Source organism: Microtus oregoni, unplaced genomic scaffold (assembly GCF_018167655.1).
Source record: "Microtus oregoni isolate MIOR12 unplaced genomic scaffold, Mior012 000002F_ref0000024, whole genome shotgun sequence".
NCBI classification, from domain to species: domain Eukaryota; kingdom Metazoa; phylum Chordata; class Mammalia; order Rodentia; family Cricetidae; genus Microtus; species Microtus oregoni.
The window spans coordinates 88,626,841-88,698,929 of NW_024543061.1; the positions used below are offsets into that span (position 1 = coordinate 88,626,841).

The 72,089-nt window shown below is 41.4% G+C and overlaps 2 protein-coding genes across 2 annotated transcripts in view; both read right to left on the reverse strand.

Moving 5' to 3' along the window:
- Positions 1-1,563: 1,563 nt before the first annotated feature.
- On the reverse strand, positions 1,564-46,879 carry Caprin2 (caprin family member 2). Its single transcript, XM_041633181.1, has 19 exons — positions 46,742-46,879; positions 45,625-45,815; positions 42,058-42,120; positions 36,700-36,786; positions 33,364-33,602; positions 32,299-32,381; positions 29,120-29,275; positions 27,310-27,353; positions 26,375-27,016; positions 23,479-23,601; positions 22,193-22,262; positions 20,705-20,769; positions 17,820-17,921; positions 15,481-15,594; positions 10,107-10,275; positions 7,388-7,573; positions 5,098-5,198; positions 4,172-4,235; positions 1,564-2,458 (listed from the first exon to the last, which is right to left on the reverse strand). The coding sequence occupies exons 2-19, from the start codon at positions 45,784-45,786 to the stop codon at positions 1,893-1,895; spliced, it is 3,036 nt and encodes a 1,011-aa protein (XP_041489115.1). The 5' UTR covers positions 45,787-45,815; positions 46,742-46,879; the 3' UTR covers positions 1,564-1,892.
- A 23,112-nt stretch (positions 46,880-69,991) lies between these two features.
- Positions 69,992-72,089, reverse strand: part of Sinhcaf (SIN3-HDAC complex associated factor) — a 24,780-nt gene continuing 22,682 nt past the window's right edge. The window contains exon 6 of the mRNA XM_041645355.1: positions 69,992-71,946. Coding sequence (XP_041501289.1) covers positions 71,787-71,946 — 160 coding nt within the window. The 3' untranslated portion in view covers positions 69,992-71,786. The remainder of the gene's footprint in view (positions 71,947-72,089) is intronic.

The window sequence follows — 72,089 nt, forward strand, 5'->3', positions numbered from 1 at the left end:
TGCTCAATCATGAGAACCTCAGTTCAAATCTCCAGCGCCAAGGGGAAGCACAGCCTAACCTAATCACTGAAGTCCAGGTTTAGTGAGAAACTCTGTCTCAAAAAAAAAGGGGGGGGAAATGGGGGGCTAGAGAGATTCTTGCTAGTTAAAAGCACTTACTGTTCTGATAGTTCCCAGCACTAACAGGCTGGCTCACAAACACTCGGAATCCAGTTTCAGGGGAGCCAATGTTCTCTCTAACCTGCTGGAGCTCCGGCACACATGTGACACACAGGCAAAGTATTTTTTTAAAGGCAGAGAGTAGTCAGGCATGGTGGTGCACGCCTGTAATTCAAGTGCTTGGTAGGCAATGATAGGCAGATCTCTGTAAGTTCCAGGCCAGACGGCTAGGGGACAACCTAGTGAGCAAATCTATTGTTATAGCACTTAACCTCAGAGGATAGAGTTGCCAACAATACTGTAAATGCATTTGTTGTATGGTAAAATTGAAGGCTTGAGAAAGCCCTGACCTGATAACTAACTACTCCTGGGCGCTGTTCTGCCTTCAGGTGTCTAATGATATCAGTGTCTCTCTATGTACTCTGTGTTCTGGACATGAAAATCAAGAATCAAAACAAGCAGGCGGTGGTGGCACACACTCATAATCCAAGCACTCAGGGGCAAAGACAGGCAGATCTTTATAGTTCAAGGCCAGCCTGGTCTACAAGAGCTAGTTCCAGGGCAGCCTGGGCTGTTACACAGAAAAACCCTGTCTCGAAAAACAAAACAAAACAAAACAAAATCAAAGTAACTTTCTGCCTTGGAGGTGAGTTGTATCCATGTCATTCTTTAATCTTCATATATTCCTGAGTATTATAACAAAGTAGTTCCAGAAACAACTCCTTATACTAACTGAGAAATAAAATATTTAGTAACAACTAAGAGATTTCAGTTTAAGTTATGAAAGAAATATGAGACAATGCTGTCGCAAATGAATGCCAAAGGTACAGTAGCTGCTGAACTGTTTCAGACTGTGAACATATCCACAAAACCCTAGTTTTCAAAATGGGGAGAGAAAACTATAGCACTATATATATATAGTGTGTGTTATGTATATGTATGTGTATATATATGTATGTATGTGTGTGTGTGTATTGTGTATGTATATATATATACACACACACACACGCTGGGCTCTGTGTTGGTTACATGTTTAGATATGTCCTTAGTAGAATTTCACAACTCCCCCATTACACTGATTCTGTTTTTCATGGAGAAGAAGGGAAGAAAAGAGAGCTCAATCCCAGAGGTAAAATAGCTAACCCAAGGTTAATTAGGAGTAAGAGAGGCAGGATATAAACACAAAGCTTAAATTTTTTGATTACTCAGCACTTTGTCTATGCAAATTAAACCCAGCATCTTACTAAAAGCAGAGTACACATGTACACCAGTACACGAAAGGTCTTCTTTTAAAATAACCCACGAACCCTTCAGTCAGCCATCATTCCAGCGTTGTCAGTGATTAATTCTTACCTCTCAAATCAAACATTTATGCACACAGAAACAGCTGGAGGTGCAGTCTAAGTTTTTATTGAGGCACAACAAGGCATCGTAACTGGTCTGAAGTTGAGGCAGTCAGGACGCAGACCATTAACACAGCTGAGGGCTAAGTGCAAACGATACACATTCACTGTGTGACTAGCAAGGCTACATCACAATTTGTAAAGTGCCAGATTCGTGCTAATTGCAATTCCACTTCAAAGTTTTCACATAAAGAGGAAAACAAAAAAGTAAGGACCTCCTTCTTCCTCTAGGAACAAAATATTCTCCCCAACCAGCTAATCACCAGGGCAAGGACTACTTTTCCTTAGATCCACTAGTGAGAACTTCATTCTTTTACTCTGAACTGAATTTCAATCTTGATAAAGAAGATAGCCTGAAAATGTAGAGTATTTCCAGCTACTCCCATAAATTGCTCCCCTGTGTAAGCGCAACCATATCTGGTCTCCCTGCAGGAGCTGGAGAATGGCATGGTTGCTAGCTGTCTCGTGGTCTGGAGCACCATCATTGGCATAGGCTGACACCAAGACCTCCTCATTCTTCATGAGGTTGACATACAGAGGCACATTCACGGCCAGTTTCAGCATGTGGAAAATGAACACATACGTGCCATTCACTGGGCAATTGAATCTACCGAGCTGAAGATCAAATGTCTCTCCCAAGTTGTTCAGGAGAAGGTCAAACACAATAGGTTGGTCTAAAGTTCCAGGAGCCAAATTGGATGTTCTGGCAGCTGAGAAGGCAACTCGCATTTGCTGAGGCAGGGGATAGATGTGTATGGGAAAGATGGCAGCTGCTGGGCTTGTCACTGGCACATCCACGGGGGTCATGCTCCGGGAGTCTCCTTGCCCAGAGTCTCCACTGTGAAAAGTCTCACGATCTCTCTCTGGGCTGCTCACCTGAGAGGAGTCGCTCCACCCTGTTGTTCATTAATAACAGTGAGTTTCCAGTGAGGCATTAGCTTTGACAGGACATTTAACATTAATCAGCTCATGAAAACACAAAATTTCAAAACAAAAGCAATAAAATGTAGCCAGAAGGTCCTAAGATATCTTGTGTCAATTGCCTTTTGTCTTTTAAAAGGTAAAAAAAAAAAAAGTCTTTCTCCCCAAACTGAGTAATTTACCAAAACTCATTAATATCAGTAACTGTCACTCAGTTAATTTTTCAGTAACCAGTCTTCCACACAAAGTAGATAATATAAAAGGGCTCAAGAAAATTCAAGATTAGTTAAAAGACATCAGCTTTTAGAACTACCAACTGCAAAGCAATTCAGCAGTGTTCTGACAGGAAGACTAAGCCCCAAGGTAAAGGCTTCATTCTCATTCCCAAGTTAATGTTGCAATGTTTTAAAATTTGTGTGTGTGAACATATATGTGCATAAGAAGTCCAGAGGTTGATATCTCAGTTTCCTCAGTCTCTATCACCCCCCCCCCTTTTTTTTTTGAGGCAGTCTGTCACTGACCCTAGAGCTCACCAAGAGCTAAACAGAATGGCCTGGCAGGCCTCTAAGATCTGCCCACTACCACTAGGGGTACCAGCAAATGCCACAGAACCCAGCTTTTTACATGAATGCTGGAAATCTTGACTCAGGTCTTCATGCTTCCATGGTAAGCACTTCACCCCACACAACCACCTCCCCAGACCTGAAATAATAATGTTTTAGGTACTGTATGAAAAACACTGCTCAATATGAGTAAGAGTATTATAGACTCTGCCCATTTTCTCAAAATAGGAAGACTTCTTTGCTTTGAAAAATGTCTCAGGGGCTGGAGAGATGGCTCAGCTGTTAAGAGCACTGACTGTTCTCCCAGAGGTCCTGAGTTCAATTCCCAGCAACCATATGGTAGCTTACAACCAACTGTAATGAGCTATAATAGCTTCTTCTGGCCTGCAGGCATACATGTAGGCAGAACACTGTATACATAACAAATAAAATTAAAAAAAAAAAAGAAACCCTGTGAAAAATATCTCTGTAGTAACTCTTTTTCAATTACACTGAATCATTTAATGGCCTTGTCTCATTTTAACAAGAGTGATTAAGCACACTACCTTATGTTTTAATTGCTGCTTATTAAAATCTACCGCTGTCCTATATCATTTATACCATGTATCAGTGGTATAAACCATACCAATTATTTTAAAAGTCATCATTCTGGGAGCTGGAGAAGTAGCTCAGTGGTTAAGAGCACTTGTTGCTCTCAAAGAGGACCTAGGTTTGGCTCTCAGCACCCACATGGTTGTTTCACAACCTCTGTAACTCCAGTTCCTTGGGATCAGATTCCTTCTTGATACCACCAAGCACACATATGGTTTAGAGGTATACATGAAGGTAAAACATACACAAAAGAAAATGAATAAATCTAAAAAAAAGTCATCATTTAGAACCATCAAACTCAACCTAAAGTTAACACGGGGAATTGTGTCAAGGGTTAAATAAACATACACAATTAAATTGACAGTTTCCATATCCTTCTTGGTAGTCTACATCCTCATTCAATACTTTATAATTACAGTTAAACAAACTGAAACTTCAACAGAAAATGCTGAAGGCAATGTGCTTTACGGAAGTTGAGAGGATACAGTGAAGTACAAGCATGCTTTCGTAATCTATACAGGGAATTACCCTTACCTCTTGAATTTGCCTGAAGACCATCAGATGTCCCTGATCTGTTATAGCATTGCTGGAAATTATCCTAAAATGAATGCATAAATATTTTACTTGGCACCAAAAGTACGGATTAATTAGCATTTAGGGAACACCATATACAGTGCAGAGTAAGGATGGAAATTCAGAAGCAGAGATGGCCTCTGTCATTCATCTTAATATAAAAGGGCATAGTCACATAACTTAGTTAATATGATCCAGGTTGTAAATCAATATAAAAATTAGGGTCAGCAAGAAGTCTTAGTAGATAGGACACACATCACCAAGCTTGATTGACCAGAGTTAAATATCTAGAACCCACCTGAGAGAAAGAGGTAATCAATTCTTATAAAATATCCTCCAGCCAAAATACACACACATGTGCACACATCATTCACATACACATCCCCACACACACGCAAACAAGTAAATAAAATAAAGTTTGAAAAGAAAAATAATGGTGTAACCCATATATAACCATGACAGAAAGTTTATAAGGTTTGCTAAAATGTAATGTCTAAACCCCAATAATTTTTTTTCAGATATAAGGACAAAAATTAGCTGAGTGATCAAATCAGAATAAACAAAACAGGTTTAATTTGTAAACATGAACTCTGCGATACATTACATTAAGTTAAGTTGAAGGTAGTTTAGTGACACTAAGGAACACAAGCTCTGAAGTTTTTTAAAAAAACTTCTTTTTCAATGTAATTTTTCCTATTTACTTGCTGTATGACCAACCAACAAAGAATTCAACCTTTGGACCCTTCTATAAAGTGGAAGAGGAAATGAGCTTATGTGAACATATAAGGTCCTTTATACCTTCTAAATTTCATCCTCCCTCATGACAGGAAAAATGTTCGCCAGTCTAACATCCACAACTGTCCCACAATTCAGTAGCAATAACTTACCCCTTGAGTGTAAGGTGTGCCAGGATATTCTGTAGCTTGCAGCTGCAGTTGGCTATAATTCCCATTAGAAGCTGAAGGGGGTCCTCTGCAACTATCAAAACCTAATGAGTAAACAAACAACATGCATAAAATGATGGGAAACTCTTGGAGCTCACTAAACTCTCTGAGACTCTAAGAGTTAAGCTGGACGGGGACAGTTGGACAGATCTTACAATGTCATCATTAGATGTATGTCTTCTCTGTTTTTAAAGAATATGAAACTTTATTACTGTGTTCCCACTGTCGAAATTTATGGACTTGGTTGGTATTTCCTTCTTGCCTTTGTACAGGGTCAATGAAGAAACACTGGCTACTTTAACAACCTTAAAGCAGACTCCAAGAATAACACCTTTTTGTTATTCTTGACCTTTTTATTATTTTATTATGCATGACCTTTTTGTTTTGTTTTGTTTTTCAAGACAGGGTTTCTCTGTGTAGCCCTGGCTGTCCTGGAATTTGTTTTGTAGACCTCAAACTCATAGAGATCTGCCTGCCTCTGCCTCCCAAGTGCTGGAATTAAAGTTATGTGCCACCATTACCCGGCTAGCATGACCTTTTTGACCAAACCCAGCAACCAGAACATCATTTTCCTCAATGGAGTTCAAGCGACCATCACTGAGCACCGATGCTGAGATAATCTCGCCATTTTCGATGAGCCACACCCTGACACGCTTCCTGATAGCAGAATTTGGCTATCTAGCTTTGACCCCTACTTTTTCCATCACAATTCCCTTTGCATGAGAAGCACCTCCAAAAGGATCAGCCTCCAAGTGGGCTTTCTTGTATTGTTCATCACACCACTTCAGGGCCTGTCAGAGACTGGCGTAAGGAGACCACAATATTTGCCCATCTTGTTGGCACCATGGGACAGAGTGAAAGAAATGTGCGTCTTATTTAAGTAAAATGTTTCTACAGTAAAATACCGTAATTCTGCTAGCAATTTATTTATTTTGTTTTTTGAGACACGGTTCCTCTGTATAGCCCTAGCTGTCATAGAACTTCCTCTAAACACAAGGCTGCCCCAAACTCAGAAATCCCCCTGCCTTGCCTCCCAAGTGCTGGGGTTAAGAGCATGCACAACCAGGCCCAGCATCTTCTGCTGACCTGTAACACTGCTGAAACATGAGCTGGGGTTGAGTGAGGATGGGGCTAATGTAATTGGTACTGAAAACTTCAGCATCAGTCCTTTCGCTAATATCAAGCTGCCATCACAATATTTGAAACCATAACTAAATCTAAATCTTAAGAATCCACTATGGGGATTCAAATTCTCTTGTTTTTATCTGCAATATACTTTGGAAATAACTTGAAAATGAGCCTTTTAAGAAACATTTTAAGAGTTAATTATGAAACATTTTAAGAGTTAAATCAATCATTAAGAAATAACATTCAAATATGAAAATCAAAATCTCCCCTGAAAACCAAACTGATCAACCTCCCTTCAGTAAGTCACAGGATTAATCTGCTTTGCAGACAGCAAGTTAGGTCTGTTGCAGAGAACAGGTATATTAAAAATACTGGAGGGCCGGAGAGATAACTCAATGCTTTAAGAGCAATGGCTGCTCCTGCAGAGTACCAGGGTTCAGACCCCAGCACCAACAGGGCAGCTCACAACTGTCTGTGACTCCAGTCCCAGGAGATCTGACAACCTCTTCTGGCATCTGCAGGCAATGCACTTACATTGAGGAAAAATACTCATAAATAAAAAATAAGTAAAAAATTTTTAAGTACTCTATTACCTACTAATTATAAATGGAAATGACTGATGGAGGAAGGTTATTGGTTAAGTAATAAAGAAACTGCTTGGCCTCATAGGTTAAAACATAGGTGGGAGGAGTAAACAGAACAGAATGCTAGGAGGAAGAGGAAGTGAGCTCAGACTCAACAGCTCTGCTCTCCTGGGCAGATGCACGCGATGAAGCTCCGACCCAGGATGGACGTAGGCTAGAATCTCCCTGGTAAGCCACCTCATGGGCTACACAGATTATAAGAAATGGGCTAGTCCAGGTGCGAGAATTAGCCTAGAAGAGGCTAGATAGAAATGGGCCAAGCAGTGTTTAAATGAATACAGTTTGTGTGTTGTTATTTCGGGGCATAAGCTAGCCAGGTGGCCGGGGTGCTGGGGACGCAGCCCCGCCGCTCTTATTACTACAAATGACAAAGAGAACAGAGAAAAGTCAAAATTGAGTCCAGTTTGAGTCAGGAAAGTATACATACTAAAATAATTTAGTACACTAGAGTCAAAACATACCTTTGTAGCCACAAGAAGACCAGCAGGGGTTCATTAGTAACCTCCCTCCGCGTGTGCATCCTCTCACAGAGCCCCGAGTGCTGATGAACGGCTGAGCAGGTCTGGGAAACACGCTCGTGGGCACTGGGTAAAAGGTGAGGCTGCCATTGCTTATTGGAACAGTTCCATCAGGATGGTAACCTGCAGCTTAAGAGAAAACAATTTAAAGTCCAAGAGTTAAGTGGTAATAAAGTTCCCATTTTATCAATATAACAATATATATATTTCGCTCCAAAACCACAGAGAAACCCTGTCTCGAAAAACCAAAAAAAAAAAAACAATATATATATTTCTTTGTTTGTTTGTTTGTTTGTTTTAGTTTTTCAAGACAGGGTTTCTCTGTAGCTTTGGAGCCTGTCCTGGAACTCCCTTTGTAGAGCAGGCTGGCCTCGAACTCACAGAGATCCGCCTGCCTCTGCCTCCCAAGTGCTGGGATGAAAGGCGTGCGCCACCACCGCCCGGCAACAAAATATATATTAACATATATGTAATATATATAAACCTCTAACCTGTATTTTCTTCCTTTAAAAACATATTTACGATACATGAATACATATATATGATAAACAGAACATTACTCAGTTTATAGAGAAAGGAGAGCTGGCACATGTCACAGTATGAATGAGCCTTGAAGGGGACATGTTACATGAAGTAGGTTACATGAACAAGTATATGATGCCAGCTCAGATGAGGAAGCCAGAGTAGTCAAATGGTTGATTCCAGGGGCCAGTGGGAAATGAAAAGGAATTAGTGATAAACAGGTACAGTTACAGCCAGTGACGGGGCGATGTGAGATCAAAGAATTCTATGTGTAAGAATGACACCGGGTATGGCGATATATGCCTTTAAATTAGCACTTGGAAACAGAGGCAAGTGAATCTCTCTCTGGGTTTGAGACTATACTGGTCTACACTACAAGTTCCTAATCCACTAGAGCTACATAGTGAGAGATCTCAAAAACAAAGCAAAAGGTTCAAATTACTTTTTTTTTTACTTTATATACACTTTACTACAAATAGTAAAAGAAAATTAATCCTAATCTATTTTTGGGGGGGAGGGGGACAGGGTCTTGTGTAGCCCAGGTTGGTCTTAAGCTTCTTATAATCATGAACTTGCAATCTAGATTCTCCAATTCCCAAGTGCTAAGATCATAGGCATCTTCCATTATGACTACTTTAACCAGTGTGAAAAATAAAATGGAGGACCCCTTGCACGTTAGACAAGCACTTTATAGCTAAGCTATTTCCCCAGGCCATGAATTCTAATCTTACTAGAATTCAAAATGGAGAAGGCCTATAGCCAACGCATCTGTTATTTAAACCGCCCTATATTTCGGCAGTGACAGCATCAAGTGCCTCCACATCAAGATCTTAATTCGCTTTGCCACTGAGGAAGGAGGCACCCAGAGTCTCAGTTATTTGTTCAGCACATAGAGGGCTGCACTACCAACACCACAAACCTACCAGTATTAGGAAGGAAGGTTAAAAAAAAATGAATGAAATTTAAAAAATTTTTTTAAAAAGGTTACCTATGCTTTCAGCATTCAAAACAGCTTTAAAAGATCACAACTGTCCCCATTCTCTGAGCTAACAGTACAATAACATTCTACATCATCTCCCCACACCAGTTTTAAAAGATCACAACTGTCCCCATTCTCTGAGCTAACAGTACAATAACATTCTACATCATCTCCCCACACCAGTTTTAAAAGATCACAACTGTCCCCATTCTCTGAGCTAACAGTACAATGACATTCTACATCATCTCCCCACACCAGTTTTAAAAGATCACAACTGTCCCCATTCTCTGAGCTAACAGTACAATAACATTCTACATCATCTCCCCACACCAGTTTTTATCTTTTGTACAAGCCATCATCTGTGCTTACAGGGTAACACAGTGTAACACAATGCTTCAAAATCTTCACCAGAACAGCTAGAGTGCTCCCACCTATCTCAGTCACCAGGTAACCAAAACAGCCAGACTTCAAAATAAGAGCCAACAAGTCTACAGCAGACATTGAAGTTCAAATCGGGGCAGCTGAGATGGCTCAGCAGTCAAGAGCACTGCTGCTCTTTCAGAGAAGCCCAGGACACACATCAGGCAGCTCACAGAGATCCAATGCCCTCTTCTGGCCTCCATACACATGTGGTATACATACACCCATAAATAAAAATAGGTCTTTAAAATAATAGTTCAAGATACTGGAGAGATAGCTGAACAGTTAAGAGCACTAGTTTCTCTCGCAGAGGACCCGGGTCCCATCCCCAGCACTATGTGACAGCTCACAATTATCCACAACTCCAGTTCCAGGAAATCTGATGCCTTTTTCTGACTTCTGAAGGTATCAGGACATGAGCAAAACACTCATAAAAAGTGTTTTTTGTTTTTTGTTTTTTTTTAAAGATTTATTTATTATGTATACAACATTCTGCCTTGATGTATGCCCGCATGCCAGAGGAAGACACCAGATTTCAGTACAGATGGTTGTGAGCCACCATGTGGTTGCTGGGAATTGAACTCAGGACCTCTGGAAGAGCAGCCAGTGCTCTTAACCTCTGAGCCATCTCTCCAGCCCCGTGTTTTTTGTTTTTTGAAAATTCCAGGGCCACAGAGGGTACTTCAGTAAAGGGATGAGTTAGCATGTGATACTTATGTAGAATATACACAGAGGTCTTACCAGTATCTGGAGGTTGGGCTGTCTGTTCTATGTGTATGGCTGGGAGCTGGCATTGGGATATTGTCTGCATACTTGCTGAAGTAAAGTTTTGATTGTAGCCAGGTGAGTAAGGGCATTCTTTCACTTCTTGTTCTTCCCGTGGAGGGAGAGGTGCATTAACATTAAACACCTTAAAGAAAGAGCACACAAAGACACTGGGTATGGTTCAGAGGAAATGCCTCAAAAACATCTGTACAACTCTACCAGATTCTAAGGCATTAGATGAGCAAGGGATTTGGACAGACATTTCCCCCAAAGCAACAAAACAACTAATAAGCACATGAAGTCTAATCATCACTAGTCATCAGGAAAATGTAAACCAAGACCACTAGGAGATGCCACTTCATAGCCACTGGGCCCACCACTGTCACAAGATAAAAAACAAGACTAGGCAAGGAGGAGGAGACACTGGAAACTCACTGCTGATGGAAAGGTAAAATGGTACAAGCATTGTGGAAAAAAGGTAATGGCTCCTTGTAATGGTAAATATAAACCCACCAGTTTCGTGTGTAGGTGTCCACCCAAAAGAAGTGAAAGTTAAGATTTGAACAGATGGACTATGATCTTACCAACATTATTCCTAAGAGTAAAACATAAAAGAACCTGAGTGAAATGAGACACATACTTTAAATATCACTCAGCCACAAAACAGAATGAAAATAAGATGTGTTATACATAACAAAAACATTATGTTAAGAGAAACAAGCTGGGAAAGAACCAACTCTACACAATTATCCTCTGAGTCCACATGCATGCTGTAGTGTGTACCTGTTCTGCACATGCTGATAAATCATATTGGTTTTGAAAAGAATTAGATGTTTTTACTTCTACCTAGAGTAAATAACTAGAGGCAGAAGTAGAATAGAGGTTCAGGAAGTGATGTGGGAGTGTCATATATCAATCTGTTGATTTCATTGGTTAATCAATAAAGAAACTGCTTGGCCTGATAGGTTAGAACATAGGTGGGTGGAGTAAACAGAACAGAATGCTGGGAAGAAGGGAAGTTAGGCAGATGCCATGCCTCTCCTCTCTGGTCAGATGCCATAGCTCTCCTCTCTGAGGCAGTTGCCATGATTCTCCGACCCGAGAGAGACATGCTGAATCTTTCCTGGTAAGCCATCACCTCATGGTGCTACACACATTAAGAGCAATGGGTTAACCTAGACATAAGAATTAGCCAGTAAGAGGCTAGAGCTAATGGGCCAAACAGTGTTTAAATGAATACAATTTGTGTGTTGTTATTTTGGGGCATAAGCTAGCCGTGCGGGAGCTGGGTGGTGGGAAGCAGCCTGCCGCTCTCACCACTACAGAGTGGCGCCCAACGTGACTAGGCAACTCTCTCTCTTCTGGCTGGTTTACATAGTGCAAGAAGGTGCTACTGGAGCTACTAGAGGAGAAAAGACATCAAGTCTCACCCTGTGATGGACCCTGCATGTGAAAATACTAATCTGGCAAAATAAGCCAACTGGTTTTTAGGGTAACCAGCTGCTTTCCGACTGGCTGTGAGGCCTGTACACAGGAGGGATTCCACGCCTGGTACTGTAAACCTGGCCAAAAGCTACTGTTATTATTTTATATTTACTCTGTCAAGCAACTTCCTAAATATTTCTGTTTATACCCAGAGATTTATGTTGCTCTGAAATTTGGTCAGAGAAGCTTCTTCGTTTCTTTTCTTTTTCTTTCTTTCTTTTTTTGTTTGTTTGTTTGGTTGATTTTAGACAGGGTTTCACTGTGTAGCTCTGGCTGTCCTAGAACTCACTGGCCTCAAACTCAGAGATCCACCTGCCGCTGCCTCCCAAGCACTGAGATTAAAGGCATGCGCCACCACCACCGGCGTTTCTTTCTTAATGCAGACACTAGCTGAGTTTAAGTAACTGTGAACACTCAGATGTGGATAAATCATCTTTATCAACTTCCCCTCATCCAAGGAACAGAGAACACGGTGGAAGATGGTGTAGACAGAATTTAAGAACTGGTAGATGAGAACAGGAGCTGTGGAATGATGACTTTTGAACATGACATGGTTGTTGCACACACACATCAACTCACAGGAGGTGTGGTCTCCTCCACAAAACTTACACAAAATCAAGCCAGTCAAAATTCATGGATGGAGGAGAGGTCCCCAGACTCCACCCTCAGCAGAGGAACTACTGGCAGTTGATGGCTGTGGAGGAAGGGACAGTCGCCCTCCTTTAGGAATGTGACCACTAGCACATTGCTCACATCCCAGGGAATGGTCCCACACCCATGCATATAGAGGTAACAGTATGTGGACTCAGGATTATTATTGATATTAGCAAAAAAGAACATGGCATTAGAAAGGAGTGAAAGACGGGGGTCTTAGAGGAAGCTGGGGAGCGGGTAGCAGTAAATGGATATGAAGTAATGGTGAATAGATATGATCAAAACAGATAGCATAAATGTATAAATTTTCAAAAAAATCTTAAAAACTTCAAAGGCTAAACTCTTGCCTGGCATATATGCAAGATCCTAAGTTCAATCTCCATAAAGAAAAAAATCAGTTATTAAATTTTTACCAAGCAGGAGTTTTCCAGACACCTAGCCACAAGAAATGAGCTAACACTTCTGTTTCCCTCTGCCTTCCCCACTCTGGAGAATCACTGTCTCTTTTCTCGCAAACCCTCTCCATTCCATAGTAAAAGACCAATTGCCAGAAAGACCTTAGTGGTTTGTTTTGTTTCTCATGTCTACTATACCTCTGGTGAAGAAAAATAATTCCTGAGTCCAGTGTGGTGGAGCACACCTTTAATCCCACCAGTTAGGAGGCAAGCACTTCTCTTTTAATTCAAGGACAGTCTGGTCCACAGAGAGAGTACCAGACTAGATGGAGTTACTTGGTGAGGCCTTGTCTCCAAAACAAAAATAAAAACAAAAACCTTGTCTCAAAGCAAACAAAAAAAGTGCCTAGCTGAACCTATGTGAGTTCAAGGTCATCCTAGTCTACGTAGTGATCCATTACAGCTGGGGTTAGATTGTGAGACCTTGTCTCCAAAACAAAGCGAACAAGCAAAAATAAATAAATAAATAAAAAACCTGGTACAAGATTTTAAAAGAGTTTGAGAAAAGACTCAGCTTTTAAGAGCTGGTACTGCTCTTGCAGAGGACTACAGTTACAGGGTGGTCTAATGCCTCTGGCCTCTGAAGGCACCTGTGTTCATATGTACATATCCACACACAGACACATACATGTAATTAAAAATAATAAAAAATAAATCTTTAGCCGGGCAGTGGTGGCGCACGCCTTTAATCCCAGCACTCGGGAGGCAGAGGCAGGCGGATCTCTGTGAGTTCAAGGCCAACCTGGTCTACAAGAGCTAGTGCCAGGACAGGCTCCAAAGCTACAGAGAAACCCTGTCTCGAAAAACTAAAAATAAATAAATAAATAAATAAATCTTTAAAAATAAATAGTGTTCAACCTCCTGCTAAATAAAATGAATGAGTAAGAACCTGCTTGAACTGGGCAAGTGATGTGGGAGTGATTTCTTTCTAATCTGTTGCTTTCATTGGTTAATTAATAAAGAAACTGCTTTGGCCCATTTGATAGGCCAACCCTTAGGTGGGTGGAGTAAACAGAACAGAATGCTGGGAGAAAGAAGCTGAGTCAGGCAGTCGCCATGATTCTCCCACTCCAGACAGACGCAGGTTAAGATCATTCCTGGTAAGCCAGCTCTTGGGCTACACAGATTATTAGAAATGGGTTAGATCAATATGTAAGAGCTAGCCAATAAGAGGCTAGAGCTAATGGGCCAAGCAGTGTTTAAAAGAATACAGTTTCTGTGTAATTATTTCGGGTATAAAGCTAGCCATGCGGGCGGCCGGGTGCCAGGAACGTAGCCCACCACTTCTATTACAACAGGCAAGCTGCAAAGAGAAAGAGCAGACATAAAGCTATCAACAAAGATAACTTGGACAGAACAGAAGACAAGCAAGTCCAGTGGACTAGTCTGACAGGTTAGACAGGACTTCAATAGTTCAGGTGAAGGATTTTATTTCATCACGTGATGAACCACTGTCTGCTTTTAATTAGTCAAAAGAAAAAATAAAATTTGAGTGGCAATATTATGAGGCTGTCAGGCAAAGGAAAAAAAAAAAGAAACAAGGAGAAAAAGCCCCTCAAACTGTGCAGCCAGAATAGGAACATCTATGAATTCGTGCTACCCAGCTCAGCAGCCCTGCTCTAAACTGCTGGCCCACGGCCCTTCTCCCCAAGGTCCGGGTATGAATCACGAAGCACCAACAGGAACGGCACTTACTGCATCACTGAATGGTTTTCTCCCCCTGGAAAATACTCTTAAGCATTAACCCACCTCTGCAGGCCCTGTAATATTCTCTTCTTGTAAGTTTTAGATTGCAATTTGCAGAGGAATACACATTGAGAACACACACACACAATTCTGAACAAACCTAAACCCCTATGAACCAGAATGAGACTAAAATAAAATTAAATCAATGCTTCAACAATGATAGAACTAACTCATATATGCATCCTCTTACTTCAAGGAACTGAAGCTAGGACCCTCAGTAATGCAGAATCAACAATGATTAATAACGAGCTGTTAGCAAAACAATGTGTTTATCACCCATATATTCCTTTTGTGGGGAGGGAGTACTGGGGATCACCACACACATTTTATATGGGTCCTAAGCTTTGTCTATTAATTTTCATAAAGGAAACAAAGCTCTGATAAAAATATTCCTTGAACAAATCACTCTTAAGGGTGATTATTAGGCCCCATGCCCAGCAGAAGATGGCCAACAGAAAGCAAACTCAACCTCTTTGAAGGTTTTCTGTCTCATGTTAAATCAGAACTTTTTTTCTACCTTACAGGTCCTTTGCATATATACTATGGTTTCCAGTTTGGGGGGATTCTATAGTGTGTGTCTCTGTGTCTACAGAAATTTCTTGTGCTTTTTCTTTTGCTCTTTTTCTTGTTTGGTGTTTTGTCATATTCAGATTTGGTTTTTTTATGGTATTTTATTTTACTTTATTATTATTTCTTAGATGCCTGTTTGTTTTCTAAAGAGACAGAAAGGGTATGGATCCAGACAGGAGAGAAGTTGGGGAGGAACTAGGAAGAGGAGGGGAAAGGGAAACCATAATCAGAATATACTGTATGAAAAACATCTATTTTCAATAAAAAGAAAAAATACTTGAAAATTCTGGAGGTTATAGATTTAATACTCTGTCACAAACATTATTTCCAGTGGACAAATATTGGCACAGCAGCCCAAATAGGAGCAACATGAAGGCAAACTTTCCATCCAGTACCAAAGACCACGGCTCTTCAACAGCATCTTTCCCCTTCATACTCACTGTCTGCACGGCTTGAAAGGGCACTGTGCTATCGGCTGCTGAGCTTCCCCTTGCAGGAGGTAACTGGAAGCCTTTGGACAAGGGAGGTGCTGGCTTGCTGGGGGGAACTGTCGTCTGTGGAGGGGAACGCTGCGTCAGCCATACTTTCCACATGACGAGGTGAGTTTACACTAAGCCCCAAGCTGGCACAGGTCAGCAAGTTCTTTAGGATGACATGGAACACAGGAATGCAGAGAGCAGCAGTGGCTGCTGAGGAAGCACACTAGCACTTGCTTTTGATAGGGCGCTGACGAAGTGATATCACACAAGGGGCTCTCAACTTCCTCCCAGCACCAAGCTCTCTGCAAGCCTTCAATTGCTATTTTCCAACTTATAATGTTACTCCAAATATATGCAAAGACTGAATTTAAGAAAAGCTTTGGGTTAGTTCCTTAGTGTTCATTTTCTATTTTAAAAAAATTAGTGGATTTCTCAATTCTCTGCCTAAAAAAATAAAACAACTTTGATATAATTTAAGCAATCCTTACCTATAAAGCCAAATTAGTATGACACAAACCCAATCCCAAGAAGATTATAAAGCAGATCATTACGGTCATGTGGTAAAAATCACTTTTTCCTTGTCATAAAGAAGCCCACTGTCTTAGTTTAGAGCAAATGAGCACTATAATAACTAATCATCATCTATACTTTCTTACAGTCTGTCATGAATTCTCATTTATTAGTTCACTCAAAAATCTAACCTAACAGTTATTAAATTCATCCTATCCATATCTATCTAGTTCAAGGGTTTGTTCAAATAGCAAAGGCTGAAATTTAGAACTACACACACTGATGTGGGAGTGTCATATATCAATCTGTTGATTTCATTGGTTAAGCAATAAAGAAACTGCTTGGCCCTCATAGGTTAAAACATAGGTGGGAGGAGTAAACAGAACGGAAGGCTGGGAGAAAGATGCTGAGTCAAGGAGTCGCCATGATTCTCCCACTCCAGGCAGATGCAGGTTAAGATCATTCCTGGTAAGCCAGCTCATGGGCTACACAGATTATTAGAAATGGGCTAGTCCAGGTGCGAGAGCTAGCCTAGAAGAGGCTAGATAGAAATGGGCCAAGCGGTGTTTAAAAGAATACAGTTTCCGTGTAATTATTTCGGGTAAAGCTAGCTGTGGGGGCGGCCGGGTGCCGGGGACGCAGCCCGCCGCCCTTATTACAACACACACACAAACCTCATACTATCAAAATGCTCCTTGTTTGTTTGTTTGTTCTTAGAGTTTCTCCCTATAACCCTGGATGTCCTGGAACTAACTTCAAACAGCAGGCGTCTCCCGAGTGCTAGGATTAAAGGCAAGGGCCACCACCTCTGGCTTGCCAAAACACTTTGATAAGATGAGCCAGAGAGACTGTAACTCATTCCAACTCAGTGCTAAAAAACACTACAAAAAAACAAGTCTTCAGTTACAAAAATATTTTATCCTAATCCTACCTAAAGATTTTCTCTTTTTTATATTAAAAGTGCTATAAGGAAACCTAATACTTTGTTATTATAAAGATTTACTTTATTTTTAAGTATGTGTATGTGAGAATATCTGTATTTGTGCACGTAGTACAAGTGAAAATCAAATGCCTCAGATTCTCTGAGGCTGGAGTCACAGGGAGTGGAGAGCTACCTGCTGTGAGTGCAGACTCAAGACTCAGGTCCTCTTCAAAATCAATACATGTTCTTAATCACTGAACCAACATCTCTCCAGTCCTGTATGCTACTTATTAAAATAAATTAATAAATTGACTAAGCTGGGCCATACTCTACTGTAATCTCAACACTTGAAAAGTGGAAGCAAAAGGGTCAAGAATTCAAGGAAAACCTGAGCTAGAGGAGATCATCTCAAAATAGTATTATTGCAGCGACTGGAGAGATGGCTCATCAATCAAGACATTGTTGCTCTTGCAAAGGACCTGGGTTCAATCCCTAGCACTTACACGGTAGTTCACAACCATCCTTAACTTCAGTTACAGGGATTTAATGACCTTTTCTGACCTCCTTGGGCACCAAGCACCACGTAGTACAAATATATACATACACAAAATAAAGAAATTTTTAAAACTTAAAAATAATAATTCTAAAAAATATATTTATTACATCAGGTAAGGTAAGTACTATTAAACCTACATACATGGTAAAGCCAAAATAGTGGCCTGTATATGTTCTTGGACCACAACATCTACATAAAGTAATGCATTAATAAATACAAACATTATAATTCCACTAATCATGCCAGTAATTCATAAACTCATTCTGCCATTCTTTGAAGACACAAAGAAAATAAGACCATGGGTCTCATTACCTCAGGGGTCTCTGAGGTCATAAATTCTGTTTCAGTTCCCAAAGAAGCCTGATCAGTAGTAGCCAAGCAAGCATTTGAGCTACAAGTAACTGAAGAAGCCACCTAGACACAGAAAGACAAAAAAAAAAAACACTGTCAACACATGCTGTGGCCACTTCTTATTTCCTGGGTGCTGGACTCCTTGATTCGTTGCTTTTACTAGCATTCAGTGGTGCAGGCAGTATGCTAAGTGCATTACATATATTAATATACTTAATCCTAACAAACTGTGTGGTAAGCACAATTATCCTTATTTTAGTGAAATCAAGAAAAAGCAAAGAATAGTTGGACAGTGGTGGTACACACCTCAATCCCAGCACTCAAGATACAGCAGATTTATCTCTGGATCTCCGAGTTAGAGGCCAGCACGGTCTATAGAGCAAGTTCCATGATAGCCGGGGCTATACAGAGAAACCCTGTCTTGAAAATAGCCAAAGGGAAAAAAAGAAGCAGGAGCAAAGAAAGGTGAAGTAATCTGCCCAAGATTAGAATAAAGTTCAATAGCAGAACAATTAGATTCATACACTGCCTTTCCAGGACATACCCCAGCCTTGTTGACCAAGATTCTTGGCCCTGAAAATCTGGAGCCAGATCTGCAATGTGACTGACACTTCACAATGCATACTGACAAGCTAGGCACAGAGCTAACCAAGTTTCTGGTCTGAAGACTTTTCAGGCCTTACAGAGGTAGGCAGACGTATGAAAAGGATGGACAAGTGTTACAAAAATCAAAATAGTAGCAAATTTCTAAGAGAAAATTAAGAGTTAGAAGCAGGTATAAAATAAAAACTAGATCAAGCACAAAAGGAATTAAGGCTGTGACAACAATGAATCACCAAGAGCAGTTTGGTAGAAAATCTATGGCACAAAAAGGTATTAGAATGTAAGAGAAGCCTAAGGGAAAAAATCTAGCAGTAATAATAGAAAAATGTGCGTCCAATTCTGCATCCCAATACTTTTTCATGGTTCTCGGAAGCTCCAGTAATAAAGGTGAACCAGAAATCAATGAATGGTTATCAAACATCAGAGTGGTGATGTTTCTATAACCTGCTCCCACCACTAGGGTGGTAGAGTCAGGAGAGTCAAAAGGTCAAGGTCATTCTCCTCAACTACACTTGGTGAATTCCAGGCCAGCCTGAGCTATAGTTGCATAAGACTTTGTCTCAATAAAACAAAAAAATAGGAATAGGCACACCGTGCGCGTGCACACGCGCACACACACACACACACACATTTTCACACCAGAGTTTGATAGGCCAGCCTGGTCTACCAGGCCAACCAGGGCTTCATAGCCAGACCCTGTCCATTTCACCACCACCCCCAAAGAAAGAGTTTGAAAGAATTTTTTTAATACTTTACATTTTATATACTAAGCACATATGATTTAGCTCTAACTAAAATATTAGATTTATAAAACTTTTAAAACAATGCTTTTTTCAGTACTTTAAATTAAAATAATATGCCAACCCATGATAACTGGGTCTGGCTGCTGGTGAGCTATACTTGTGTACAGGGAAACCCACAGACACTAAGTTTATCTTCCTTTGTCCACTCATTTTTTTTATTTTCTCTTCATTCATATGAAGATAAATGCCCATTTTTATTAGGAGTTTGAAGATTTCATGATTACAAATAATTCCAGAAATATGAAATGTTACTCTATCAAAATGCAGTATGTATCTTCCTCACAGAGGTGCTTCAATACCCATCTAGAGCTAACTAATCTTGACATCTGTATGATATCATTCCCAGAAACTATGTTACGGTTGGCCTTGTAGTTTTAAGGCCAAAGGCAAGGTATAATTTTTAGCATGCTATCTAGAGAAAAGCATTTCGACCTAAACAGCATCCTAAAGCACTTTATCATAATCATTACTGTGTAATTAATATATCACATAGGAACTTAAAGGACTGGAGAGAACAATTCTTAGAGTGAGTCCCCACTCCAGAGTGAGTCCCCACTCCACACTGTCTCGGGGTCCATGCTGTTGCCATAAGACTCTGACCAAAAACAACTTGGGGAGGAAAGGGTTTGTTCACATCACAGCTGCAGCCCATCATTCAGAGAAATTCAGTCTCTGCCCACTTATTAGTTAAGCTAAAAAGACTTTGAAAGTCAGTGCCGTGGAATGTACCTATTATCCCAGGGCTAGAAGAATAAGGAGACGGAAAGATCACAAGTTCAGGACCACCCTGGACTACAAAGCAAAATCCTAACTCAAAATACAAACAACAAATTTTACTTAGAAGTTTCACTTACTGGGGTTGCATATATAACTCAGTGGCACTTGCCGAGTGGACAACTATAGAAGCTAGGTTTACTCAATGTCTAGCACCATATTGGGCAAATGAAAAAGTTTTACTTAACAACAACAAAATCTTTAATATTAATATTCATTTATAAGTTGCAATCACTCTTGCTTCTAAATTATCACATTAAATAGACTAGCCAGAAGTAGCTTTTCCTTCTAGTAAACATGGTGTTTGAGACCAGTGGTTCTAAATGTAGGTATGCAAACTCACCTAGAGAGGTTATTAAAAGCACATGCTACTAGCATGCTAGCACAGGGCAACATCCCAGCACTCCTGAGGCAGGAGGATCACAAGTTCTAAACCAATCTAGGCTATGGAATGAGTTCAAAGCCAGCCTGGCTACATTAAGAAACATTCACACACACACACACACACACACACACACACACACACACGAAATCCTCTTCTAGTAGGTCTAAGATAAAACCTAGAAAACTTTTTCTAGAAAAGTTTTTTCAATTATTCTTTGCCAAAGTAAGAAGTCTTCCCCTTGAAGCAAAAAAGAGTGTAAGACAAATTAATCCAGAAGTTACCTGTAATGGCTCTTGAATAAAATCACTTTGATTGGACAAGTTTTGCTCTGCAGATACTGTGGAGACTAAAATAAACAAACAAGGGGAGAGAAATGCTAATGCATCAACTGGACAAACCAAGTTTACTCTTCACAAAGTATCAGCTGGAAGAACGGGTTTCTACAACTTTGAAGAAAGTAAACTGCATAGTTAGAAACACTAATTCCATCTACGGTATATGGTGATGTGGTTTTTCTTTTTTTGTTCTTGTTTTTAATATTTTTATTATTATCTGTTTACGTGCACATGTGTGTATATTTGTATATGGGCATATATCTGAGGTTAGGACCATCCCCTGGAGCTGGAGTTGTAGGGTTAAGCCCAGCCTTAGGGGGCGTGTCAGCCTCGGGCGAATGTTTACCTATAAATCTGCTGGTCATGAGTGCAGCTGGCCCTTCTGCTTCCTGTTCTCCGCTGGAACCGTGGTACTGTAAATCTAATTTCCACATTAAAGCTGTGTATATATTTTACAATCTGTTTGCATTCATTTACACCGTTACATGGAGTTACAAGCAGTTATACACTGCCTGATGTAGATGCTGGGAATTAACTTGGGTTTTCTGCAAGAACAATGCATGTTCTTTACCACTGGACCATCTTTCCAGTCCCCGTGGTGATGTTTTAAGGCTATATGGGTAAAAGCAGCATTTCAAAGATTCCAAAAGGAAAGAACTATGACTTTCAAAAAAAATCACTGGGGAAAATAATCTGGAAGACAAAGACTGAGCCACTGATACATATAATCTTCAGGGTAAATCTTAATTGATCTTCTGTTTGTTTAAATGTTTCCCCTGTAGTTATACATATTAACATACTTTTTTTTAACATACTTTTTACAATTACGTAGTTTTCAGTTTGGTTTCTCTTATTAATATCAGTCACTTCTGCTAACTATTCTGTTTCACCCAGCATTTGAGCATCAATCTTTAGCAGGTGTCCAATGCTTACCACAGTTGGACAATGGCTTGATCATGCCATTCCTTACCTGAGAGAAATTAGCACGAAGCCAGAGGCTTAAGCTTTGAGGCATCACACCAGTTTTTTTATTTAGGCTCCATCATTAGTTACCATGGTATTCATTGTTCTAAATATCAGTACCCAAAAGCCTCCACACTAGATTCACAGTTCAAAGGTCAAGTAGGTTCTAGTCAGAAATCACCCCAGAAAGACCATGGAAAACTGGGAAAGCAGCTATTAAGTATTCTACTTGCTCACCTGAGAACTTTTCTCTAACAAGTGTAAACATGTTACTGAAGTATACTTATGGCCTAATGATAATTTATATCTATGCAACTCTACTGACGGATGCATACAACTAGAATAAATTAACAAACACTCAAGCTATCTGGAATGAATGATTCATAAAAGAAATAAGTGTTAGCTATAAAGCTGTTTAAGTCTTTAAAATTACTATTCTCAGAAAACATTATTATTATTGTACTGGGTTACCTGGAGAAGCTGAAGGTGGCTGCGGTGACGGAACTGCACTTGAGGGTTTGTCAAGATCTAGGACAGACTCCTGAAGACAGGATTCAAAACAGTGAGGAAAACAGGCGATTTATTTAAAACGATTAAACAGTTCACTGTATTGTAAACAGTGAGGAAAACAGGCGATTTATTTAAAACAATTAAACAGTTCATTGTACTGACTACAACTTTTACTAAAGATGCAGGCATCTAGCTAATTCCTATCTTGTGGTTTTTTGGTTTTTGTTTGTTTGTTTAGAGTTTTTTGAGACAAGGCTTCTCTGTAGCCCTGGCTGTCCTGGAATTCTCTCTGTAGGCCAGAATGGACTCAAACTCACAGAGATCCGCTTGCCTCTGCCTCCCGAGTGCTGGGATTAAAGGCGTGTGCCACTACCATCTGGCTCAAACAGCCTTCTAAATTCTTACTTTATACCCACAGATTAGTACTACTCTGAACCCTGGGCAGAGAAGTCTGCAGTGGGCAGCAGTCAATGAAGAGACTCATAACTGATCAAAGGGTAAGAGTGAATGTTGAAGGCTCAGCTCTCAATGGGACATACATATCAACTCCTTCAAAGCTCAAGGAATGCCCCATAGGTGAGCACAGAAACAATGGAAGACCCAGAGCATGAAACGCTCTCTCCGGGATATGACAAAGCTCTTGCACTCATGAACTCACAGAAGCTATGATGACCTACAGAAATCCAAGCCAGTCAATATCCTAGCATGGATGACATAAGGGATTTGAGGCTCTGCCCTTAGCTGAAGAGCTATCAGCAAGTGACAGCGCTGGAGGTACTGGGGTGGAGGGAGCACATCACTTTTCTTGTGGTTGCCAGATTGCTTTTTCTCTGGTAAATGGGTATATGGTTCTACACTCACATGTATGCAGGCAGCACTAACTAAATGCTGTGGATTTTTGTTTTGTTTTTTTAGGTTTTTGTGGCTTTTTGAGACAGGGTTTCTCTGTAGTTTTGGAGCCTCTCCTGGAACTTGCTCTGTACACCAGGTTGGCCTTGAACTCACAGAGATCCACCTGCCTCTGTCCCCAAAGTGCTGGGATTAAAGGTGTGCACCACCACCGCCTAGCTGCTGTGGTTTAATTTTAAAAAGAAGGTGAGAATATGAAGGCAGACTGGAAACTACTGGGGGCTGCAAGAGACAATGGAAAGGGGAATATGAATTGGATATGATCAAGACACACTATACATGTAAGAAATTGTCAAAGAATAAAAAAAAATCTAAAATCAAAACAAAACAGCTCATACTTGCATAAAGTTACAAGTTCCTTGAATCTGGGTCATGAGGTCTTGCAGTTTTTCTTTCCTCAACAGCGGATCCTTTGGAAAGGGAGAGGAAGAGTCTATAGGCTGAGGTGTGGACTTAGGCACCTACAAGACAAACCCACCGTGTATGAGTCTCAATCAGAAAGCTTACATTACTATTACATCTTGAGAAATCAGATGGATAATTTATTAGACTTACCGCAGTAAAAATTTTTACATAAATCCTTCTTCCCAATTAATTTTTCCCCTTTCAAAACAACTTTAATGAAAATCTTTCTAAAAAAATGAAGCATTCTCTGTGATAGGCCACTGACTATGACACATACCAATACTTCTAATCAAGGCAAAAATAATGACTATTTACTGTATTAAATATGCATCCAATTTTTTTTTCTTTTGGTTTTTTGAGACAGGGTTTCTCTGTAGCTTTGGTGCCTGTCCTGGAACTAGATCTTGTAGACCAGGCTGGCCTCAAACTCCCAGAGTTCCGCCTGCCTCTGCCTCCCTTGAGTGCTGGGATTAAAGGTGTGCGCCACCACTGCCCGGTCTTGCTTTTTTTTTAATCTTTATGTGTATGGGTGTTTTGTCTCTGTGAGTGCATGCATGTGTGTGTACCACGTACATGCTTGGTACCTACATAGGGTAAAAGGCATGGGATAGCCAGAACTGGAAATTCAGGTGTTATAGCTGCCATAAGGGTTCTGGGAACCAAACCACCGTCTCCTCTGGAAGAATAGCCAGTGAGTGCTCTTAACCACTGAACCATCTTTCCAGCCTTTAGCTGAGATCAGATATTCATAGAGAAGTGAATGCCCTCTTAGTTACTGAAAGAGCCCAAACTTCAACAAAATGCTGCCTGTACCATAAAAACAAATTCAAGAGCTTGTTCCAATACTGAGGGAACTTAAGAGAGCCTTCATCCAGCAACTGATTTAGGCAGAGGCAGAGACCCACACTGGAGTACTGGACTGAGCTCTCAAAGTTCAATTGAAGAGTGGAAAGAATGAGAATATGAGCAAGGAGGTCAAGACCATGATGAAACCCACTGAAACAGTTTGCCTGAGCTAATGGGAGCTCACCAACTCCAGCCGGACTGGGAAGAAACAAGCATATGACCAAACTAGCGCCTCTGAATGTGGTTGACAGTAGCATGGCTGGGGCAGACTGAGGGGCCACTGGCAGTGGCACCAGCATTTATCCCTACTGCATGTACTGACTTTTGGGGATCCTATTCTCTTTGGATGGATACCTTCCTCAGCCTAGATATAGTAGGGAGGACCTTAGACCTTCAACAAGGCAATGTGCTTACCCTTTCTGAGGCTTAGATGGGGGTGAGGTAGGAGGGGACATAGAAGGAATGGGAGGTAGGGAGGGAGTGGGAACTTGAATTGGTATTTTTTTAAAAGTCTAATAAATTAGAAAGAAGGAAGGAAGGAAGGAAGGAAGGAAGGAAGGAAGGAAGGGGAAGCCTTTATAACAGAAGGATTTGGGTCTCTGTATAATATGCTAAACAGTTTGAAAATGGAACAATTAAATGAAAAGCTATCTAATTTAGATAGGAAAAAGAACAAATTCAAGATATTTGGACCTTTATAACTAAATAGCTCTAGTTTTCAATACCATTCAATAAATAGTATGAAATCAATATTCTAGTATGGTAAAGGTTCAAATATACCTAGCAGATTTGCAAATTAGGAGGGACTTGTGGGCTTTTTTGGTTTTCTGTTTGTTTTTTAAGACAGTCTCTCACTATGTAGCACTAACTGGCATGGAACTTGCTATGTGTAGACCAGGCTGGCCTCAAACTCTCAAATTAGAGTTTTGTTGTCTTACTGCTTTATTTGGGATATTAAAATGAAGTTTTTAATATGTACCTCAAAAACAGCAATCATACAATTACTACTAGATGTTATTTATAAATTAATCATGTGTGGCTGTCAATCTTCTACAAGGGCAGAAATAAAATAAAGATATCAGCACTTGAAGAAAAGAAAAGGAGAGAAAAAATTTTAGCATTTCAAGAGAGAAGAAAAAGAAAAAAGCCAGGCGTGGTGGCACATGTCTCCAGTGCCAGCATTTAGGAGGCAAAAGCAGGTTGATCTCTATCAGTTTTAAAGCCAGACAGGTCTACATAATGAGCTCCAAGCCAGCAAGAGCTGCATAATGAGATCTTGTCTCAAAAACAAAAACAAAATCCGGGTGTGGTGGCACACACCTTTAATTTCAGTACTCTGCAGACAGATAGACCTCTGTGAGTTCAAGCCCAGCCTGATCTACAAAGCAAGTTCCAAGACAGTCTCAAAAAAAAAAGAGAAAAGGGGCTGGAGAGATGGCTCAGTGGTTAAGAGCATTGCCTGCTCTTTCAAAGGTTCTGAGTTCAATTCCCAGCAACCACATGGTGGCTCACAACCATCTGTAATGAGGTCTGGTGCCCTCTTCTGGCCTGCAGACATACACACAGACAGAATATTGTATACATAATAAATAAATAAAAAATAAATAAATAAATAAATGAAAAAAAAGACAAATAATTCTAAAATTCTTTCTATAAGGCAGCACTGATAGGCATTTGTTTATTTACAAAGCAATGTTTTGACCTCTCCAAACAAAACGATTCTTCGCAGTATTAGATGACCAAAAGACTTGATCAGAACATTCCTGAATAAAAAGGAAAACTAGTAAGTGGGGTGGAAGTTGAAGTGAAGTCTTCAGCAAACAAAGTGATGGCATATTTGCTTTATAAGCAAAATTAAATAATGTAGAATTTAAGAACAAGCAATAGTAGCTGAGGTTATCCAAGGATCATTTCTTAAAAACCTCACATCCTAGAGAGAGATTTATCATCAACAGGATGAGGCAGACATAGAAATCTACTCACATCTTTGAGTTTTACATTTAACTTCCTGGGCAGGAGCTGGTCTTTCTGTAACAGGTCAGCTGAAGCTTCCCCCCAGGACTTTAGAGGAGTCTGGGACTGTGGTGCTGAGGAGTATTTCTGGTTCTCAGCATTGTTTTCCCAGGACATTGAAGTTCGAGGCTTTGTTGAATCCCCTTCTCCACACACAGGAGTGGTCCAGGAACTGCTCTGTTCACTTTGCACAGAGACTGTCCAGGATCCAGGAGGTACCTTCTTTGGATCTTTTTCTTTCTGAGGCTGAACCACCCATGGCTTTGGTGTATCCTGTATGTCCCGCTCTTGAAGGGTGCCCACTTTGGATGTAGGGTTTTCTGGCTTCCAGTGACTGACAGGTGTCATAGAAATCTGTTGCTTCTGCTCTTCCTGCAATGTTGACCGGAGGTTCCCCTGATCGAAGGAAACCACAGGCTTTGATACCTCCTGGGACTTAACAGAAGATTCCCAAGACTCCAAGGACTCCTGCTTCTTCTCTTGACCATCTGATTCTGGAAGCGTATTCCAGCATTTGAGGAGATTTGGTTTTCTAGCATATTCCCAAGGTCGTTCCTCGTTTTCTTGTTTTCTTGAATGATTTACTTCTGTCATATAGCGTCTGTTCAGAAACTAAGCCAGAGAAATAAACAATGTGCTTCAGGCTTAAAATATATAGACTTTGAATGTAATGTTCAACTCTATTAGATACTGTGCATCAGACTAGCTCCTTTAACCCTCACAGTGATACCAGATATGATCCTAGTCTTCACGACACAGAGGAGAACAACCCAGCCACACACTAAGCTAATAAGCGACAAGGCAGGATTCAAGTTCAGTCTGTCTGCCCAAGCCTCAGACTCTAAAACCACAGTAACAGATGAAAATTGTAAACAACTTCAGCCAACGGCCTGCTCACTTCTTACCTCCTGTGGTTGTATCTTTGGCTGCACAAGTTCCACAAGAGATTCTGGGAAAATAAAAAAATATATAAATAAATACAAAGTCTAAGTTTTTAGCCTGATTATAGCTGTAATTCATTCCAGCAATGAATTTCAAAGGACTCAGGAGAATAAAGAATTAATACAATTAAATATATTCACAGCAGGACTATTCCAGCTACTGTTTATTGGTCAGAGATGTAGCTCAGTGGGCGAGCACTTGCAGAGCATGCACAAGGCCTGAGGTTTGATCCTCAGCACAAAAGAAAGGAAAAAAGAGAATGGGTTCTAAGAATAATTGTAACTGAAGCTAATATTTTATGAGATATTTACTGAAGTCCCAAGTTTCTTTTGCTTTTTTTTAATTAATTAATTTTCTTTTTAATAACAAAGTTTCTCTGTGTAGCCCTGGCTGTCCAGGAACTCACTTTGTAGTCCAAGCTGTCCTCAAACTCTCAGAGATCCACCTGTCTCTGCCGCTGGGATCAAAGGTGTGCACCACTAAATCCGGTAAAAATTCATGTCTTTAAGGATGGGGTCTCATTGTGTAGTCCAGCCTGGCCTCAAACTCTCAATATTCCTGCCTCAGTCTCCTGAATGCTGGGATTCAAGTGTGGACCATCATATCCCGTTAAAAAAAATTTTTGTTTTTTGTTTTTTCAAGACCATGTTTCTCTGTGTACCCCTGACTGTCCTGGAACTCGCTCTGCAGACCAGGCTGGCCTCAAACTCAGAGATCCACCTGTCTCTGCCTCTTAAGCAATGCATTTAAATGCATGTGTCAACATGACCTGGTTTTAAAATTTTATTCCTAATTAAAATAAATCTCCTTCCACCCACAAATAGCCTTACTAAAACTGCAATTACAGTTAAGGTGTACAAGGACCAATCAGTAATTCCAGCTTGAAACAGAGCCTCCACCAAACCATACTACAGTCAAGAGAGGTGTGGGAGGGAGACACAGAAGCACTGAACTTGGCACTAAGGTGAAGCAGGACTAGGGAGGCATCTCAGCTGGTTGCTTCTGCCTAGCATACACAAGCATGGGTTCCCAGGCATAAACAAGTCATAGGAGTACAAACTTTTAATCCCAGCACTGGGGAGACAGAGGTAGTAGAACTGAGAAGTTCAAGGTCATCCTACATCACACAGTAAATTTAAGTAAGGCCAGCCTGAGATACATGAGACCCTGTCAAATAAAAACATTTTTTTTCATTTCTTCTTTTTTTTTTTTTTTTTGGTTTTTCAAGACAAGATTTCCCTGTATAGCTTTGGAGCCTGTCCTGGAACTCACTTTGTAGACCAGGCTGGCCTCGAACTCATAGAGCCTCCAGAGTGTTGGGCTTAAAGTGTGCACCGCCACCGCCCAGGCAATATTTTTTAATTTTAAAAAAGGGAACGAAGGAAATAAATGGCTAATCAAGAAATAGATTTCAGCCAGGAGGTGGTGGCAGTAAGAAATGCAACCTTTATAATGGAATATGTCATGAAAGCAGAAAGGCACCATCAAGAGGGAGTACAAGCACTATTAAAAACAAAGTATTATGATGTATGTATGAAAATGAAACTATCATAATGTACCCCATTTCTTTGTATGCTAAGCAAAAACTTAAAAACAAAACAGGAGTCCTGGTACAATCCTATTTATTTCACTCAGAAGAAGGTCAATCATCCAAGTTCAAGACTAGCCTGCTGTACACAGTAAGTCCAGCCAGTCCAGGCTACACAGTTATACCCTGTCCCCCAAAAATAAAAATATATAGCTAGCTAAAGAACTTCAAAGATTACAACAAACCTGACTCTTTGATAGATTCAGTCTTCAGTAACTGTTTCTTCTTTTCTGATTGTATTACCATTTCGTCCTCTTTTTCCTTAGAATTTTTGAGAACTGGGACATTTTCAAAATACCCTGAGTTCAGCAGTTTAGATAGAAGATCTTTCATGTGTTTGTCTAAAAAAGAGGGATTAAGATTTAGCATATAACCTAAGAGTTCACTGAAAATTATGGCAAACAAGAATCTCAATGTTATCCTGCTTACTGTCAACCACCACAAGAGTGGATGGCAGGGAGAGACATTTGAATTGTCTGTGCCAGCAAAATAAGAGTAATTCATCTTTACAATTCATGCTGAATCAATACAGACAGTAATGATGACACTAGATATTTAACAAATAACTGAAGTTTCTCTGAGTCTCCATTTTTATCATTTGAAAAATGACGAAAAATCAAAGAAGCTAAACAAGGAGAGTGTCAAAAGCACATATTTCCTGAATTGAAACATTTTTCCTTTCTACCTCCAAGATATTATAACTAGTAACTACTCTGTGTTGACCATTAATTAAGGACTTGTATAAACAAAAGCTAGTTCCTCCACCATAACTAACCAAGAGGAAACCTTATCTTTTAACACTCCCGTTTTTATTGTTGGTCTATTTGTTTGGTTATATGGAAACCAACTCTCACTAAATAGCCCAGGCAGTCTAAAATGGGTTATTCTCCTACCCTGGCTACCTCCCACCCTCCAGAGGCTGGGATCTGAGCCATCAGAACTGGCTTAAGCACTTTTAAAAATTACAAAATTCCTTCATTAGATTTCACTCAAGTTATGTTGTATGCTACTCCTAACAAACTGGCACTAAATCGTTTTTTTGAAAATTGTAAAAGTAATGTCAAAGTTGCATATTATTTACAAGTCTGAAGAAAGAAAAAAAAACAATTCCAAACGAGGCAAACAACCATGGCCTGTGCCTATTGTTCATTGGCATATTAGAACATTGACTTGTTCAGTTTTATTTTTCCTGAGGGTTTCTCCATATAGTCCTGGCTGTCCTGGAACTCACTCTGTAGACCAGGTTGTCCTCAAACTCGGAGATCGCCACCTGCCTTTGTATCCTGGGAATTGGGATTAAACATGTGCGCCAGCACCACCCAGCCTGATTCTTTTTAATCAGCCTTTTTTCTTTTTCTTTTAAACAGGGTCTCACTTTGTAGCCCAAGCTGACCTCAAACTCAAAGCAATTCTCCTGCCTCAGCTTCCTAAATTCTGGGATTACAGGTTTGTACCACCATGGCTATATTTTATCATCTCTGAAGTATTACTTACAAACAACTTTCACCCATTTCAAGCTCATAGCTTTAACAAATGCAAAGTCATGCAATCACCAATAGAACCACAATTTTAAAGCATTTTTAACACCCACCAAATCCCTCAAGGCCCTCCTGAATTAGTTGCCTCACCTGGCAATATAGTGGTGACCTTTTCTAGAATTCCATACAAATAAAGTCATAAACATACATTTTCATGTGTCATCTGGCTTCTTTCACTAAGCATAATTACTCTGAGATTCCTCCACGTTCTTGCATGTTTAATGGTTTTTTGTGGGTAGGGTTTGGTTTGTTTGTTCTGACATAAGCCCCTGCTGTGTAGTTAGAATTTAGAACTGGCTTAGAACTCACTGTGTAGATAGACCAGGCTGGTCTCAAACTGGTAATAATCCTCCTACCTTGGCCTCCCAAGAGATTACAGACATGGGAAGCAGATACAGACATTTCTTAATTGCTAAAATCCTATTGGGTGAAAATATCATATTTTGTTTATCAATTTACTGTTGTGCATCTACACTAACGCTAATTGAGAACTCCTATGAATAAACAGTGTAACACTAGACAGGAACTCATGTGAGCACTTGTTCTCATTTCTGTTGGGTTCTAGACATGTAACTAACTGGCTATACAATAAGTATACAATTAATTTTATGAGAAAGTGCCAAACTCTTTTCCAAACCACTTTTTTTGTCATTTTTTGTTTTGTTTTTTCCAAGACAAGATTTGCCATGCTGTTCAGGCTAGCCTTGAATTCTTGGGTTCAAGCTACCTTACTTCAGTCTCCTGATTGACCAGGACTAGAGTACATTCTACCATGCCTTAAACAGTTTTAAACAGTTATAAATCTTGGTAGTTATACATACATGGCTTATTTTTCTGTAGATATATGTACTTATGTGTGGTTGCATGTGCACATGTCTATGGAGGTCATTGGTCAGTATGAGGAGTCTTCTTCAATCACTCTCTTATTAAATCTGAAGTTTGCTGATTCAGCTACACTGGCTGGGCAGCTCCAAGGATCCCCAGTGATGGGATTTCAGCCACTGCATGCCCAGTTGGGTTTGTTTTTTTTTAATTGATACTAGATCAAACTCAGGTTTCGTGCTTACACAACAAACACTTTACTAAGTCATATTCCAGGCCTTAGACTTGTATATTTTCTAAAGAGGAAGAAGTTAACTAATGATGGAAATATTTATTAGCTTATAGGGAGTTTTCATGATCCTAAGTTGTGTTCTTAATATTTCATGTCTGGCAATTTGAATGTGGCCATTTGACAGTCCAACAGACTAGACAGACCATTTGTCATTTCTTACAATGACCTACTAAATAAGTCTTAATAACAATTTATAGGGATTTAAAGTTCTCAAATAGAGCAGGTACCACTATTCAGAATAGGAAACTGAACTCAAAAATGATTAAGCTAGTATTGAAACCAGTACTAGAAATAAGCTTTTGTTCCCAAATCATATTGGCTGTCACATGAAAATTTTGTTAGTTCCCTTTCAGCAAATAGAGATATACAATAGCTTCTTTTAATATAAATAAAGTGGTCAGCTGGGTGGGGGTAGCACACACCTTTAATCCCAGCACTCGGGAGGCAGAGGCAGGCGGATCTCTGTAAGTTTGAGGCCAACCTGGTCTACAAGAGCTAGTTCCAGGACAGGCTCCAAAGCTATAGAGAAACCCTGTCTTGAAAAACCAAAAAACAAACAAATAAATAAATGTATCATTCTTCCAATAAATACAGCAATGTCAGACATGTAAATTCTGATGGACTGACACAGTTTAGACCCTCAATATCATACTAAACTTATAGACAAAATGTTTACTATTTACTGCCTAGGTCCAGAGTATAGGAAACTCACATGTCGTTCCTACCACTGCTTTCTCACTACCTTCCAAAAGGTCCCAAAAGTACAAGGACGACTGCTCCATCTGGTCTTCAACACTGACAAGGAAAAGCAGCAGCAGAACAGAATGGCTTTAGACATACACAAATACATGAAGAGCAGAACAATGTACATATGAAATATAACCCATCCATAGTCAAGATATGTAAATATGCTAATTCTATCCTTTTACTATTTGGAAGCAAAATATTGAATTTTATATATATTTATCAAAAATAAATGTCTTCCTTAAAATGAATAAAAAAAGATTTTACCAAATACAGCTATCAAGGAATAGACCAAGCTGCTAGTGAAGTATCATGAGTTATCAAATGTGTCTCAGAAATAAAAATGAAATGGAAACACTCAAAGCTTCATTTAACTTCACTTTATAGAGGGCAGCTATTTTTCAACACGAAGAAAGTTTCATTCCCTGAACCAGCTGAAGTGAGAAGGCGGCAACCAACAACAACGATTAGGTGACAATGGAACAGAGCATCAGCACGGAGTAAGGCATGCAGCTCTCTTCTTCCCTACACCAGGCTGATGTTTTAGTAACAGATGGGCTCTTCTTGGCTCTGCCTTCACAGCTAACGAAGACTTGGACCAACCCATACTGAACAAAGCAAAGCAAAAGATTTGTCTGTTAGCTGCTATATCTCAGTACAAAAATAGTAGCTAACTGGGGAAGAAAATCTTAGGTAGCTTCAATTTTGCACTTTTAAATTATCAGTTCATTTGTAATTAGTATCACAGTTAATATCCGCATAGGGTGAAGACAATGATCAAGCTGTTTTGTTTTGAGAGAAGGTCTCACCATACCTGGCCACACATTATTTTTAAAACCAGTGTTACACAAAAGACAATGTCAATGAGGACATTCAAACTTACTGAATTCCTGAATGATCTGTCAAACATAACTATGTTTCCCACACTGAATTAAATTAATTTTTTTTAGTTAATTCCTAACTACCTACAATAGAAAAGCTAAAAGTGCTACAAGCTCTTATTTCATGAAGATCACTTCTCTGACTGACTTACCTCAGACTTCCATTTCTTTCAGGGCAGATCAGTTTTGAGAATTTAATGAGGTAGTCGAGTTCTTTTGAAGGCAAATACATTGCACCATTCAAGCCCCCTTTGAGGTCTTTTTGTACATGTTCTTGTGTCAAGCTCTGTAACACATACTGAACTTGAAGTATAGTTCGAAGTTTTTTCTTCTCAGCCTCAAGTTTTAGCATGTGCTCCCTTTTCTGGGCCTTTTTCTGTGCTTTCAGTAGCTGTTATGTTAAAACAACAAACACATATTCACATATCTCAACTACCCATGTTAGCAATTTATATATAACAAAATCTAACCCAAAATAGCTGGAATTAAATGATACATTTTGCAACTAAAGAACTGAACAGAGGCTTGCTGTGGTGGTGAGCACCTTTTTATCACAGCACTTGAGAGGCATAGGCAGGTAGGTCTCTGCTTGTTTGAGACCAGCATGGTCTACAAAGTGAGTTTCAGTACAGCCAGGACTACACAGAGAGACCCTGTTTCAACAACAACAAAATATCTGAAATTGAGTACCAATGTGAAATCCACATCTGACGCCATGTAAGGAGTCACAGTCAAAACTGTAGGTATCCTGGGTTAGGAGACAGCTCGGGGCTAAAGGCACCTGACTTCAATCTTAGACTCCATATACTAGAGACACAAGTGGCCCTCTGGTCTCCACATGTGTGCTGTGGCATGTACACACCACCATCACCAATACACACATGCAAAATTTTATATGTGTAATTAATTATTCCAAAAACCAAACATTTCTAACCACAGGCATTTAAGACAAAAACACAACCATTTTTAAAAATTCCTACAGTAAATGTGTTGTGTCACCCACTTCCACCATTAAAGTTTTTAATTGATTTAGGGTTTTTTATTTTTTGAAAATTCCATTCATGTATAATGCAATAGGAACCTTGGTCATATCCATCCCCTAATCCTTCCGTCTATATCACCCCACCCACCCACTCACCCAACATATCATATCAACTTTCCCAACTTTTTATTAACCTTTTTTTTTTCTGAGACAGAGTTTCTCTGTATAGTCTTGACTGTCCTGGAAGTCACTCTGTAGACCAGGCTGTCCTCAAAATCAGAGATTCACTTGCCTCTGACTCCTGAGTGCTGGGATCCACCCAGCTCAGAACTATATCTTGAAGCTTAACATGTTATATAAGCAAGGTGACATACCATTTAAATAAAAAGTATATTGCTAGGCATGATGAGACATGTCTTAAATCCCTGCACTCAGGAGGCAAAGGAAGGTAGATTTTTGTGAGTTCAAAGCCAGCCTGGTATCCATAGGAAACTCAGGACAATCTGGGCTACATAGTAAGACCCTACCTCAAAAATAATAATAATTGGGGGTTGGAGAGACGGCTCAGTAATTAAGAGCACTTGTTCTTGCAGAGGACTCAGGTTCAGACCCAACACTACATGGTGGATCCCAACTTCATGTTACCCCAGTTTGAAATTTGATATCCTGTGAACTCCTTGAGCACCAAGCACATACATACACACATGCAAGTAAAACATCATAAGCTCTGGATCTAGTGAGCGGGACCCAGTGGGTGGAGAAAAAACAATCCAGCGGTACTGGATAAGACAGAGAAAAGCCTTCAGACTACAAGGTGTTTTAAGGGTTTATGACATCCTGAAAATTCTCCAACCAAGTATTTGTCACATCAAATAGTCATATGTGGGAAGGAGAGGTAAGGGTAGGGAGAGATCTAAAGCATTGGCAGCAAGTAAAAATGCCTTCGTGGGTGCCGGAGAGATGGCTCAAAGATTAACAGCGCTGGTTGTTCTTCCAGGGGACCCTGGTTCAAGTCCCAGCATCCACATGGCAACTCACAACAATTAATTAATTTAATAAAAAAGGAATCATCAAAAAACGCAGCTGGGCAGTGGTGGTGCACACCTTTAACCAGCACTTTGAGAAGCAGAGGCAGGTGGATCTCAGTGAGTTTGAGGCCAGCCTGGTCAACCAAGTGAGTTCCAGGACAGCAGAACTGTTTCACAGAGAAACCCTGTCGGGGGGCGGGGGGTGGGGGGGGTTTAAAGGAGAAATGCTTTCATGGAACCAGCATTGTTGTAGAATATTTGTTTACACTGTGTGAAGATATATCGCTGTGATTGGTTTAATAAAAAGCTGACTGGCCTACAGCTAGGCAGGAGAGGTTAGCAGGACTTTCAGGCAAAGAAATGAACTTAAGAGCATGAGAATCTAGGTATGTGGAAGACGCCAGCAAGACACTGAGAAAGACATACAGAATGGAAAAGAGGTATAAACTACGTGGTAGAACATAGATTAATAGAAATTGATTCATTTAGGTTATAAGAGCTAGTCAGGAACAAGCCTAAGCTAAAGGCCAAGCTTTCACAGTTAATAAGTCTCAGTATCATTATTTGGGGGCTGGTGATCCAAAAGGAAAGTCTGACTACACATCATAACTTGCCAAGGTAGATGCTACCTCTAGAACACCATGGTGGAAAACACATGAGTGCCCTAAGAAAAAGAACCCATCTTTCAAGGGATCCAAGAACCCAAGGTCACATCCTGGTTCTGTGACTTACTGGCCACTATTTTTAGTAAATTCCATCTGTCATGGGTCTCAGATCCCAAACCTATGAAACAGGGCTATATATCTCCAACTACTCTGCTGGAAACGATCTAGTGGAACGACACAGACAACTAGCAGCTGTTTTTTAATAGTTTAAAAAAAACCTGAGAAGACATGGCTCAATTCCCAGCACCCAAATGGCAGCTCACAACCATCTGTAACTCAATTCCAGGAGATCTAACACTCTCTCCTGACCGCTATAGGTACCAGGAATGCACATGATGTATATAATATACATTGAAGCAACAGTCATACACATGAAATAACTAAATCTTAAAAAAAGAAATGACCATAGATGAGGGGAAAAAACCCGAGTTGAAATTAAAATATGACAAAGCAGCTTTAAGAAGATGGAAAACAAATATATATAAATATATATACGAATATGCTTCTATCTATCTAAACAAAAAGGTATGAAAAATCTCTTCAAAGTCAAGTAGATTAAATCTAATTAAGTTTAGCAAAAAAAAATTAAAAGTAGCCAAGAGCTGAGCACACCCATAATCCCAGATACCCAGGCTTGTCTGGGTTATACTCAGTGAGTTCAAGGACATTCTAGACAACTCAGTGAGACTTCCTCAGTATACTGTCAACACCGTATCAGATGAATGACAAGCAAATACCATTTTTAGGTAGTGGCATATTCTTCAAGGTCAGTGGTTAAAGTGGTTCTAAGAAAAACAATGAAAACACGCTCACATCTTGGCTCAGCGCAGAAAAGGTTTTCTGAAGCTCCTTGGCGAATTCCAAATTATGCAGAACCTCTTCATACTTCTCCACTGCTTCCTACCAGACAGAATTAAAAACAGCAAATTAGAGGTAAGCTCAGCATCAGTAAGTGTTCCTTAAATTGTTAAAGGGCTGGAGAGATGGGTTAGTGGTTAAGAGCACTTGCTGCTCTTTAGGGGATATGAGTTCCCAGGCACCACATCAGGCACTCCTGTACTAGAGGATATGACATCCTCCTCTGACCTCCACTACATCTGCATACACATTTGCATACACAAACAGACACATACAAATAAACATAAATCATTTTTAATTGATAAAGGAAATAAGACTTTATAAGCTAGAAAAGTACTTACTAAAAGAAAAAGTACCTACAAGTTATATAATGTTTAAAAGTCTATTTTAATGCTAGAACTATTTTGAGACAGTTTCTCACTGTATCTCAGGTTGGCCTAAAACTCATATGTACTCTAGGCTAGACTCAAACTTGTGAGTCCCCTGCCTCAATCCCTCAAGCATATCTTTAGATATACTACCATGTCTGACCTCAAATTTTATATTAGAAATCAGAGTCATGGGGCCACTGAGATGGTCCATTGGATAAAGGTTCTTGCTGCCAAACCGGAAGACTTGAATTAGTCCTTAGGATCCACATGGTACACATGGTAGGAAGAGAGAACCAACTTCAGCAAGTTGCCATCTGACCCACCCACTCACATACATACATGTAGAAAAATAAAATAGAAATCAGATTCCTAACTCTACCCGACCTATAACGTCTAAGTTAGAGATAGCTATGGGTTTTAAGAACACTAAGCCATTAAGATTCCTCAGTCAACACCATTCATCACTCAAATAAACTATAGGAATAATACGTATCACACAGGAGAACAGCAACTGTGAAACATCTAAAACATGGTGGAAAAAATGTGTAAATACCTGTAATAGATGTTGTAAGTATTATAACAAGCACTATCCTATTGAAATTAAAGAAGTATTTTTTTTAAGATTTTATACCATGGCAGGAGGTGATTGATGCACACCTTTAATCCCAGCACTCAGGAGGCAGGGGCAGGTGGATCTCTATGAGTTTGAGGTCAGTCTGGTCTATAGAACTAGCTCCAGTAAAAACAAAGGCTACACAAAGAAACCTGATGTGAGATTCCCCTCTGAATGCTGTGAATACCATTAATGAATAAAGAAACTGCTTTGGACCTATAGCATGGCAAAAATTATCTAGGCAAGGAAAACTAAACTGAATGCTGGGAGAAAGGAGGAGTCAATGAGAAGCCATGGAGCCCTGCCAGAGCCAGATGGAACTTTACCCAGTAAGCCACAGCCACACAAATTAATAGAGATGGGTAAATTAATATGTAAGAGTTAGCCAATAAGAAGCTAATGGGCCAAGCAGTGATTTAAATAATATAGTTTCTGTGTGATTATTTCAGGACTTAGCAGCCAAGAACCGACAAGTGGCCTTCTTCAACAAAAACCCAGTCAAAACACACACACACACGCAAAAAAAAAAAAAAAAGCTTTTATTTATTTATTTTTAATTACTTTATGTGACTGGGCATTCTGCCTGCATATGTATATGCATGTCCTCCTGTGTGTGTCTGGTGCCTGTGGATGTCAGAAGAGAGTGTTGGATCTCGTCGAGCAGGAGTTACAGATGGTGAGAGCCATGACATAGGTGCTTGAAACAAACCCAGGTCCCCTGCAAGAGCAGCAAGAGCCCAGCCCTAAGCCATGTTTCCAACCCTCTAGTATGAAATCGTGTGTGTGTGCGTGTGTGTGTGTGTGCGTGTGTGTGTGTGCGTGTGTGTGTGTGTGCGTGTGTGTGTGCGTGTGTGTGCGTGCGTGTGTGTGCGTGTGTGTGTGTGTGTGCGTGTGTGTGTGTGTGTGCGTGTGCGTGTGTGTGTGCGTGTGTGTGTGTGTGTGCGTGTGTGTGTGCGTGTGTGTGCGTGTGTGCGTGTGCGTGTGTGTGCGTGTGTGTGCGTGTGTGTGTGCGTGTGTGTGTGCGTGTGTGTGCGTGTGTGTGTGCGTGTGTGTGCGTGTGTGCGTGTGCGTGTGTGTGTGTGTGCGTGTGTGTGCGTGTGTGTGCGTGTGTGTGTGTGTGTGTGCGTGTGTGTGTGCGTGTGTGCGTGCGTGTGTGTGTGCGTGTGTGTGTGTGTGCGTGCGTGCGTGTGCGTGTGTGTGTGTGTGTGTTTTGACAGGAGGCCGCTTGTTCGTTCCTGGCTGCTAAGTCCCGAAATAATCACACAGAAACTATAATAAATAATACATAAAAGATATCATACTCAAACAAAACTAGTAATCAAAGAGGAGTTTGTCTTGGTAATTTAACTCTTTGTGGAGAAAGACAAAAGTCATTTTGAGACAGACCAGCTGATGAGATGGCTCAGTGGGTAATGGTAGCACTTGCTGCCAAGCCTGACTACCAACTTAGATCCCCAGGAATTACAAGGTGAAAGAAAAGAACTAACTCCTACAAGTTCTCCTCTGACCTCCACACCATACAAATAAAACAAATAAATGTAATTTTGCTTTTATTTGTTTTGTTTTTGCTTGCTTTGTTTTGTTTCTGTTGTTATGGCTTTGTTTGGAGCTCTTTTTGGTCTGAGAGGGTATTTGGGTCTTTTTTTTTTTTTTTTTAGACAGATCTTACTATGTAGCTCCAGTGGTCTGGAAACTCACTATACCAGGCTAGCCTCAAACTCACAGAGATCAATACATGCCTCTGCCTCTTATCCTAGGATTAATAGTGTATGCCCCTTTTAATTTAATTTAATTTAAAATGGAAAAAAACAAAGTCCATTTGGAACAGAACAAGTTATTAAGCTTATTCAAGCAGTTAGATCAATATTGGAGTCTCAGTAATTAAGATAGTGTAGTAGGATCAACAGATTTCTTGGTGGATGAATGTATTTGCTGCCAGAACTAACAACCTGAGTTCAATTCCTAGAACATACACCGCAGAAGAAAAGAAAGGACGACTGTAGGTTGTTCTCTGACCTTCACATACATTCTATAGCAAAGGAACATCTACACATCCACAAAGTAAGTAAATATATGTTGAAAAAAACACAACATATATTTACAGATAGTGCATTATTCTACTCCTAGGTATCACTCAAAAGAAAACATATCTAGATGAATGAGCATGTCAATAGACGGTGAAGGATTATTCCTGGGGCTGGAAAAGTGGAAAACATTGGATGCTCTTCCAGGAGCCAGGTTCAATTTCCAGCACCCAAATGAAAGCTCACAACTGTCTGGATCTCCAATTCCTAGGGATCTGATGTCCTCAAACAGACAAACATACAGGAAAACACCAATGCATATATAATAAAAATAAAAAGACCATTTAGAAGAATTATACATAATAGACCCTAATAAAAACCCAACTTCCAGAGAGTGATAAAACACTGCCACACACTAAAACACAAACAAACCTCTAAAATATTATGCTCATTAAAAGAAACCCAACAGAGTTCTGGGATATGGTCCAGCTGGTAAAATACATCGCCTGAATCTTTGGGATCAATCCCTAGCACAGTCCCAACTTAAAAAAAAAAAAAAAAATGTTTTCCATAGCTATATTTAAAGACAGAGTCTAGATTCAAAGTCTTTACTTTGGGGATTCAGAAATTAAGAGCACTGGCTGTTCTAGAGAACCCCAGTTCAATTCTGACTACCTACACGGTAGCTCTTAACCCCAATTCCAGGAGATCTAACACCCTCTTCTGGTCTCCAAGGATACCAGGAACACAGCGTTACACAGACATACATGCAGGCAAAACGCTCACATACATTAAAGTTTTTTAAAGATTTTTTTGTTGTTTTTTTGAGACAAGGTGTCTCTATTATGTAGCCCTGGATGTCCACTCACTATGTAGACCAGGCTGGCCTCCCAAGTGCCTGGCTATAAAACAATGTTTTTAAGTCTTTACTTTACATGAAATGTCCAGAAAAGGAAAATTTATAAAGATAAAAACAAGGCATAGGATAAAAGGGAACATCAGAAGTTGATAGAATTTTCCAAAACTGGACTGTGGTAAGAATTGCCTGACTGCACAAATATGCTAGAAATTAATTTGTATAATTAAATTTCCTTTGTGACATATACATTATAGTTCAGTACAGCTGCTAGAAGAAAACTTTGACAAACTAGGTAAGCAGAGTACTAACCTAGTAAGAGCAAGGCCCTACTCTCAATTCCCATGACAATAACAACAAAATTCTGGTAATAGTTAAGTCTCTATAGATATGTAGATAAATACCCACTACTATAAATGAATATGATGATTCTAAAATCACACATTTTTATCTACAAAATTAACTACAGATGAACTCTACAGACCACTGGTTCTCAACCTGTGGGTCAAGATCCTGTTAGGGTAGTATATCAGATATTTACATTATGATTCACAACAATAGCAAAATTACTGTCATGAAGTAGTAGCAAAATAAGTTCATGGTTGAGGGTCACCACAACACAAGAAACTGTATTAAGGAGTCGCACAGCAATAGGAAGGTTGAGAACCATTGCTATAGACCAATGATTGATGTGTTCCCTGAAAAGTCTTTCACCTATCAAAATTCATAAAAGTGATGAAAGCTGAGCTGTTTCAGCTGTCGAAAACAAAAGCAACTGAAGTGTCCATCTATTCATACACAGTAAGTAAACAAAAAAATAAAGCTACTAACATTAATAAAAATTGAGTGAACAGTTCTAAATAAAGACAAACTAAAATATATAGCAATTGATCATAAGGTACAAAAAACCAGTTCTAATAAATTTAATAGGAATAAACAGGTGTTGTTGAAAACAAAAGCAGGGGCTGGGCTGGAGAGATAGCCAACCATGAACAGGCCAAACATGTTTCATAGGGTGATGCAGGAGTACCACTATGAGTTCATAAGAAAAAAATGTATTGTCAATATTCATAGTGAAGTTAATTTTTAAAAGGTTAGAGACGTAGCTCAAGTATGAAAGAAACTGAAAGACAGCAACTCAAAATCATGAGACAAAGCTACAAGAAACAGACAAGAATAGAAAGATGCCAAGTTTATATTAAATCAGTAAGAGCTAAAAACTTGAGTATACTCAGTCTTCCTAGTATAAATTAAATTGCAATGTATATGGTAACTCATCTAATCTGTTCTATTTAACCCATATCCAACCAATATTATCTAATAATATACACAAGCAGACCCCTGTAAATTTAAGGCCTGCCTGGTCTACACAGTGAGTTCCAGGACAGCAAACAAAAAGAGAAAAGAAAACAGACCAGTACACCTAAGAAAGGACCTCAAGTCACTTACCAGCTGGTCTGGGTTAAGCTGCTCTCCATTTTTCAGGCGGTCTTTATAATCCTTCAGTTTGAGCTACAAAACAGAAATATGTGTTTTATGGTATAGTCTGATAGAAAAAACTGAAGCAAACAAGATTCTTGAAATAAGATAGCATGCCAGACTATAATTTCATTTAGGCAGACAGCAAGTATGTATGAGTTCCAAGTCAGGTAAAAAAACAAGCAAACAAAAAAGAGAGCAGCACGGTCTGCTCTTTGCCCCATGTAATCAGTCCAGCAGATTCCAGGTAAACTTACCACAACTTGGTAGCTATTTCAGGTCCTTGACCAATGCAAAAAACAAAAAAAAACCTTCCACCCAACCAGAATTTGCCTTGTACTCCAAGAATTTGTCTGCATCTCAAAAATGCAGCTGAGGCTGAGCTTACGCTGCTAAGAATAAGCTGAAACTATAGTTATACACCACTGTAGTTGGGATGCACTGGATGCACTGGTGCTGGTATTTCAGCTACCTCAAAGATCTCCCTATCTGGGAACAGGAAATGCCTCTCAAAAGGCAAACCTGCCCAGCAGTTAAAGTAGAGTGACAGGCGTGTGGTGACAGAGCAGTGTGGCAGATGCTCCATTCCCCACTCACTTAATAGTCACAATTCTGAGATAACCACTAGTCTTCCACTTGGATACATACTATGTAAAAAAAAAAAAAAAAAAAAAAAAACGGCTAGAGGATTGAGTTTTTGCCATGTATTAATTAACTCAAAGAATCTCACAGGAATAACTTTCTATGTGAACAACATAATTCCTAGAAATCTGGTATCGCAGTAAAATTATCCAGCAGTTAAGCCTCATTTGGGGGAAAGACCCATAGTAGTACTATTAAGAATGTAAACTCTACTGGGTGGTGGGGGTGCATGCATTTAATCCCAGCACTCGGGAAGCAGAGGGAAGAGAATCTCTGTGAATTCGAGCCCAGCCTGGTCTACAGAGCAAGTTCCAGGACAGCCAGGGCTGTTACACAGAGAAACCCTGTCTTGAAAAACCAAAAGAAAAAAAAGAATGTCAACTCCTAGATGGGCTGTACTGATGAGTGCCTTTAATCCCAGCAGATCTCTATGAGTTCAGGGTCAGCTTTGGCTACAAAGTAAGTTCCAAGACAGCCAGGCTACACAGAGAAACCTTTTAATAAACCAAAAGAAAAAAAAAGTAAGCTCACTGTATTTAAAAGCATTATTGAACCTGAAGTTTCCCAAAATGAAACACAAAAGCCGACCAGTGTTTGGGGTTTTTAATGTGTATAGTATAATAAGGTGTGAAGGGGGTTATTTAAAGGATTACATTGGAGTTATCTAATTAGAATACAAAAGTATCAGCACTGATGAAGAAAAATTTTATGGGAAAAAAATATGGCAAGTAACAAGATACACAGAGTTGTCAGCATGCTAAGTTCACTATTATAAACTAGTATGTAAGTCTTATAAGTCTAATGATTGAATTTTTCTTTTTTTTTTTTTTGTTTCTGTTTTCTTTGGCTTTTCAAGACAGGGTACCTCTGTGTAACTCTGCCTGTCCTAGAATTCATTTTACAGACCTGGCCTTGATCTCAGAGATCTTCCTGTCTCTGCCTCTTGAGTGCCAATCCACCATGCCCGACTTATTTTAACTATGTGTATCTGTGTGAAGGTGCATGCAAGTCTGTGCAGGGCCCCAAGAGGCCAGAGTCATTACTGAACATTGCTCCACCACCAGCAAATGGAGTTACAGGTGGTGTGTAAGATGCCTTATGTGGGAGATGGGGATCAAACCCAGGTCCTCTACAAGAGCTCTAAATATTCTATGCTGTTGTTGGTGAGACAGGGTCTTTCTACATAGCCCTGGCTGTCATGGAACTCATCATGTAGACCAAACTGGCTTTGAACTCAGAGATCTGCCTGCCTCTGCCTCCTACATGCACGGGTCTAAAGTCAACCATAGACCCCAACCTAGAGGTGCTCAGCCAGGGCAATTTATTCCAGGAGATATTTGAGGTTATCACAAGTTGCAGAGTCTAGAGGTGGACAATGCTTCTGGCATCTTTTAAGCAGATGCTCAGGACAGTCTCTCACAACAAGGAATTATTATCTAGCACAGTGGTTCTCGATCTATGGGTTGCAACCTCTTTTGGGGTCACATTTCAGTTACAATTATGAAGTAGCAACGAAATAATTGTATGGAACATGAGGAACTGTATCCAAGGGTCACAGCATTAGGAAGGTTGAGAACCAATGATCTGCCACAAACAGCAGTAGCATCATGGCTGACTTCCTCTGCACCAGTTCATGCTTGCTTATACTACTAGTTGTTACCTGTTAAACTATGTGGCATTTTCATAATGATTAACTTTCTAACAGAAGGACCAAGATATTACACTGTTTTTCATACTAAATTTGCTATTTAAGAAAATACATTAAAAATGGCATTTATTAGTCCCATAATCATGATATAAACTACAGCATTTTGCAAGCTCTTCCTACACTGGTTTTAGGTCTTAAAATGTTTTTCTAGAAGCTGGAAACAAAGGCACTGGTGGTAGCAGACAGACATTCAGAATTAAAGTGTTACAGTTTAGCTGGATACTACAGGAATACACATATTCAGCTTCTCCACTAGGAAAGTCACTAATGAATTTCCACTAACAGACACTGCACTGGCTAGCTCTCAGTGTTAAGGAACCTGTGCTGACCCAGGCACAATATTCTTGTCACACTAGTAATCAAATGCATTCATCCAAAAGATGCATGGAAAAAGTAATCAGAAACTACCAGCCGCCAGCCCTTCTGCGAGGGAAGATATAGTCAATAAAACTCAAAAATCTCTCCATATCACTTCATATTTATAAAAAATAAAATAAAAAACAAACAAACAAAAAACTTTCCTAATGTTTCGCTAGCCTTCAGCACACATTTTAAGAGAATGTAGGTCCAGATACTTATTCAGCCTCACCTGTCTGAAGCAAATGACAATCACTACAGTGCATCCCAAGGGTCAGTTTCACAGGCTACATGACTCAGGAAATGAGGAATTATCTGGATCTTTACCATACCACTTACTGTAATGTCAGGCTGGTAAGAATCCAAATCTCTTTACAAAGCTCTCTACAATACTTTCATGAACCAATCTTAAACCAGTGGGAAAAATAATGTTAAAACATTTCTGGCCCGCGATAAAATGCTTCCAATGACCACAGTAGCTGTACTTGATGCAATCACAAGGAGAATGAACTAAAATATCAAGCTATTCTTTATCTAAAGAAACAATAATATAACTCAAGAAATTAATCAGATCTAAAACAGTAAACTTTTCAAATATTTCAAAAGCAGTATGTGTAACAATTTTACTGTGAAGAATATTATTATTCAGCTACGTTGGCAAATGAAGCAAGCATTTAGCCTAGATGCTTAATTATTCCCAAGCAACTAGATCTCAAGGTCAGTTAAATTTCTTGGAAGATCTGTGTTTTCTGATGATAAAGAATATGTCAGCTCCTTAACCCTAGCTTAAGGTGATGCACATTCAGGACTTGGAGGGGGTAAAAAGTTACCTTCTTTTTCTCGATGTTTCTAATTTTGTGTTTAAGGCATATGAGTCCATTCTCGATATAGGTTTCATAGGCCTGGGAAGGAGATGAAGCAGAACTGAGAGTAGATGGCTGGTGGTCGTCCCCGTGCTGATTGTGGTTCGCATGGGACTTGGTTGACTTCATATTTCCCACTCTTCCCTCTTCTGAATGGCCTGAAGGTGATTGGTAAACCGAAAAGAGATGAAGAGTTGCACCACTGAAACAGAGGACGCTGAAGAACGGTTGGGGGAGGGAGGACGGCTAAGTACCAACGTAAACTAAAGGAGCACAGCGAGCTTTAACTTCTCTGGAAAGTCTCTTTCACAGAAATGTACTCAAAACACAATGGTGCTTGGGACATTATACTTCCACTCCCCTACTAAGGTAATTGGCCGCAAGCAACGGCCAATAAAGACAGCCCATACGCAGGCAAAATTTACACTATAGGAACGTTTCCAGAAGTTCTATTTCCCACACGGAGAAGAATGTCAAGCAAGCAAAAGGCTTCTGACTCCTCATTCTGAATAATTTCTATGGTCATTACCCGGGGGAGGGGAGGCGGGCGGCGGGACAACCACTTTCCACAGTAGCACCTCTTAACCTGAGCCTTTACTTTAGCCCCAACTTCAATCTACCTCAAAGTCTACGTGAACCAAGTTTCTGGAACAAGAATGTTACCGTCTCTTTGGCTGGCCCAGGGCCTAACCAAGTGCATCACCCCCCAGACACCGTAGCGAACCAAGTCTTCTAACAAACTGCATACCGAGGTGGCTTCCGGTTGTATTTACACTAACAATCACCCACTCCCGAACCGGCAAGACTTCCACAGCTCGCACCAAAGGATCCAAGACACCAAGGTGTCGGGCACTTCACCTCCACCCAGGGAGCAAAGCTCTTGCACGCCCCTGCTCCTTCGAGTGCCCTCAGCGGCCAAGCAGAGGCGCCTCAGCCGGGGTCGCAGGTCCAAGGGCCCACGCAGCCCCCCACCCCCCCCGGACGCAGAGAGCTCTGCAAGGCCGCTGAAATAGCCTGAGGCACCGCAACCTGCTCCCAGCCGCCGACCGCGCAGACCCGCCCACCCCGGGGCCCTCAGCATCACCTCCCGGGCTGCTTCCGAAAGCGCGCGGGAGCCGGCCGCGCTGCGACGCCGGCCGACGCCACCCCGTACTCCGGCAGCCGACAAAGCGCGCAGCCCGTGCGCCGCTCGCGCCCAAGTTCGCCCCGAACGGCGCGCACGCAGCTTATGTAGGCCGCGCGCCGGGAGGCCACGCCCACATCGCCCACATACCGCCCATTTCCTGTTCTCTGCCCGCCCCCGAGCCCGCGAGGTTCCCCTTATGGAAGCTTCGCCTTCCGCGTGTCCCCGCCCACCCGTCGCCCCGCCCCCTCTCGTGCTCCCGGCCTCCTCAGCCCGCCCCCTTTCGGTGCCGTGGGCCAGCGTGGGACGGGTCCTTCCCGGAGCTGCTCTGCGCTGCACTCCGCTGAGCACCTCCGGTCCCGGCGCTTTTCTGCTCGTGGTGGCCTAGGTGGACCCACTCGTGTCAGCCAGCACTAGCGGGTCACGTGACCTTGTGCCGAGCTTGCAATCCCTGACAAAGAGGCAGGAAGGCGTGTGCAGAATGACCGGATAAACCACTCTCTAGGCACTGATGGTTAGGTGGGCGCTTTTAAAATACAAGAGCATCTTTGCCCTCGCTACCCCATGATTTTTTTTTTTTTCCACTGTGAAATGAAGACCGTTTCCTCTCGGGACTCAGCCTGTAAGATTAGAACGCTCTGGGACAGCCCTACCACAAAAGCAGAGCCGATGACTGCAGCCGTTGTAATAGACGGGTGTACGACAAGGCTGTGTGGAGCAATGAAACAATTCATTTCATTGGCCCTGAAAGAGCTGGTAAAATTATCGACTTGCATAAAGTTAGTAGAAAAGACCATGTATATAAACTTCTGAGAGACTGGTGATGTTTCCTGTATCAAAAGAAGTTTTAGTGGGGTGGCTTTCTCCCTAATCCTAGGAAGGCTGGGACAGGCAAAAACTAAATAAGCGAAGTAATAAAACTAATAAAAAAAAAAAAAACAATGACTTGCCCCCAGCTTGTGTCCAAGTATTTTACTGAGTAGAATAGATTTTTTTCTCCTTTGTTTAGCTTTTCTACCGACCATTATCCATAAAAACTTGTAACCAACATTCTAAACAAAGGCAAACATCCATAATCCATTTTTTGGGAAACCAGGCTCCTTCCTGCTGGTTGTGTGCCACTATACCTTAAACTCACAGAGGTCTGTCTGCCTCTGCCGCCCAAGTGCTGGGATTAAAGGTGTGTGCCACCACACCCAAATACTAGAATAGATTTTAGGTCCCATTCATGGGGGCAATAATTATTTAGAACAGGACATTCAAATGAATCATAAAAGTCAGTAGTAAGCAAAGGCACACCAATTTAAAGTCTGACCAAAACCACAAAAAATCACCTTGCCTTTGGCATTTCTTGATTCTGTGTTTTGCAACTTACCATTTGATTTCATCCTGGTGGTATTATATACCTATGCTTATTTTGTTTTATTCTATTTTATAATGTGTACAGATGTTTTGTCTGCATAGATATATATATGGTTGCCTGGTGCCAGAAAGGGGTGTTGGATCCCCTGAAACTGGTGTTACAGAGAAATATTTGTGAGCCATCATGTGAGTACAGGGAATTGAACCCAGGGCTTCTCTGGAGGAGTAGCCAGTGCTCTTAACCATGGAGCCATCTCTCTTCCCTCTTCTGTTAGGTACCTTAATTTTGTGGGGTTTTTTTAATTTATTTATTTTGTTTACAATATTCTGTCTGCAGGCCAGAAGAGGGCACCAGACCTCATTACAGATGGTTGTGAGCCACCATGTGGTTGCTGGGAATTGAACTCAGGACCTTTGGAAGAGCAGGCAATGCTCTTAACCACTGAGCCATCTCTCCAGCCCTTAATTTTGTGTTTTAGCCTTGACTCTCAGAACCCCATATGTGTTTGAACATTAGACAAACATTAATCTGTCTGTTTCCTCCTTGTTTATACCCAGGATAAACTGAGAGAAGGAAAACTAAGACACTCACCTTTAGCCACGGAGAATGGACATAAAGCCTGTGATGAGGACATCTTGGGAAAATTTAACTGACATATTTACATTAGCATTTATGCCTTTGTTAGCCTATGCAATAATGAACCTAAACATAATATTCCAACCAGGGGTGGTGACACACACCTTTATAGGCACATACCTTGAGAGGCTAAAGTAGGAAGATCCTAAGTCTGAGGGTAGCCTGGGCTACACTCTGCCTCCAACTTGCATGTTAAAATGTAGGCTCTTAGTTACTGCTCCAGTGCCATGCCTGGCTGTCTGGCTGCTGCCATGTTCCCTACCATGATGATCATTGACTAATCCTCTGAAACAATAAGCCCCCAATTAAATGATTGTTTTTATAATTGCCTTGGTCAAGGTGTCTCTTCATAGCAATAGAACAGTTACTAAGACAGATAGGAAGAAATTGCTGCTATAACCACAAATATACATGTAATCATGTATATTTAGTTATAAAATCATGTATTTTTAGTTATAAAAAGTAATGGGTTTCATTATGGCTTTTTCATACATACATATCATTCAATTTGTTCTTCTTTTGTTTTGTTCATTTTGGGGTTTGGTTTTTGTTTGGTGTTGAAGGGAGTGGGGCCCCTTGTTCCATCCTGCCCGGCTAGCTTACACCCGAAATAATCACACAGAAATTGTATTAATTAAATTACTACCTGGCCCATTATTTCTAGCCCCTTATTGGCTAACTCTCCCATTTTATTTAACCCATTTCTAATAATATGTATATCACCACCGGGAAAGATTCTAACCAGCGTCTATCTCAGGCAGGAGAATCATGGCGTCTGCCACACTTCCCTTCTTCCCAGCATTCTGTTCTGTCTACTCCTCCCACTTAAGGGTTGCCCTATCAAAAGGCCAAGGCAGTCTCTTTATTCAACCAATGAAAGTAACACACAAACAGAAGAACCTCCTACACCAGTCAGTAATTCTGGATGCACTGGGACATCATATGTAGACCAGGCTGCCCTCAAACTCACAGAGATTCTCCTGCCTCTGTCTCCTTAATGGTGGGATTAAAGGCATGTGCCACCATGCCCTGCTAAATGTTGTTCTTATTAAGTACCCCTATTGGTCTTTCCCACACACCTTCTCCTCTGGTTGGTTCCCGTCCTCTCTCCATTGAGATTATTTTTGAAATAATTTTTAGTTTCTAACTAATTGTGGTGGTTTAAAAGAAAATGACTCCCAAGGGGAGTGGCACTATGGGGAGGTGTGGCCTTATTGGAGGAAGTGTGCACTGGGGAGGTGGAGTTTGAGGTCTCATATATGCTCAGACCACACCCAGTGTCTCAGACCACCTCTTGTTGCCTGTGAGTCAAGATGTAAGAACCTCAGTTCCTTCTCTAACACCATGTCTGTGCAGGCTGCCTTGCTTCCTATCGTTATGATAAAGGACTAAACCTCTCCTTTGTAAGCGAGTTGCTGTGGTGAGGGTGACTCTTCACAGCAATAGAAATCCTAGCTAAGACACTAATTCATCCAATCAATTAATACACAGCCTTGTCTGGCATATAACTTGCTATGCAGACCAGGCTGGCCTGGAACTCACAGACATCCATCTCAAATTCTGGGACTAAGGCGTGTGCCATGACACCCCACTAAGACCGATGTCTGAGGGGCTTATATTTTCCTTCAAATTATAATATGTCTCAGTAGCTTATTTCTGCTGTTTGTGAGATGGAGTGAATACATGATGCTTTGTCATTCACCCCTTGACATCCCTTGGGAGAGCACTGAGTAGCTGCTGGCTACCTGACATGCTCTCTTTTGACACGCCCCTTCTTCCCCTTCTGGTATCACCTCCAACCTGCCCACTTTTGTTGGGCCAAAATTATCTCAGGGCCTGTACCTCAAGGCCTGTAGGACAGAGAAAAGCCTGGCTCGAGTTTGAGGGAACCAGGTGAGGATGAGACAGCAAAATATAGGTAGATGGAGGCTTGGCTGTCTCTCATTGGCTGGAGGTACCCCCACATCACACAGTGTCACTTAATCTATATAAACCGACGCTCACAGTAGTTAACTGTGTTCCTGCTTTGACTTGACGCCCTATCGCGTCTGATTGTCCTGCATCTGGGGCTGCAGAACGGGTGGATAGCACACTCACCTTTCCCTCGGGAATAAGGCTAAGGAGGCCCAGCACATGTCTTTGATTCTTTTTGTGAATACTATATCAGGCAGCCAGTTGTAGCACAGGCCTCTAATCCCAGCATTCAGAAGGTTGAGTAGGACAATCTTTGGCAAGTTGGAGGCCAACCTGGTCTACAAAGTGAGAAGCTGTCTCATAAAAACAAGCTAGGAAAATGGCTCCGTCAGTAAATGCTTGCCATACAGGCATGAAGACCTGAGGGCTAGTATTAAAAAACACAATATGATAGTATGTGTTTGTAAACTGAGCACTAGAAAGGCAGAGAGAGAAGCCTTGGAGCTTGCAGGCCAGCAGTCTAGCTGAAGTAATAAGGAGTTCACTTTCAGCAAGAGACTCTGTCTCAAAAAATAAGATAGGGAGCAACTGAGTGATGTGGGAGTGTCATATATCAATCTGTTGATTTCATTGGTTAAGCAATAAAGAAACTGCTTGGCCCTGATAGGTTAAAACATAGGTGGGAGGAATAAACAGAACAGAAGGCTGGGAGGAAGAGGAAGTGAGCTCAGAGACGCCATGCTCCCCTCTCCCGGGCAGACGCACGCGATGAAGCAAGCCACCAGGTTACACATGCTGAATCTTTCCCTGTAAGACCAGTGCTCACAGATTATTAGAGATGGGTTGACCGGGATATCAGAATTAGCCAGTAAGGGCTAGAGCTAAAGGGCCAAGCAGTGTTTAAATAAATACAATTTGTGTGTTGTTATTTCGGGGTATAAGCTAGCCAGGTGGCCGGGGTGCTGGGGACGCAGCCCCGCTGCTCATATTACTACAACTGAGAGTGTAGCAAGCCTTTCTCTGTCCTACCAGCCCACTCCCAAATCACTACATGGAGACTTCTTATTAATTATAAAAGCTCAGCCTATAGCTCAGACTGGTTTCTAACTAGTTCTTATATCTTAAATTAGCCCATTCCTATTAATCTATGTTCTGCCACATGGCTGGCAGCTGTTACCTCTCCTCCTGCACATCCTGCTTCCTTTGTGTCTAGCTGGTGACTCCGCCCTTCTTCTTCCCAGCATCCTCTGTGACCCAAAAATCCTGCCTAGCTATTGGCCAGTCAGCTTTTTATTAAACCAATCCAAGTACACATCTTCACAATGTACAAAATGATTATTCCACAACATGAAGGAGTCACCCAGTATTGATCTCTGGCTTACGCACACACACACACACTCACACAAATAAATATATACAGGCACTATACATCACAATGAAAGAATTAACTAGATGAAGGTGTGCAAGCAAGTTCTATCCCCCGTGGCAAATGAGTTTTTGATTCTTTGAAATAAATGACTCTCCATTTACCTCATCCATCATAATTTTATTTTTAAAGATTTTGGAAATTAGCCTCTTTTAAATCATGCCACACTCATTAAAGCTTTAAAGTGAATGCCTGTATCAGAATAAATTCAGTGAATTATTTGAAAAATAATATTTCGTGTCATCTCATCAGGAATTCTGAGAGAATGATATTCTTTCTACAAGCTAGCAACCTACAGGGCACGGAAGATAAAAGGAAACTAACATGTTAATTTTCATAACAAATAGAAAAATACACAACCCATGAAAAGTTCTTGAAGGCAGCCAAAGGAAAGCACATGGGTCCCTACATGGAAGTTCATAAAATAAGACATCCCCTGTGGTGGTGTGAATGAGAATGACCCCACCCCCCCGCCATGGGCTCATTTATTTGAATGTTTGATTCCCAGTTGGTGGACTGTTTAAGAAGGATTAGTAATTGGGTCTTTATTGGAGAAGGCATGTCACTGGGGGTAGGCTTTAAGGTTTCAAAAGCCCATGTCAGGCCTACCTAGTCTCTCTTTCTCTGCTTGCTTCCTATAGATAAAATGTAAGCTCTTGCCAAGTGTGGTGGTACATGCCTTTAATCCCAGCCCTTAGAAGGCAGAGACAGGCAAATCTCTGTATAGACAGAGACTGCTCGTTCGTTTCCCAGCTGCTCACACAGAAACTATATTAATTACAACACTGTTTGGCCAATAGCTTAAGCGTATTTCTAGCTAGCTCTTACATCTTAAATTAATCCATTTCTATTAATCTGTGTATTGCCACGTGGTTGTAACCTACTGGTAAGGTTCCATCAGGTGTCCAGGTGTCTCCTGGGGCGGCTACTTGGCTTCTCCCTGACTCCACCTACTCTCTCCTCCTCTATCTGCTTGGAATTCCTGCCTTTCCCTATTCTACGCTGCAAAAGCAGATTCTTTAGTAACCAATGGTATTCACAGCAAAAGAAGGGGAATCCCACTGTGACTTTAAGTACAGCCTGGTCTACATAATAAGTTCTGGGACAGTCACAGCTATGTAGAGAGACCCTGTCTCAAGAAGAAAGAAAAGAAAAGAAAAGAAAAGAAAAGAAAAGAAAAGAAAAGAAAAGAGTATAAGTTCCCAATTACTGATGGAGTACCGTACCTTGCTTCCCGCCATGATGGTAAATGCCTTGGTCATGGTGTCTCTTCATAGCAAGAGAAAAGTAATTAAGACAGCCCTCGTCTTAGGAGAGCACAGATCCCCATGCACATGTTTCCCATGCTGGAGATGCCCAGGCTTCTGTACAAAACCCAAGGGACGGAAGAGATGGTGCCTCAGGACTCCGGCCAATGCTAGAGTACCGTCTTCTCCAGGACAACTGCTTTTGGTAGCCCTACCTACTTAACTGTCACTGTATTAGTCACTTTCAGTCGCTATGACAAAATGCCTGATATCAATCTAGAAGGATTTAAGGTTTGTTTCAGCTCACAGTTCCAGAGATTCCCTTCCACAGACCATTGGCTCTGTTGCTGTGTCTGCTGGGCCTATGGGGGTTGCAAGGCAGGGCTTCTTCCCTCAAGGCAGCCAGGAAGTCCGTCATGAGAGAGAGAGCAAGGACAAGCTCCAACCATGAAAGCCAGGGAGCTGACACGCTCCTATCATCTCAGTACTCCAGAGACAGAAGCAGCAAAAGCATCCCAGATGTCAGAGACAAGGAGGTCCTTGGGCTCACAGATAAGCACTGGAGGAACCTGGATGGTCAAACACTCAGAGTTGTTCCTATGAAGGAAGTGATGTATAACCTGTTATCTGCCCAGAAAGTAGCCTCGAACCTTTGCGCTGTATGGCCAAGACCATGCCAGATCCTCTCCCAGACCCTTCCTGTGAGCTTGTTTTTCTTAACCAATCTATAGAACCCATCTTTATGGAAGGTGCCACACACACTTTACAAAAACTCTCAATGTAGTCACGTTCAGTCTGTATTTTATACTTTATTGTACACATGGGATCCAGTTAATTATCATCAGCAAAATTTTTGCCAACTTGTGCTGTGCTTAAATGTGAGTAAAATAAACTACTCAGGGTTTGAACCAACACCAGCTCCTTGGTCCTGTTGAACCAAACACCTTCTTGCATCCCTTGGATTATTATTCTGATAGCTATGATGGTTACAGAGACCCCTGAAACCAGAAGTTTGAGGCTACTCATATATATGTGTATATGTATATATATTTAATTTTATATATCAATCCCAGATCCCCCTCCCTCCCCTCCTCCTCAGAGGCCTCCACTGGGGAGTCAACAGGTCTGTCACATCACACTGAGACACAACCAACACCCTCCCCCTAGTATCTAGGCTGAGCAAGGTATCCTTTCATAGGGACTGGACTCCAAAAAGCCAGTTCATACATTAGGGATAAATCCTGATCCCACTGCCAGTGGCCCCACAGACTGCCCCAGCCACACAACTGTCACCCACATTCAGAGGGCATAATTCAGTCCTATGCAGACTCCCCATTGGTCAATCTGGGGTCAGTGAGCTCCCACTAGCTCAGGCCAGCTGTTTCTGTGGATTTCCTCATCATGGTCTTGACCCCTTTGCTCATATTATCACCCTCCCTCTCTCTTTTCGACTGCACTTTGGGAGCTCAGCCCAGTGCTTAGCTGTGGATCTCTGCATCTGCTTCCATCAGTTGCTGCATGAAGGTTCTATGATGACAATTAAGGTAGTCCTCAATCTGAGTACAGAGGAAGGCCAGTTCAGGTACCCTCTCCATAATTGCTTAGGGTCTTAACTGGGGTGGCTACTCTTGTTTATTACCAGACCATCAGGCTGTTCTGTATTGTTGTAATAGGAGCAGAGGGCTGCTTCCCGCCACCTGGCTAGCTTTACCCGAAATAATTACACGGAAACTGTATTCTTTTAAACACTGCCTGGCCCATTAGTTCCAGCCTCTTCTTGGCTAGCTCTTACATATTGATCTAATAATCTGTGTAGCCCACGAGGTGGCTTACCAGGGAGGATCTTAACCTGCATCTGTCTGGAGTGGGAGAATCATGGTGACTGCCTGACTCAGCTTCTTTCTCCCAGCATTCTGTTCTGTCTACTCCGCCTACCTAATTTTCTGTCCTATCTGAGGCCAAGCAGTTTCTTTATTACTTAACCAATGAAACAACAGATAGAAAGATGACCCTCCTCCATCACTGTATAAGAAACACTGTCTTGAAAAACACACACACACACAGAGAGAGAGAGAGAGAGAGAGAGAGAGAGAGAGAGAGAGAGAACACCAAAGCTACACCTTAAGGACCTACTTCTTCCAACTGGGCACTAATTCCTAATAGCCCATCCAGCTGTAAAAATCATCCATTGATTAACTCATCAAGTTAGCAACCTCATAACCAAACCACTTCTTGGTAGTGCTGCCAGCGAAGAGCCAGACCTCCAACACAATGGACTTTGGGGACATTTTATACGCAAACTATAATGGTTCTCAATTCCAAAGTATCTTTTCAAGTTATAGCACACTGTTTCTTCATGGCAGCCTGTGCGGCATTTGCTTGATGTTTAAACAAAATTTAGAGATGTGAGGGCCAGCGAGACAGCTCGATGGGTTAAAAAAAAGGGGGTGTGTGTGAAATATTCCTTTACACTATGTGAATATATATTGCTGTGATTCAGTTGATAAAGAAGCTGACAGGCCAATCGATGGACAGGATAAGATTAAGTGGGGGAACCAGACCAAGGACTCTGGGAAGAAGAAAGGCAGAGCGGGAGGAGGCATCAGCAAGATAGGAAAAGGAAAAGGAGGTGGCAGAATGTAGGTTAATATAAATGGATTAATTTAAGTTGTATGAGTTAGCTAGCAGCCGGGAGGTGGTGGCACATGTCTTTAATCCAGTGCTCAAGAGGCAGAGACAGGCAGATCTCCCTGAGTTCAAGGCCAGCCTGGTCTACAGAAGGAGTTCCAGGACTGGCTCCATAGCTACTGAGAAACCCTGTCTCAAAAAAAGAAAAAAGAAAAGAAAGAAATTGCATTATTACTGGAAAAACCTATTCCTAGGTATGGTGTGTCTCAGCCCTAGCTCATACCTTTAATCCAAGAGCTTTCTGCTTGAATATTGTAAACAGGATTAAATAAAGTCAATCATAGGTCAAAAGGCAGAGCAAGCAACCAGTCAACAGGAAGTCAATATAGGATTATTAAGGCAAAAACATAGAGTCAGAAGTAGTCAGAAGGATGAATAGAGAGACACATAGGAAGTAGAAAGGAGGGACATTCCGTTGGAGGAGTCTTGTTTGGGATGGTAGGAGAGAGGAAAGGCTTCTGGGATGTCAACAGAGGAGGAAGGTCATCTGGGTGCTTTCTCTGCCTCTCTGATCTAACAGGCTTTCAAGCCCAGCATCTGACTCCTGAGTTTTTATTGGTAAAATTGAAGTTTAGTCAAAATCTTAATCCTTTGGGAAACAAAGGCAAGTGGATCTCTGTGCATTTGAGGCCAGCCTGGTCTACAAAATGAGTTCCAGAACAGTCAAGTCTACATAGAGAAGCCCTGTCTCAAAAAATCAAAAAGCAAACAAACAAAACCCACAAAGGTCTGTGCCAGAGCCCAGTTAGACTCCCCAGAGTGTGGCCCACGGGATCTATCTACTGGTGTACTTGAGAAACCTCTGAGTTTCATCTTGGTGTACAACAGATACAATGTTTCACAGGTTCAAGTACACAGAAATACACCAAGAGCTACCACATGCCCATAATCCCAGTGCTTGGAGGCTGAGGCAGAAGGAGGGTCACAGTCTGAGGCAAGTTCAGCCAGAGCTATACAGAGTAACCTTGTCTGGAAGGTGGGGGTGGGAGGCATGATCAGGGAAGGACAGGAGAGAAGAAAGCAGCCTTGACCTATGATCCAGTCCTCAGGAAGTTGAGCCTGAGTCAGAGTGAGAGTTTCAAGGCTACTGAAGGTTGCCAGATGGACTCATTTAGATCAACAGTGCATTTCCAGGACTCTCTTGTATATTTAATTCTTTAAATTTAATTCCTGATATAATATTCTTTGGAGGACAACTGTTTTGGTATCTTATACATAAAAATGAACACTTTAGTAAAGGAAGGTCTTAACAATTCTAATAGATGAATAAGAAGACTCTGACATAGCAATGTAAGTCATCAGAGTGTTACCATAGCTACAGCATGAAAACTTTAAAACTGGCCTAACAAATGGAGCAGTCATCCCCATGTCAATTTACCCCTTAGAAGTTGATTGTCGCTGGGCAGTGGTGGCACATGCCTTTAATCCCAGCATTCAGGGGGCAGAGGCAGGTGGATCTCTGAGTTCGAGGCCAGCCTGATCTACAAAGTGAGTTCCAGGACAGCCAAGGCTCTTACACAGAGCGACCCTATCTCAAAATATAAAAACAAAAAACAAAAAGCAAAATAAAATGAAATTGATTGTCCTTCTCTCTTCTTCCTCTTCCTTTCCCTTCTCTGCATCTCTCTCCCTCTCTTACTCTACCCCCCTTCTCTCTCTCTCTTTATCTTCCCACAAGACTGCCCTGAGCTCTGTTTCTCTATCCCCCTCTCCTTTCCCTTCCCCCAAGTTAAAATAAAAGAAAAAGAAAAGAAATTGATTGTCCTTTAACTAAACCTAACAGTATAACCAGATTGGTAGTTCATGTTTATGAAAACTAAACATTTAAGCAAGGCATAGTGACGCAAACCTGTGAGCCCACCCTTCAGGCAACTGAGGGAGAAATATTGCTACAAGTTCAAGGCCAGCAGATGCTAAAGGGCAAGTTCTAGGTAGCCTAGGCTATGAAGCAAGATGCTTTTTCAAACAACAACAAAAATTAATAGATTTTTTTCCCAGGTGAAATTATGTCCCCAACATTCTCCATATACTACTGCTGTGATGAGAGGAGCGGAGCGACGGGCTGAGTTCCTGCTGCCCCGGCTCAGAGCTGCCTGGTTAGCTTATGCCCCGAAATAATTATACGGAAACTGTATTCTTTTAAACACTGCTTGGCCCATTAGTTCCAGCCTCTTATTGGCTAGCTCTTACATATTGATCTAACCCATTTCTAATAATCTGTGTAACACCACGAGCTGGTGACTTACCAGGGAGGATCTTAACCTGCGTCTGTGTTTGGCGGGAGAATCATGGTGACTGCCTGACTCAGCTTCTTTCTCCCAGCATTCTGTTCTATTTACTCCGCCTACCTAATTTTCTGTCCTATTAAAGGTCAAGCAGTTTCTTTATTAATTAACCAATGAAAGCAACAGATAGACAAATGACCTTAACCAATAGACAGATGACCCTTCTCCATCATTGCTGCTTTTTAGTTTGTTTTTAAGATACTTTAATTTTTTAACTATTATTTTCTGTGTATGGATGTTTTGCCTGCATGTATGTCTATGCACTAGTGTCCTCAGAATTCATAAAATGGTGTCTGATTCCCTGGAACTGGGGTTACAGACAGTTGTGAGTTACTACCAGGGGTACACTTGGAATCAAATCTGGGTCCTCTAGAAGAGCAGGTTGTACTCTGAACCACTGAGTCATTTCTCCAGTCTTGATTTGTTTGTTTTTTGTTTTTTGAGACAGGATTTTCTGTGTAGTTCTGGTTGTCCTGGAACTCACTCTGTAGACCTGGCTGGCCTTGAACTCAGAGATCTGCCTGCCTCTGCCTCTTGAGTGCTGGGACTAAAGGCTTGTACCATCATGTCCAGTTTGATTTGGTTTTTTTAAGGTAGGGTCTCACTATGTACCCCACCCAGCCTGGAAATCATTATGTAGTCCATGCTAGCCTTGCGCATGTGGCGATCCTCCTGCCTCTGACTCCTTGGTGTTAGGATCACAGATATTGGACACCACACCCACCTTATATGTAGGTTTTTTATTTCTCTTCACAATTACTTAATAAATGCTGAATGCAAAACAACATTGTTCTTCTCAGGTTGCCTTTCAATTATATTCTCCAACTATAAATTATGAATTAGATAACACAGGTAACTTCATCTTGTCTTTTTTCCTGTAGTATCTTCTCTGTGTTCTAGATCAGACTTCTTACCAATAAACTCCCGAATTCTGCCCACTCTGCTTACTAAAACGAATTATCAAGCTTTGGTTTGTTGTAGACAAATGAAGAAAAAGTAGTTTAGCTTTGGTTTTAACTTAATGATTCATTTGAAGAAGTTGGTTATTGTATAATTTGTGGAATAGTATTTAATATCTCTGAAATTAAATCATAGAGTTATTAGTGAACCAAATGGAAGAACATAGAAGATTTATTGATAAAATAGAAAATAGAACATCATTCTGCGCTTGATTAAGGAAAAGCAACAGTACTAGGTCAAGGATCTTAACTGTAAATATTGTGAAAGTCTTTTCAGCTTTGTATGCTAAGTGAAGGAGACTTCGATTGGCTTTGATTGCTAAGTAGATAATAGAGAAAGCCAAAGTAGTAAGCCTGATTAAAATCTGTGCACATAATTTACAAATTGCTTATGTTCTAATATTGTAGCACTCCATAGTGGTACATTTAATGGTGACAGAATTCAAGTTTTAATAAATGACAGTTAAGTGAATTACTGGAGCAAGTTATTCAAATTTTTCAATTTATGTTTCATCTTTATAGTCAGAGAGCTACAAATACAATCCCCAAAATAGTGCTCTTTCAGCAACTGCTTGACAGTGAGTAAAATATCTGAGCCTTTATGGGGCAGGGAGGGTATTTTGAGACAGAGTATGACTATGCAGCTTAGGTCAACCTCAGACCTGCGATCCTCTTGCCTCGCTCTCCCACGTGCTGGTGTGCACCATCATATCTGCCTTAATGTTTACAGAAGGAGCAAGAGACGATCCTTGGCCCCAGGGATTGGCAGGCTTGAGAGGAAGAACTGCCTCAGGTTAACCTAGATACTTTTCTCAATGCAGGGAATTTCTTCCTTCAGTTTTCTTCGCCAACTCACCGCTCTCCCAAGCTATTCAGCTTCTAGTTCACATTCCATTCAACACACTGAGAATGCAGATGCTGAACCAGATGTGGTAGTCACCGCAGTCACCCCAGCACTCGGGAGGCTGAGGCAGAAGGATGGCTCAAGGCTATCCTGGGCTACAGAGCAAGAAAGGATAACGTCACTGGGAGGCAGCTGATGTGGGAGTGTCATATATCAATCTGTTGATTTCATTGGCTAAGTAATAAACAAACTGCTTGGGCTCATAGCTTAGAACATAGGTGGGTGGAGTAAACAGAACAGAATGCTGGGAGGAAGAGGAAGTGAGCTCAGAGACGCCATGTCCCGCTCCGGGGCAGACACACGCGATGAAGCTCCGACCCAGGATGGACGTAGGCTATAATCTTCCCGGTAAGCGCACCTTGGGGTGCTACACACAGATGATTAGAAATGGGCTAAATTAATATGTGAGAATTAGCCTAGAAGAGGCTAGATAGAAATGGGCCAAGCAGTGTTTAAATGAAAATAAATAAAAGCAGTTTGTGTGTTGTTATTTCGGGGCATAAGCTAGCAGGCGGCCGGGATGCTGTGAACACAGCCCCGCCGCACCTATTACTACAGGCAGCTCAGTATTTTCTTAGTATATTCGAGGTTAAAGAAGGAGACAAAAATACTGAAGCAGGTCAGGTTGGGCTGAAAGCTACCCGACCTTAGACAAATTACTTTATCTGTTGATATTATGAATGAAACAATATTAGCACCATTTAAGGTAAGATGACCAAGCCACAGTCAGATTCTTGTGATTTGGGACTGGCAGTTTGGCAGTGAAGAGCACTTACTGTTCTTCCAGAAGACCCATAGAGAATGGATCACAACCACCTGTAACTCCAGTTCTGAAGGATTTGATACCTTTGACCTCCACAGCCGCTGCAACAGACACAGACACACGCATACACAAAGGAGAAATAAATCTTTACACAAAAAGAAAAAACGAAATGAATTAAGCCATGTAGAGTATAGGCAGCCTCCAACATAGCACCCCATGATCTCTGATTCTTGATTCAGATCTGTGTGATATCTTTCCTTAGTGTGAGCACAATGATTTCCTTTTGAAACATGGGCTAAAACAAAAGAGATGGTGGATGGTGAATTTTTTATATCAATAAAAGCTGGGCTAGCAGATGTCCAGATATCTGGTAAAAATATTATATCTGTCTAGGCCCATGGAGATGCTCCCAGAAAAGATTATCATTTGAAGTATGGACTTGGGTGAAGGAAAGTACACTCACCAATGCAGTGGGCATCACCAAGGCACTAAGACAGTCAGAACAAAGAATAAATCTACTCTGCTGGAGGTAGGGTAGTCACTTTCATTAATTTTGCCCACTGACATGGGCTCCCTAGTCCTTAGGCCTTTGTTTAGCTAAAAGGAAACCTAGGTCATCAGCTTGCAAAATGATACCACTTCCTAATCCTCTCCTTTCCTTTTTCCTTTTCTCTGTCCCTCTGTTGCTAATAATCTCATCACCCTCCAGTTTTTGAACTGCTCTTAAGAGAGTCCTATGTGGTGAGAAACTGGGCCAAGCCTTTAGCCACCAGGCTACGAGAAAATGAAGACTCAGTAGAACCTTGCCCACATAACAAACAGTCCAGGTGAGTGGGCAACTGGGCCTTCATAGCTGAGTCTTAACGACCCCTAAAAACCTAGCCAAGCTCCAATCCCTGATCCACAGAAATTGAACTAATAAAAGCTGTGTTAAGCCAGCCCTGGTGGTGCATGCTTTTGATCCCAGAAGTCAGGAGGCAGAGGCAGGTGGATCTTTGTGAGTTACAGGCCAGACTGAGCTACATAGTAAAACCCTGTCCAAAAAAAAAAAATTTTAAAAAGGTTGTATTAAGTCATTAAATACTAAATCTAGGACTAATTTCTTATGCAGCAATAGGCTAACAGCACCAAACACCCCACAAATGTCAGCTAGTAACAGAATTCTCAAATTCCTTCCTTTCCCCCCCAATATTAACACTGCGGTGAACAGAACCACCATTCAAGTTGATCAAACCAAAAGAAAAAAAATTTCTTTTTTCGACCCTTCTTCTTCTAAATAGAACAGGCTTCATGAGTATCTAAGTAAGAACACTCAGAGGAGTAGTTGGAGTTAAGCTTGAGTTACTTTTTATGAGAGAGAGAGAGAGAGAGAGAGAGAAAACCTATGTATCGAGTTTCAAGCAAGAGGGAGAATAATAAAAAAAAATAGAACACAGAGGGAAGTCAAGGTCATTCAGGGTCTTAAGGGTGACGGAAGAGGTTTGGGATTTTATTCAAAGTGTGATGGGAAATGAAGAGAAGACATTAAGCAGCGTTATTGGATGATCTCATGTTTTAATCTGAGTCTTAGTATTTGTATAAGACCTTTTGGCTGCAGCGTGGAATAAAAATTTTTAAGTCAAGGGTGAAGCAGAAACAAGCAAGGGAAATGCTTAGCATTCTACATAAGCGATGACCACACTTCGGGTTAATTGCACCGGCGATAAAGAAATGTCTGCACTCAGGGATTAAACAGCAGCCCAGTTTTTGAAATGTGGTTGATAACACTGGCTGAATAATGGTATGAAAAATGAGGCCTGGACCCATTGCCAAGGGCAACATCTGTACATCTCACAGAACATAAAGAACTCAAACTTGTGCTTGAATAGAGAATTCACCCCTAAGCCCCAGTTTCTTTGTTACAGCACACCAACCTAGGCACAAGATCTGTGACCACAATCTATCCTGCCTGTAAAACAAGCTAGTGCAATAGTGGCATAGAGGTTGTGAGAGGAGCCAACCAATGTCTGATTTGATTTAAGACCACTCCATGAAAAGGAACCCATATTCAACAGTGCTTGGATAACCAAGAACCAGAAATGAGATTGCCCATAAACCTACAAAATCAAACAGAATTGGTCCAAGAAAATTTTCAAACACAGAATAAACTGTTACACAACACATCCCTGCTACTTGCTGTGTTCATGGACTCCTAAGTTCTCTGTGATAACTGTCTTAAATAAACTCTTCTTTCTAAAAAAAAAAAAAAAAAAAAAAAGAAAAGAAAGAAAAATGAGGCCTGGAGTTTGTCTGACATGGGTTAGTTTGGCCTGTAGGAAAAGATGGGAAGGGACATCTATCTAAGAGTAGACACAAGTCTAAGTGTGGAGGCATAAGCCTATAATCCTAGCACTAGAGACGCTGAGACAAGAGGAGCTCTCTAAGTCAAGGCAAATTTGGCCTAAATGATGAGCTCTAGGGCAGCCTGGGCTGCAGAATGAGACCCTGTCTGAAAACAACACATCTACCTCAGGTGGGAAGACTCGGCCTCGCTGAGCTGCCAAGGGCTGATCCTGGATCTCTACCTCCTGACCCATCCTGACTTCTATGTCCATGACAGACTGTTTCTGGATGTTCATCTAACGCTGCCCCACCATGATCGGTGCTGTTGACAGGCCTCTGGTATCAGTACTGTGATACTATATCCTACCACTAACTACGCTCACCCAACTCTTGCCCCCTTCTCACTAGACATGTGTGTGCGTGTGGTGTGTTTGTGTGTGTGTGTGTGTGTGTGATGGACTATCCTCTGGGTCTCCCATTTGACATGAGTGATGGTGGGTTTTATGGCCTATATGACATGAGGCAATTGAGATCAAACCCAGAGACCTCTCGCATGCTGGTTAAGCTCCCCACCACTCTACCTTCCTACCCCCATTTCCTTTCCTTTCATCTTTCCTTTCTTCTTCTTTAAATGCTTTTATTTTGAAGCAGAGTCTTACTAAGTTACTAGCCTGATATTAAACTCACTCTTCAACTCATAGTCCCTGCTTTAACCTCCCCAGTAACTATGAACCAGGCACATATATATATTGGCAAGGCTGTTCTCTGGGCATCCCACTTCCTTCACCAGGGCTACAGCAGAGCTTCCAAGGTTTCTTCAGGTCATGTGATCACTACTTACAAGACACAACCTTACAGTGTATTAGCGCCATCTCCTGGATGCCTAGCCAGGGCATCGATTCTGTATCATGAAAGACTTCTAAGTAAACTCTCTGTTTCCATTTTAAATTCAGCTCCCTTTCCCCGGGATCCAGTCCTACACGTACACCCCAGATCCTGAGGATACGAATTAGCCAAGGCCTACAAATACTTCAGGGTACAGTCTTTTCTCTCCCTCCAGAGCAGGGGCCACACCTCTGGGTTTGATGACCAAGACAGGGGCAACGTACGGACCCTGAGCCAGGGCTACATAGAGAAACCATCCAAAACAACAACAACAAGAAAAACAACAAAAAGACAAGTAAAAGAAAAGCAAAACAAGCACACAAAAAACTGGCTCCTATGTGCTTTGACATCCTTCTCTGGTACCTGTGGGCACCCTCACTCAATCATGTACAGCCCCCAGACAGAAACATGATTAAACATAACAATAAATTTCTTAAAAATAATTTGAAGTAGACCACCCACTGTGATTGCAGATTGCAGCAGGCATACATGCCTCCCTCATAAGTAAGTGAAAAGGGCTGGAAAGATGGCTCAGCAGCTAAGCACACTGGCTGTTCTTGCAGAGGACCTGAGTTCAGCTCCCAGTATGCATATGGCAGCCAACAATCCTCTGTAATTCCAGTTCCAGGGGCTTCAGCACCCTCTTCCAGTTTCTGAGGGCACCAGGAATGCATATAGTACACATACAAACTTACAGGCAAAAACAATCATAACATTCAAATAAATTTTTAAAAATGTTTGTTTGGTTGGTAAAATAAGAGGTCATGACTAAGGCTGAGTTGCCTATGACCATCCTGCCTCTGCGTCTCAAATTCAGGGATTATAGCATTAGCATAACTGTCACTGTCTGAGTTCTTACTAAGAACCTAAATTATCCTGGCCAAACAAATGGAAACAGATTGTAAACTGAGCATGGTGGTTTATGTTGTAATCCCAACAGTCAAACAGGAAGGGCAGTCAGGATTCCCTGAGTTTGCCTTAAGCTTGAGGCCCTCCTGGGCTACAGAGGGAGAGCCTGTTGGGTGGAGTGCTAGAAAGTTCATCCAGCAGTTTAAGAGCATGGTCTATTTTTCCAAGGGACCCAGGTTCTATTCCCAATACCCACATGACTGCCGAGAACTTTAACGCCAGCTCCAGGGAATCCCAGACATATGCATGTAGGTAAAATACCCACATATAAAAAAAATAAATAAATAAAAGGGAAAGAAATAATTACTTTTAAAGTTTGCATTTGGGCTGAAATAACTCTTTAATAAACTATGAATCAGTCAACATGTTAGCTTGTTTTTGTTCCAAAATATTAGGGTGACCATTCAGGGAGTTTATCTAAATTGAGGGTATTAACTGTTTTCTTAATTTCTCTCTCCTCTTCTTTTCTTTTCTTCTCTCTTTGAGAGATGGTTTCTCTGCGTAACAGCCCTGGCTGTCCTAGACTAGGCTGCCCTAGAACTCACAGAGATCTATCTGCCTCAGCTGAGTGCTGGGATTAAAGGCATGCGCCACCCCCAGCCTGGTTGAGAACCTGTACTTTGTGTGTGTGTGTGTGTGTGTGTGTGTGTGAAGGGAAGAAGGGAAGGGGGTAAATGATGTAATTATATGCTGATTAACATAAAAATGACTTATTATCAAAATGTTATATTGGCCTGGAATATCCTTTGTCCTTATTGAAAAGTTTTGAAGGTAGGCCTTATTTCTCTCTTTAAGGTGCGCAAGCATCTATGGCAAAGCACCTGGGAAAGTCAGCTTATAAAAAGAAAAAGTTTATTTTAGCTAATGACTAAAGGTTCCAATCCCAGAGAAGAGGCAAAGCATTGTAACAGAACTGCAGGGGCGGGGGGAGGTTGTTCAACACAGGAGCTGGGGAAACGGAAAAAGGGGAAGATGAGGAACAGAGGGTGGGAGAGGAGGGAGAGACAGACAGACACCGACGCCATAGAGGGAGAGATTTTCAGGATCCCAGTATCTCTTCTAGGAAGTTCCTCCAATGACCTACCTTCCTCTGCTTGGTTCTGCCTCCTAAAGGTTCCTTCATCTTCCCATTGCTCCGCAAGCTGGGGACGGAAGATCCTGTCTATTTAAAAGGGAAGCCTACAACGTTCTCATCGGTTTTCCTCCGACTAGTGCCACCTGGTGGGCATTCACACGGCAATTCGTAAGGTAAGAAGGAAATTGGCTGAGCTTGTGTATGTAGCAGCAGCAGCTGCAGCAGCTGCAGCAGGCGGTGGCTCTTCCTGCAGACAGTTCCCCAAAAGCCTTCCTGGTAATTCTGCCCACTTACAATCTATGAAAAGATTTTGTAATTGAACTTGGGAATTTACACCCTGTGCCCCTAGCCAGGTTTTTGATTGAGTCTGAGGCCAGGTAAACTCCGCTCTAATTAAAGCCGAGTTTGTAACTTGGTGTTAGAGCTCAGAGGCCCTGGGAGGTCACCTGCAGAGAGACTGATTATAAGGGATTTGCCATTTCCCATAGGAAAGCCATCAGGGACCTTGAGTGGTGGGAACAGTCAACAGGGAGTTTGTCAACGTAGCTCAGGACCAAGAATATACTTGTTAAACAACAACAGCACAATTGTTCGGTTCCTTTTCTCACACTGTTGGGGATCTACTAAACAACTTGAGAATGCTGAGCCGCTGTTTGAGACTGATGCATAAACTCCATCTTTCCTTGTAGCTGTAAAATCCCACAGGTGAAGTGAAGTGCAGGTAAGCTATGTATAGACCTTCTAAAACAGAGTAAGTTCCCTTTTCAGACGCGGAGACAAATAGGCTTGTCTAAGACACACACCCCGATTCTATATACTATAATAAATAGCCATTACTCAGGGGTGTAGGGGAACATGATACCAACGTGAGTAACCCAACTCCACAGCTAGACAGAGAAACGGCTCGACAGGATCCGCTGGTCCCTTTCTTTCATAAATGAGCCTGTGAAATTACCCAACTTTGATCCAACTTGGCTGTCTCCTCCCTCTCCTACTGCCAGGCACCAGGATGCTGGATCTGCAATATTTAAGAAGCCTTCCCCAGGACACTGTACTAAGAGTCCCTGGAGAGCTCCAGGTCTACACTGCACAGCAGGCAGTCAATTCTGGCTACATTTTGAGGCTGTCCAACTGTTAACCCCGGACCGCATGTACCTCAGGTGGTCTCAAAGTTGCAACTGTCTGCTTCCACCTCCCAAACGTTGGGATCACAGGTGTATACTACTACGGATGCTTAATACATTTTCAAAATCAGCCTTAAAAAAAAACTGGGGGTTCTGGCTCACTGGTAGAGTGATTGTCACATAAGATGAGGACTAGAATTTAGAACCCCAACATTCACATACAAAGTAAGCCACGCTGGGGGTGGGGAGGGCACAACTTGTAATTCAGGTGTTGGGAGACGGAGGCAGGAGGGACCCTGAGGTTTCTAGTTATACATAAATCATTTAAAAATACAGCAAACAAACACTGCTGGGCAGGGTTTAATCCTAGCACTGGGGAGACAGAGCCAGGTAGGTCTCTAAATTTGAAGGCAGCCTGACTGGTCTACAGAGTTAGTTCCAGGACTACAGAAACCATTAAATAAACAAACAAACAAACACGAATCAGAGGTGGGGTTTTATCCACATCACACTCTTCTTTACTCTTCCACTCAGCTGCCAGAGAGGCCTTGGGGTAATTTTTAAAAAGATTTAATTCTGTGTGCATTGGTATTTTTGCCTGTACGAGGGTGCCAGATCCCTTGGGATTGGAGTTGCAATCATGAGCCGCCATGTGGGTGCTAGGAATTGAACTTGGGTCCTCTGGAAGAGCAGTCACTGCTTCACCACTGAGCCATCTCTCCAAGTTTAAATTAACTTTGGTTGTGATCTGAACGAGAATGGGTCAGGTCTTGTAGGTGTGTCACTGGGACTGGGCTTTGAGGCTTCAAAAACCCACCCATCCTTTCTCGATTAAATCTCCACTTCACTTCACGGCTGTCTCAAGATGTCAGTTCATGCTGCCATGCTCCCCACAATGGCATAGACTTACCTTCTGAAACTGTAAGCAAGCCCCCAATTAAGTTGCCCTGGCCATGTGTCTCTTCACATTAAAGTAACTAAGACAACTTCTCAGAATGTTTAATCATTGCCTAAAATCACTTGGCTCACAACAGGTGTTGTATCATAAAAGATCTATTTTCCTGTCTGTCAAACAAAAGAGCAGCATTATAGATCAAGAGTCTCACAATCTAAATTTAGAGCTTCACCTTTAAAATAACAGGATTCAGGTATGGTAGATCTATGTTTGTCAATTTCACAAACCTATCTGGGACTCTTCACACCTCTGTGGTGGTCTGAACAAAAATGGCCCTAGAGGTTCATGTACTTGAGTGCTTGGTTCCCAGTTTGGCCGACCGTCCTGTGCCTTGGGGTTTCAAATGCCCACGCTTGATTGTGTCTCTCTCTGCCCATTGTCTACTGATAAATATGTAAAGCTCCCAGTTACTTGGGAAACATCACCACCACAACAAACTAACCCTCCGAAACTATCAGCAAGCTCCCAGTTGCCTTGCTCAGTGTCTCTTCACAGCAATAGAACAATAATTAAGATAGCCTTAATAAGAGCGCCTGGTAGACAAGTCTGTGGGATTAATGTTAGAGGGCCCAGCCCACTGAGGACACAGCCACTACTGAGCTGCAGAACAAGGCATGAAAAGCGAGCAGTGAGCAGTTTTCCTCTATGGCCCCTGCTTCAGTTCCTGCTTCCTGGTTTCTATGCTAACATTCAGACCTTTGACACACTAAGGACAGAAATAAAGAGTCTAAGCTGGGCGGTGGTGGCACACACCTTTAATCCTAGCACTTAGGAGGCGGAGGCAGGCAGATCTCAGGCCAGCCTGGTCTACAAAGCAAGTTCCAGGACAGCCAGAGCTGCAAAGAGAAACCCTGTCTGAAAAAAACAAAAAGTAAAAAAATGGGAATGTGGTGTTTTGTAGTATCACCTGAGAAGCATGTTCTGCATATAAAAGCACTCTGACTCTTTGGCACACTAAGGACAGAGGGAAATGGTCTAGAGTATGCCATAGTAACTCCAGAGACTGTCAGGCTTGGCAGCACATACCCTTACTACCCATCTAACCTACCAGCTTGGATATATAACTCTCAAAAATACTGTTTAAAGCTTCTGTCTGGACTTTGAGTTCCTCATAATTCTGTAAAGTTGTTTTATACAAGAGACAGGTCTGACTCTTCCCACGGATAATTAAAACTTAGCATGGACATCCTAGTACTGTGGACATTCGATTCAAGTTAAAACCAAGACATGAAGTTCTCTGCATGTCAGCTGTAATACCCATTTATTCTTTTTTTTTTTTTTTAAGGTTTCTTTTTTTTTTTTTTTGGTTTTTTCGAGACAGGGTTTCTCTGTGGCTTTGGAGCCTGTCCTGGAACTAGCTCTGTAGACCAGGCTGGTCTCGAACTCACAGAGATCCGCCTGCCTCTGCCTCCCAAGTGCTGGGATTAAAGGCGTGCGCCACCACCGCCCGGCTCCATTTATTCTTCATTCCCCACCCCAGTTCATCAAAATAAACTTACATCATGTTCCCATAAAGAAAATTTTATATTTTATGTACATGGGATGTTTTTGTCTGCCACTAACTGTGTGTGGTGTGCTTGCCTGGTCCCCAAGAGTACAGATGTTTTGGGGTGTCATATGCATAGTCCTGGGAACCCAACGTGGGTCTTCTGCAAGACCAGTCAGTGCTCTTAACAACTGAGCGATCTCTCTAGGCCCTGAAAAACACTCTTACCAGAAACCTTTAAAATAAAACCACAGAACAGCTCCTTTTATTTTCTAGTAAGACTAAATTTATTCAATACCCTAGAGTAAAAGTTTTGATTATAAGTATCCAACAGTATAAAAAGTACAAAACAGATCTGTAGATTTCTAATATATTAATACAAAGTGCATGACTACATACAGTACATCCTACGGCAGAGAGTGGAGGGGAGAAGACTGTGGTTGAGGTCTAGTAATAAATAAATAAATACAGAAGTAGAGATGATCCATCAAAGTATATTCTACCACCAATACTGCAGCCAAAATGTACAAAAGAAACATCCCGCGTCGAAGCAACGCGGGAGAATGGTAACGGCTGGACTCTGTACTACACCAAGGGCTGTGGAGAACCAACCACTCTGTGCATGCGGTGGCTTGTACTAGGTAGGTTTTTCCAAAAAGGAAGAGACACACAAAATGTAAAACTATAAAACTATAGGATGCCACAAACAGTGGCCCTCCCCGTTGTGAAACACCAACAGACTCTTAAAAATCCAGTTTTTAAAATATCATGAGCGATAGAATACTAAGGCAGCCACACACCCCTCCCTCTAGGAGGTCTGAAATGGCACTATTTTTCCTGAACTTTGAAAAGAGGCGGTCGGACAACTTCAGTCTGGCTCAGCTGAGCGCCCTCACTGAGGTCTCCACACGAGGAGCTCCACTCAGCTATCTTGATGTTCAGAAGCCCAACTCCAAGAAGCCGACCCAATCCAACCAACCAACTTAGCCTCAACACACAACTCTTTTCTTCTAATCAAACTTTAAATAGAGGGAGAAAAACAGTAAGACAAAACCCAAAACCCTAATAAAGTTATAACAAGGCAAAGAGCTACTCTATAGATTAAAAAAAAAAAAAAAACCTCCACAAAAGGTCAACTGAGGTAATCCAGAGCTAGAACTGAATCGTGCGGATTTCAGTGAATCCCAGACAGCTGTGTAACACCAATGTCAATTATTTATACACTGCAAGCCCTCTAAGAAATGTGCCCCGAGCAGCACCCACTGTGCCCCCCGCATCCCCAGGACTTACACATCCTGTCTAAGTAGTTTCTAACCACGTGTTCTCTACCGCATGGTGATGCTTTGGTTCTGTCCCTATAGGACCTTGTTCATCCTACAGGCTGGCCTTCCCCAGAAGGAGCTCTGGTTCTGTTTTATAAGATTCACATAGGACGAGGGGAGGCGACTCGGTGCTGCCTGTGTGTGTTCAGAGATTGCTTCGTCCTCCAAGCTATTTGCAGAAAGCTCAGTCTGTCCTGCTTAATCATCAGTAGTACAGGTCTGAATCATCAGAGCCTTGGCAACACCTTAACATTGAAAAATTCTTAACTACCTCTAGGGGGCAGGTCGTGCTACTGAGTTATGACAAATCATCATGAGGGAAAACAAGTGTAGCCAGCCATTTAAAAATGCCCCAACCACTGCCTCTCCACAGAAAGACTAAAAACTACATATGGTTTATCACACACAAATCCCATCTCTGTCCCCTGAAATTCCCCTACTTCCATTCATTAGAGGGGATTTAAAAAAAAAAAGACTTTAAAGAGCACTTTACAGCAGCATTCAGCTTTCCTATGAAATACCCAGCATCTTAAATATTATGTACACTTCTTTCTTGTAGTAAGCTAGAAACTGGCTTCAAAGTTTGTTGGATGGGGGGATGGGTAACCCATGAAACTATTCTAGAAAAATGTCTTTTGGCAGAATAGCAGGTATCCAAGTTAAAAATAGGAGGGTCAGTTTGTTGCTTTGTGGTCTTTTCAAAGTTTAAATTCGCTCTTTGTTCCCTTCTACATGAACCTCAGTCACCACTCCTGAGTGGAGATGGGCAGAGGCGCTGGCCCCTGCTCCTCAGGCTTCTCAGCAGCTGCCTTCTTACTGCTGCAGCAGGGCTTGAAGAGATGCGTGTCGATGAGGACCTCCCCAAAGCGGCCCTTGTATATGATCCCACAGCAAATCTTCTGTCTAAAACAAAGGAAAACAAGACATTACGAGCAGGCGTTTTTACAACTCAGTTGTCAAGTTTACCCACCGAGCCATCCTTCCGGCTTTCTTTCTTTCTTTATATATATACATATATGTGTGTGTGTGTGTGTGTGTGTGTGTAT

Coding starts and splice junctions, on each gene's coding strand:
- Caprin2 (XM_041633181.1), bottom strand. CDS start 45,786: ATGAAGTCAACCAAGTCCCATGCGAACCACAATCAGCACGGGGACGAC. Junction 27,017..27,309: donor CAAAGATACAACCACAGGAG/GTAAGAAGTGAG, acceptor TCTCTGGCTTAG/TTTCTGAACAGACGCTATAT. Junction 5,199..7,387: donor GTCTTCTTGTGGCTACAAAG/GTATGTTTTGAC, acceptor TTTACTCATTAG/GTTTTGATAGTTGCAGAGGA.